The 72089-nt window shown below is 42.6% G+C and overlaps 1 pseudogene; it reads left to right on the top strand.

The window, feature by feature from the left end:
- The first annotated feature begins 28650 nt into the window (after nt 1–28650).
- Nucleotides 28651–60035, top strand: LOC128578968 (52 kDa repressor of the inhibitor of the protein kinase-like; annotated as a pseudogene).
- The last annotated feature ends 12054 nt before the right edge of the window (nt 60036–72089 follow it).

Here is a 72089-nt window from a genome sequence, read left to right as displayed (position 1 = left end):
AAAAGAAATAACCAAAATTAGAGCAGAATTAAATGAAATTGAAAACAAAAGAATAATACAACAGATCAATAAATCAAAAAGCTGGTTTTTTGAAAAGGTCAATAAAATAGATAAACCTCTGGCCAACCTAATCAGGAAAAAAAGAGTAAAATCTCTAATATCATCAATCAGAAACAACAAAGACAAAATAACCACAGACTCATCAGAAATCCAAAAAATCCTTAATGAATATTACAAGAAACTTTATTCTCAGAAATATGAAAATCTGAAGGAAATAGACCAATACTTGGAAGCACGCCACCTTCCAAGACTTAACCAGAATCAAGTGGAAATGTTGAACAGACCCATATCAAGTTCAGAAATAGCATCAACTGTACAAAACCTCCCTAAAAAGAAAAGCCCGGGACCAGATGGTTTCACGTCAGAATTCTACCAAACCTTTAAAGAGGAATTAGTACCTATATTACTCAACCTGTTCCAAAATGTAGAAAAAGAAGGAAGACTACCCAACACGTTCTATGAAGCAAATATCACCCTGATCCCCAAACCAGGAAAAGACCCAACAAGAAAAGAAAATTATAGACCAATATCACTAATGAATATAGATGCAAAAATATTCAACAAGATCCTAACAAACAGAATCCAGCAACACATCAAACAAATTATACATCATGACCAAGTTGGTTTTATCCCAGGGTCTCAAGGCTGGTTCAATATACGTAAATCTATAAATGTAATTCAGCACATAAACAAATTAAAAAACAAAGACCATATGATTCTCTCAATTGATGCAGAAAAAGCTTTTGATAATATCCAGCATCCCTTCATGATCAGAACACTCAAGAAAATTGGTCTAGAAGGGACTTTCCTTAAACTGATAAAGGCTATCTACAGCAAACCCACAGCCAATATCATATTGAATGGAGTTAAATTGGAATCATTTCCACTCAGATCAGGAACCAGACAAGGCTGCCCATTGTCTCCATTGCTTTTCAACATTGTAATGGAAGTTTTAGCCACCGCAATTAGGGAAGAAAAGGCGATCAAGGGTATCCATATAGGGTCAGAAGAGATCAAACTCTCGCTCATCGCAGATGATATGATTGTGTATCTGGAAAACACTAGGGACTCTACTACAAAACTCCTAGAAGTGATCAAGGAATACAGCAGCGTCTCAGGTTACAAAATCAACATTTATAAATCGGTAGCCTTTATATACACCAACAACAGTCAAACTGAAAAAGCAGTTAAGGACTCTATCCCATTCACAGTAGTGCCAAAGAAGATGAAATATTTGGGAATTTACCTAACAAAAGACGTGAAAGATCTCTATAAAGAGAACTATGAAACTCTAAGAAAAGAAATAGCTGAAAATGTTAACAAATGGAAAAACATACCATGCTCATGGCTAGGAAGAATCAACATTATCAAAATGTCCATACTACCCAAAGCAATATATAATTTCAACGCACTCCCTATTAAAGCTCCACTGTCATATTTTAAAGATCTTGAAAAAACAGTACTTCGTTTTATATGGAATCAGACAAAACCTCGAATAGCCAAGACATTACTCAGAAATAAAAACAAAACAGGAGGAATCACACTACCAGACCTCAGACTTTACTACAAATCGATAGTGATCAAAACAGCATGGTATTGGCACAAAAACAGAGAAGTAGATATCTGGAATAGAATAGAGAACCAAGAGATGAATCCAGCTACTTACCGCTATTTGATTTTTGACAAGCCAATTAAAAACATTCAGTGGGGAAAAGATTCCCTATTTAACAAATGGTGCTGGGTGAACTGGCTGGCAACCTGCAGAAGACTGAAATTGGACCCACACCTTTCACCATTAACTAAGATAGACTCTCATTGGATTAAAGATTTAAACTTAAGACATGAAACTATAAAAATACTAGAGGAGAATGCAGGGAAAACCCTTGAAGAAATTGGTCTGGGTGAGTATTTCATGAGGAGAACCCCCCGGGCAATTGAAGCAGCTTCAAAAATACACTACTGGGACTTGATCAAACTAAAAAGCTTCTGCACAGCTAAGAACACAGTAAGCAGAGCAAGCAGACAGCCCTCAGAATGGGAGAAGATATTTGCAGGGTATAACTCTGACAAAGGTTGAATAACCAGAATCCACAGAGAACTCAAACGCATCAGCAAGAAAAAAACAAGGGATCCCATCGCAGGCTGGGCAAGGGATTTGAAGAGAAACTTCTCTGAAGAAGACAGGCGCAAGGCCTTCAGACATATGAAAAAATGCTCATCATCTTTAATCATCAGAGAAATGCAAATCAAAACTACTTTGAGATATCATCTAACTCCAATGAGACTAGCCTATATCACAAAATCTCAAGACCAGAGATGTTGGCGTGGATGCGGAGAAAAGGGAACACTTCTGCACTGCTGGTGGGAATGCAAATTAATACATTCCTTTTGGAAAGGTATATGGAGAACACTCACAGATCTAAAAATAGATCTGCCATTCAATCCTGTAATTCCTCTGCTGGGCATATACCCAGAAGACCAAAAATCACAACATAACAAAGATATTTGTACCAGAATGTTTATTGCAGCCCAATTCATAATTGCTAAGTCATGGAAAAAGCCGAAGTGCCCATCGATCCACGAATGGATTAATAAATTGTGGTATATGTATACCATGGAATACTATGCAGCCTTAAAGAAAGATGGAGACTTTACCTCTTTCATGTTTACATGGATGGAGCTGGAACATATTCTTCTTAGTAAAGTATCCCAAGAATGGAAGAAAAAATACCCAATGTACACAGCCCTACTATGAAACTAATTTGGGACTCTCACATGAAAGCTATAACCCAGCTACAACTTAACAACAGGGGGAAGTGGGATGGGGGGTTGGGTAGAGGGAGGGGAATCAGTGGGATCACACCTGTGGTGCATATTACAGGGGTATTTGCGAAACTTGGTAAATGTAGAATATAAATGTTTTGGCACAGTAACTGAGATAACGCCGGAAAGGCTATGTTAACCACTGGGATAAAAATGTGTCAAATGGTTTATGAAGTGAGTGTATGATGCCCCATAATCATATCATTGTATACACTTATGATTTAATAAAAAAATTAAAAAAAAAAAAAAAAGATTTAGCCAGAATGAAGTGAAAATGATCAACAGGCCTGTATCAAGTTCTGAAATAGCATCAAGTTTACAAAATCTCCCTAAAAAGAAAATCCCAGGACCAGATGGCTTTACTTCAGAATTCTACCAAACCTTTAAAGAAGAACTAGTACCTATACTACTAAACCTCTTCCAAAATATAGAAGAAGAAGGAATATTACCCAACACAGTCTATGAAGCAAACATCACCTTGATCCCCAAACCAGGGAAAGACCCAACAAGAAAAGAAAATTATAGACCAATATCACTGATGAATATTGGTGCAAAAATATACAATAAAATCTTAACAAACAGAATCCAACAAAACATCAAAAAAAATTATACATTATGACCAACTGGTATTTATCCAAGGGTCTGAAGGCTGGTTCAATATACATAAATCTATAAATGTAATTTAGCACATAAACAAACTAAAAAATAAAGACTATATCATTCTCTCAATTGATGTAGAAAAAGCTTTTGATAATAACCAGCATCCCTTCATGATCAGAACACTTAAGAAAATAGCTATAGAAGGGATGCTTCTTAAACTCAGAGGTCATCTACAGCAAACCCACAGGTAATATCATACTGAATGGAGTTAAATTGAAATCATTACCACTTAATTCATGAATCAAGCAAGGTTGTCCATTGTCTCCATTGCTCTTTAACATTGTAATGGAAGTTTTAGCCATTGCAATTAGGAAAGAAAAGGTGATCAAGGGTATCCACATAAGGTCAGAAGAGACCAAACTTTCACTCTTCACAGATGATATGGTCTTAAATCTGTGAAACACTAGGGATTCTACTACATAACTTTTAAAAGTGATCAAGGAATACAGCAATGTCTCAGGCTGAAAAATCAACACCTACACATCTGTAGACTTTATATACACCAACAATAGCCAAGCTGAAAAAACAGTCAAGGACTCTATTTCTTTCACAGTAGTGCTAAAGAAGATGAAATATCTGGGAGTAAACCTAACAAAGGATGTGAAAGATCTGTACAAAGAAAACTATGAAACTTTAAGAAAAGAAATATCTGAATATGTTAATAAATGTAAAAATATACCATTCTCATGGCTTGGAAGAATGAACATTGTTAAAATTTCTATACTACTCAAAGCAATATATAAATTTAATGTAATTCCTATTAAAGCTCCATTATCATATTTTAAAACCTTGAAAAAATAATACTCCATTTTATGTGGAATCAGAAAAAAACCTCGAATAGCCAAGACATTAGTTAGCAATAAAAAGAAAGAAGGAGGAATCACGCTACCAGACCTGAAACTATACTATAAATCAATAGTGATCAAAACAGCATAGTACTGGCACAAAAACAGAGTTAGATGTAAAAAAAAAAAAAAAAAAAAAGAACCAAGAGATGAATCCAGCTACTTACCATTATTTGATCTTTGACAGCCAATTAAAAACATTCAATGGGGGAAAAGATTCCCTATTTAACAAATGGTGGTGGGTGAACTGGCTGGTGTTATGTAAAAGACTGAAACTGGACCCACACCTCTCACCATTAACTAAGGTAGACTCTTACTGGATGAAAGACTTAAACTTAAGACATGAAACTATAAAAATACTTGAAGAAAGTGCAGGGAAAACTCTCGAAGTTATCAGACTGGGTAAATATTTTATAAATACTCCCCAGACAATTGAAGCAGTATCAAAAATACATTACCGGGAGCAGACCAAACTAAAAACTTCTGCACAGCTAAGAATATAGTAAGTATAGCAAGCATACAGTCCTAAAAGTGGGAGAAAATATTTGCAGTTTATACCTCCAATAAAGATTTAATAACCAGAATGCACAGAGAACTCAAACATATTAGAAAAAAAGGACAAGTGATCCAATCTCAGGTTGAGCTAAGGACTTGAAAAGAAATTTCTCTAAAGAAGACTGACACATTATCTACAGACACATGAAAAAATGCTCATCAACCATAATCATCAGAGAAATGAAAATTAAAACTACTGTGAAATATCACCTAACCCCAGTAAGAGTAGCTCACATAACAAAATCCCAAAACCAGAGATGTTGGTTTGGATGTGGAGAAAAGGGCACATTTCTACACTGCTGGTGGGAATGCCTACTACTATCTTCCTTTTGGAAAAATGTTTGAAAAATACTTAGAGATCTAAAAATAGACCTACCATTCGATCCTATAATTCTTTTACTGGGTATATATCCAGAAGACCAAAAATCACAATATAACAAGAACATTTGTACCAGAATGTTTATTGAAGCCCAAATGCCCATCAACCCACAAATAGACTAACAAGTTTGGTACATGCATACCATGGAATATTATACAACCTTAAAGAAAAATGGAGACTTTAAACTTTTCATGTTTACATGGATTGAGCTGGAACATATTCTTCTTAGCAACATACCTCAGGAATGGAGAAAAAGTATCCAGTATACTTAGCCCTACTATGAAGCTAATTTATAGCTTTCACATAAAGGCTATTACCCAACTATAGCACAATAATATGGGGAAAAAGCCAAGGGAGGAGAAGGAAGTGTGAAGGTTGGGGTGGAGGGACGGTAATTGGTGGGGCCACACCTATGGTACATGTTAGAATTGGTACAGGCTCAACTTACTAAATGCAGAATACAAATGTCTACTAAAGACAAAAGGAACTAAGAGGGTGCCATGAAGGCTATGTTGAACAGTTTGATGAGAATATTTCAGATTGTATATGAAACCAGCACATTGTACCCCTTGATTGCACTAATGTACTCAGCTATGATTTAACAATAATTTAAAAAATATTTTTTAAAAATGGCTCTGGGAGGGGAGACAAGATGGCGGACTGAAGCCAGCTTTCAACAAAGGCTCCCGTCCAGAAGGAGAGTTAAGGGACAGGAATTTAGTAAGTATCCTGGTGGACTTGAGCCTCACCAAGAGAGAAGGCTGAAGAACGCACATCAACACCACTGAGGCAAGTTGTGATCAGAAGGACGCAAACAAAAGGTACAAAATCCACCACCAAGCGGACGGGAGTCCCCTTCCCCCATGAGACCGGCTCTGGAGCCCCACAATTGAACAAGCGGGCAGAAATTAAAGCCCCTCCTACTACACTCCACGGGAGAGACCTTCTAAAAACTGGACCTACCTCCCCTACTGGGGTGCCGTGGCGTTCTCCTGCCGGACATAGGGCTGAATAAAACTTTGGGAATCCTTTGCCGGCAACCCTGAATCCCCGGCGCTCCCCTCCCGCCCACTGAGGTCTGGAGGCCTGTCCCCCAGGACTTCGGATCCTTGGGTGATTTCTCAAGGGGAGTGGACAGTCCCCGAGTTGCGACTGGTCAGCATTGACTCTGAGGCGCGCCGAGTGAGGAGAGGGCACCGGGCTGAGGGGGAGTCACGCCTCGCGGCACTTCCCTGCGGTGCAGTGCACCGACCCTCCCCGGGCATACGGGGCCCAAGACTGAATCAGACTCTGGCCTCCCCGCTGAGAGCTGAGAACCCCTACTCTCACTCGGGGTCTGAGGGCCTATCCCCCAGGAGTTCGGCTCCTTGGGTGATTTCTCGAGGGGAGTGCACAGTGCCTGAGCTGCGTCAGGTCAGCGCTGACTCTGGGATACGTGAGTGAGGAGAGGGCACTCTGCTGAGGGGAAATCAAGCCTTGGTGGCACTTCCCTGCGGTGCAGTGCAGCAACCCTCCCCGGGCATACGGGGCCCAAGACTGAATCAGACTCTGGCCTCCCCGCTGAGAGCTGAGAGCCCCTACTCTCACTCGGGGTCTGAGGGCCTATCCCCCAGGAGTTCGGCTCCTTGGGTGATTTCTCGAGGGGAGTGCACAGTGCCTGAGCTGCGTCAGGTCAGCGCTGACTCTGGGACACGTGAGCGAGGAGAGGGCACTCTGCTGAGGGGAAATCAAGCCTTGGTGGCACTTCCCTGCGGTGCAGTGCAAGAGCCCTCCCCGGACCGTAGTATTGCGTGAAACTGAATGAAACTCTAGCTTCCCCCCGCCCCACTCCCAATCCGGGTCTGGGAGCCCATCCCTCAAGAGTTCTGATTCTTGGGGGATCTCTTAAGGGGTGTGGACCCAGCACAAACTGCGGCCGCTCAATGCTGACTCTGGGGCGCGGGACAGAGGAGAAAAGGGTCGCCTGAGTGCCCACACCAGAGCAGCAGTTCCCTGGAGGTAGATCAACAGCCGTTTTTTCTTTAACGGCAGAACGCTCACTTCTGGATATTCTGAGGCCACACGCCCTGTCTCCCTGGGCAACCAGAGGAGGCCACCGGTGACACGGCTCACAAACCCGGAAGCCTCCAGGGCGGGCCGACCCAGAGAGGTGTTCAGACGCAATTCTCCAGCAGCAAAGACGTTTGAACTCAAAACAGCCCGTCTCCTGTAGGCGACGACAGGAACAGAGACAGAACCTCACAAAGTTGTCTGTTCTGTTCTGTTCTGATAGCAGCATCCATCAGGGACGGGGCTAAGCCTGAGTGAACACCTCCTTCCCATCACCTGCATCAAACACTCAAAGATGTCAGGCCCCATCTCCTCCTGCTAGATAGCGGCAGTCTGCGGGGGCCTGGCAGACTTCCTCGCGATTCAGGCAGGTGCAAACCCCTGGAGTGTCTGTTCACTGCAGGCAACTGGGTTAGCCATCTGCAGAGATACCAGTGACTGGGTCCGACGGAGGGGCTAAGTGGGGAAGGAGACGTCAACCTTCCCAGACTGCTCTGTTTGCAGGGTGGCTCCTCCTGACTCCACGCTGCATTGGGGTGAGCTGTCTCAGAGGAGTCACCAGGCCCCTGTGATCCAGTTCCCAGAGACCTCTTGAACCCTTCCACCTGAGACAAGTGCCGATTGAGACAGTTGATTCGGACCTTTTGAACTGGGCTAATAGACTGAGGACTTTTCAGGTGGTGCCCTGGGTGTGCGATTGTAGGAAGGTTTGATTCTCCTTTTCCAACTGGGGCCAGAGGTGGGCAGGCGGGGTGACTTAATTGCTGATTTTTCCACACAGCTGAGACTTCAAGCCAGAGTAGAAGTTGCAATAGGATCGAACAGAAACCAGCTGAAAACAAGACAGAACCACTTTGCTCCACCACACCAGACAGGGCCCCAGTTTCTCAGGCCACAACACTGTACGGGCCCTCGATAAAACCCCAGGGGAAAAACCAAAGGGAGTAAACCATGGGGCGGAATCAGCGGAAAAACTCTGGTAACATGAATAACCAGAATAGATCAACCCCCCCCAAGAAAAGATACGGCAGATGTGATTGAAGATCCCATTCATAAACAACTGGCTGAGATGTCAGAAGTCGAATTCAGAATTTGGTTTGCAGACAACATTAATAAAATGGAATTAGGAATTCGAGGAGAAATTCAAAAACTGTCTCAAGAATTTAACGAATTTAAAAAAAGAATTTAACAAAACCACCAAAGACTTAGACACACTGAAACAAGAACTTACAGCCCTCAAAGATATGAAAAATACAGTAGAATCCCTCAGTAACAGAATGGAGCAAGCAGAAGAAAGGATTTCTGACATTGAAGATAAAGTCTTCGAACGCTCCCAATCTCTCAAAGAGGAAGAGAAATGGAGAGCAAAAACGGATCACTCACTCAGAGAGCTCTCAGATAATTCGAAAAAAAATAACATAAGAGTTATAGGAATTTCGGAGACTGATGACGTGGCAGCCAAGGGCACAGAGGCCCTTCTACACGAAATTATGAAAGAAAACTTTCCAGACATGCCTAGAGAATCTGAAATTCAGATAGCAGACAGCTTCAGAACCCCAGCACGATTCAACCCCAATAAGCCATCTCCCAGACATATCATAATTAGCTTCACTAAAGTTAACATGAAAGAGAAGATTCTCAAAGCAGCCCGGCGAAAGAAAACTATAACGTACAAAGGTAAGAATATTAGAATAACTGCAGATCTCTCTGCTGAAAGTTTTCAAGCAAGAAGAGGCTGGTCATCAACTTTTAATCTCCCAAAGCAAAAAAACTTTCAACCCAGGATCTTGTATCCAGCTAAACTGAGTTTCATCTATGATGGAGAAATTAAATACTTCAATGACATTCATATGTTGAAAAAATTTGCCATAAGTAAACCAGCTCTTCAGGATGTTCTCAGACCTATCCTCCACAATGACCAACCCAATCCTATACCACAAAAGTAAACTCACTCAGAAACTTCGGATCAAACTCCAACTTCCACACTGGCGAAAGGATTAAAAATGTCCAATGGACCTTTGAAAAACTCGATACCCAAAATTCCACCAGACTTATCAATACTCTCCATCAATGTGAATGGCTTAAACTGTCCTCTAAAGAGGCATAGGTTAGCTGACTGGATACAAAAACTTAAGCCAGATATTTGTTGCATACAAGAGTCACATCTCAACTTAAAAGACAAATACAGACTCAGGGTGAAAGGATGGTCATCCATATTTCAGGCAAATGGTAATCAGAAAAAAGCAGGTGTTGCACTTTTATTTGCAGATACAGTAGGCTTTAAACCATCAAAAGTAAGGAAGGACAAGAATGGTCACTTCATATTTGTTAAGGGTAATACTCAATATGACGAGATCTCAATTATTATTATCTATGCACCCAACCAGAATGCACCTCAATTTATAAGAGAAACTCTAACAGACATGAGTAACTTGATTTCCTCCAGCTCCATAATCGTTGGAGATTTCAACACTCCCTTGGCAGTGTTGGATCGATCCTCCAGAAAGAAGCTGAGCAAAGAAATCTTAGATTTAAACCTAACCATCCAATATTTAGATTTAGCAGACATCTACAGAACATTTCATCCCAACAAAACTGAATACACATATTTCTCATCAGCCCACGGAACTTACTCCAAAATTGATCACATTTTAGGTCACAAGTCTAACCTCAGTAAATTTAAAGGAATAGAAATTATTCCATGCATCTTCTCGGACCATCATGGAATAAAACTTGAATTGAGTAACAACAGGAATCTGCATACCCATACAAAAACATGGAAGTTAAATAACCTTATGCTGAATGATAGCTGGGTCAGAGATGAGATTAAGAAAGAAATCACCAATTTTTTGGAACAAAATGACAATGAAGACACAAGCTATCAGAACCTCTGGGACACTGCAAAGGCAGTTCTAAGAGGGAAATTTATAGCACTGCAAGCCTTCCTCAAGAGAACGGAAAGAGAGAAAGATAACAACTTAATGGGACATCTCACGCAACTGGAAAAGGAAGAATATTCCAACCCCAAACCCAGTAGAAGAAAAGAAATAACCAAAATTAGAGCAGAATTAAATGAAATTGAAAACAATAGAATAATACAACAGATCAATAAATCAAAAAGCTGGTTTTTTGAAAAGGTCAATAAAATAGATAAACCTCTGGCCAACCTAATCAGGAAAAAAAGAGTAAAATCTCTAATATCATCAATCAGAAACAACAAAGACAAAATAACCACAGACTCATCAGAAATCCAAAAAATCCTTAATGAATATTACAAGAAACTTTATTCTCAGAAATATGAAAATCTGAAGGAAATAGACCGATACTTGGAAGCACGCCACCTTCCAAGACTTAACCAGAATCAAGTGGAAATGTTGAACAGACCCATATCAAGTTCAGAAATAGCATCAACTATACAAAACCTCCCTAAAAAGAAAAGCCCGGGACCAGATGGTTTCACGTCAGAATTCTACCAAACCTTTAAAGAGGAATTAGTACCTATATTACTCAACCTGTTCCAAAATGTAGAAAAAGAAGGAAGACTACCCAACACGTTCTATGAAGCAAATATCACCCTGATCCCCAAACCAGGAAAAGACCCAACAAGAAAAGAAAATTATAGACCAATATCACTAATGAATATAGATGCAAAAATATTCAACAAGATCCTAACAAACAGAATCCAGCAACACATCAAACAAATTATACATCATGACCAAGTTGGTTTTATCCCAGGGTCTCAAGGCTGGTTCAATATACGTAAATCTATAAATGTAATTCAGCACATAAACAAATTAAAAAACAAAGACCATATGATTCTCTCAATTGATGCAGAAAAAGCTTTTGATAATATCCAGCATCCCTTCATGATCAGAACACTCAAGAAAATTGGTCTAGAAGGGACTTTTCTTAAACTGATAAAGGCTATCTACAGCAAACCCACAGCCAATATCATATTGAATGGAGTTAAATTGGAATCATTTCCACTCAGATCAGGAACCAGACAAGGCTGCCCATTGTCTCCATTGCTTTTCAACATTGTAATGGAAGTTTTAGCCACCGCAATTAGGGAAGAAAAGGCGATCAAGGGTATCCATATAGGGTCAGAAGAGATCAAACTCTCGCTCTTCGCAGATGATATGATTGTGTATCTGGAAAACACTAGGGACTCTACTACAAAACTCCTAGAAGTGATCAAGGAATACAGCAGCGTCTCAGGTTACAAAATCAACATTCATAAATCGGTAGCCTTTATATACACCAACAACAGTCAAACTGAAAAAGCAGTTAAGGACTCTATCCCATTCACAGTAGTGCCAAAGAAGATGAAATATTTGGGAATTTACCTAACAAAAGACGTGAAAGATCTCTATAAAGAGAACTATGAAACTCTAAGAAAAGAAATAGCTGAAAATGTTAACAAATGGAAAAACATACCATGCTCATGGCTAGGAAGAATCAACATTATCAAAATGTCCATACTACCCAAAGCAATATATAATTTCAACGCACTCCCTATTAAAGCTCCACTGTCATATTTTAAAGATCTTGAAAAAACATTACTTCGTTTTATATGGAATCAGAAAAAACCTCGAATAGCCAAGACATTACTCAGAAATAAAAACAAAACAGGAGGAATCACACTACCAGACCTCAGACTTTACTACAAATCGATAGTGATCAAAACAGCATGGTATTGGCACAAAAACAGAGAAGTAGATATCTGGAATAGAATAGAGAACCAAGAGATGAATCCAGCTACTTACCGCTATTTGATTTTTGACAAGCCAATTAAAAACATTCAGTGGGGAAAAGATTCCCTATTTAACAAATGGTGCTGGGTGAACTGGCTGGCAACCTGCAGAAGACTGAAATTGGACCCACACCTTTCACCATTAACTAAGATAGACTCTCATTGGATTAAAGATTTAAACTTAAGACATGAAACTATAAAAATACTAGAGGAGAATGCAGGGAAAACCCTTGAAGAAATTGGTCTGGGTGAGTATTTCATGAGGAGAACCCCCCGGGCAATTGAAGCAGCTTCAAAAATACACTACTGGGACTTGATCAAACTAAAAAGCTTCTGCACAGCTAAGAACACAGTAAGCAGAGCAAGCAGACAGCCCTCAGAATGGGAGAAGATATTTGCAGGGTATAACTCTGACAAAGGTTTAATAACCAGAATCCACAGAGAACTCAAACGCATCAGCAAGAAAAAAACAAGGGATCCCATCGCAGGCTGGGCAAGGGATTTGAAGAGAAACTTCTCTGAAGAAGACAGGCGCACGGCCTTCAGACATATGAAAAAATGCTCATCATCTTTAATCATCAGAGAAATGCAAATCAAAACTACTTTGAGATATCATCTAACTCCAACGAGACTAGCCTATATCACAAAATCTCAAGACCAGAGATGTTGGCGTGGATGCGGAGAAAAGGGAACACTTCTGCACTGCTGGTGGGAATGCAAATTAATACATTCCTTTTGGAAAGATATATGGAGAACACTCACAGATCTAAAAATAGATCTGCCATTCAATCCTGTAATTCCTCTGCTGGGCATATACCCAGAAGACCAAAAATCACAACATAACAAAGATATTTGTACCAGAATGTTTATTGCAGCCCAATTCATAATAGCTAAGTCATGGAAAAAGCCCAAGTGTCCATCGATCCATGAATGGATTAATAAATTGTGGTATATGTATACCATGGAATACTATGCAGCCTTAAAGAAAGATGGAGACTTTACCTCTTTCATGTTTACATGGATGGAGCTGGAACATATTCTTCTTAGTAAAGTATCCCAAGAATGGAAGAAAAAATACCCAATGTACACAGCCCTACTATGAAACTAATTTGGGACTCTCACATGAAAGCTATAACCCAGCTACAACTTAAAAATAGGGGGAAGTGGGAAAGAGGGGGGGTGGGTAGAGGGAGGGGAATCGGTGGGATCACACCTGTGGTGCATATTATAGGGGTATTTGCGAAACTGGGTAAATGTAGAGTGTAAATGTTTTGGCACAGTGACTGAGATAACGCCGGAAAGGCTATGTTAACCACTGTGATAAAAATGTGTCAAATGGTTTATGAAGTGAGTGTATGATGCCCCATAATCATATGATTGTATACAGTTATGATTTAATAAAAAAATTAAAAAAAAATAAATAAAATAAAATAAAATAAAATAAGACACTGTCTTATTTTTGGGGAAATAGGGTATTTTTTCCAATTTTAATATCGGGTGTATCCAGATGAAGTAGAATGATTTTGAAGTATTTCTTCTTTTTCTATTGTTTATGAGATTCGGCATGATCTGTCTTTTGAAAGATCTTTTACTCTTACTTATAAGTATTACTTGTCTATTTTTTGAGAGTTTGGGGGGGAAATGGCAAATGCAGTTAAAGGATGACTCTGTACTGAATCTCAGAGTCAAAGCATTGTATAATAGACAATATGAATGTCACTTTTTTGCATATTATTATGATTGCTCAATATGTCATTGCAGGAAATGTATGATTTCTTTTCTGAAGGTATTGATCTTCATTTCTTCTTTATGAGGTTTTTGTTTCTAGTACTAATCTTAAAACATTGTTATTGTTATTACATTTTAAGCCTTTTTAATTTTATGAAGGCAAAAAGTGGAAACAAAATAAATACATGTATATCTAAAAAAATCATTATCTTCATATTCTCAGATTAATAACAATTCATTCCACTTAATTCACTTAATTCCACTTAATTCACTTAATATTGTTTTCACTTTATAATATTTTTTAAATAATTGTTTACTGTGTGATAGGCACCATATAAGCTACTTGGAACATCAGAAATTAAAAGATTACCCATCCTCAAGAGACTTACACACTGTGGAAGAATACAAATGTATACCAATAATTATCACATATAGCATGGTAAGTGATATAATAAAAAATACACAAAAAGGAAGACCTAACCCCAAAGAGAAGTGGATAAAGAACAAGCAAGATACTGAGAAAAGAGTTCAGATCAACATTTCATTGAGTGCCTGCCATTAAGAAACTTAGTTATTACTGGTTAGAAAATTAAGTACTAGAAGAAAGCCAAAAAAAAAATCAAGAAATAAAAAAAGAACGTGGCTCTTTCAGGAATTTCCCAGGCTTCCTACCTCAGGAACATCAGTGCTTATTATTCTACCTGGAGGCCTTAGGGTTTCTCTATGCTGCACGGAACCTGCAATATCTGCATCCTCCCAGGGTTTCCACAACAGCAATTCCCTTCTTCTGACTGTAAGAGGGAGGGCTTTATAGGCCATCTCCCAAAGCTTAGAAGACCTACTCGCAAGAGCATATCCATGACAAATTAACAATTGCAATAGTTTGTTTAACTGATATCGAAACATTTCTCTGTGTTTGTAGGAGGATGTCACAACACCTTTATGTTAACAGGGACAGTGACAAGAGCCATAGTAGCCAGATAGAATAACTGCACTGACTCATACATGGGCACACAGATGTGAACGAATGGCACACAGACGTGAATGTTACCATCCAGGGCAAGGAAGTCTTCAGACATGTGGATGTATTTTGTCAGGCTAGGCAATAGATGGAAATTTGCTGACACAGTGGGAGATAAAGTGAGTGAGAAGGAATGAGTGACTCTCACACAGAGAGGTATGTTGAGGGTTATTAAACACAGTAACAGAGATATCAGAAGGGAGATAACAGAGAGAGGGCTGTCATTGAAAGAGAAATGAATAGAAAACGTAGGCCTGGACAAGAAGCCTCAGTGTGGTCCACTGCCACCTCTGGTGGGGCTCCTGTCTGTGGCCACTGACAGGTGTGAGGATCTGCCAAGCCTACCATGTCACAGTAGAGTAGCACCTAAGATAGGAACAAGGACCAACAAGTGTGGTTGAGAATCAACACAGGTGAAGGAGGCATAAAGTGGCATGATGTTTGCCCCAGGAGGTATTTGTCTTGCACTGAGACTGGGACAAATACCTTCAGCCAATTTTTGAAGTGCCCACCTAAAACTCTGGCAGTCCTAAAACTTTAATATTGCAATGCTCACCAGGGTTTGGGGAAGTGGTTCTATGCGGGTGTGGCAACCACTCAAAGGCGACCGCCCACCAAGAGTAAACCTGTGGCCACTTTGCTTTCTCTCTCAGACACTCCCCTGATCTTTCTCAACATACACAGTAAGCATGAAGACCCTTTCCTACACTGGCCCTTTTAGCCTTACACTGTCTGGATGTTCATTGCCCCTGGAGTGAGTCCTGACCAGCATTTTCACATGGGAGTCAGTTATCCCATGATGTGCCAAAATTCTGGCATCTTTTTCAGCACAGGAGGCAGACTAGAAGGCCTATAGCTGGCTCCATGTCAACTGGGAAAAATGGCATGCTCTCCAAACATGGGATCCTCATCCTCGTAGGACCCTCTAACTAGGGTCCTCTCTCGCCACTTCTGCTTGTGGGCATGTGCATGTGCAGACACAAGGCCAGACATGTACAAGAAGAAACTGCCTTTTCCCTGCAGCTCTCCTTGGCACTATCCACAGACACAGAAAGCCAGGGGCCCTTTCCTCACTCATCCTGTCACTCTCCTATCCTGCAACAAGCTACATCACCCTTCTAGACAAAAGCTGTGGGGAATCTTGGCCTTGACCCTTGGTGTGAGGGCCAGGGACAAAGGATGAATGGACAACCCCCAAGGAAACAAGGTCCCACACTGTACCAAGGTTCACATTTGTCTTTCCTTGTGTCCTGTAAGGCCTGTGAGGGATTACACACTCTATTACTTCCCTTGCTATTAGGGATTGCCAGTGACACATGATGCCTGTCCACAGGCCCTTGACACCCAGTAGCCCATGTGCCAAGTCTGCAGGTGGTCAGTCTATGGGCTTTATCTTTGCCTCATATAACCAAGCTAACCATGTCAGACACCATGACAGTCTCTCTGCACACTAAGCTTCTATTGGGCTCAAGGTCTCCACTTTTAGGGCTGCTCTTGGTTTACACATGGATAACCAACAAAAAATTCAAGAGTTGCAAGTGCTTTCACTAATTAATTGGTTCATCCTCCTATGCACACAGGGACACAGAAATACTTGGCAGATGTTATTGCCACTCCACATGAAGACATATCCTCTGTGCATTTTTACACTAATGACCATTCCACCATTCTGTCTCCTGTTTGTGAGAGACACAGAAATTTCATTGCCGGCAGACACTGAGGCCTCTCAATCCTCTGTTGCCAGTATCTAGAAAGCTGTGGTTCAAGCACAGGCAAGACAGACAGACACACACACACACGCACAAACACACACACAGGATATCACAAGAGTACAAGCACACAACAGACCAAGACAGAGAAAAACATGTATGAAGTGAGGGCATACTGTGAGTCTCTAAAGTACATAAGAACCCTGGGGATTAGATGCCCGCATTCTTTCCCTGGTCAGGCACAATGTCCCTTAACATTTCCCCATCCTTTGCAATCACAGCTCCTGTGCTCCACAACACCCTCATTTCGATCATCATACTGAACAGAATTGGAGCTTTGAGCGATGAAAAAAAAACAGCCATAAGAGGCTGGGATGGAAACCTGAGAGTTTGACAAGTTGGCACAGTGATTCTCTAGTCAATATAGACATGTGCTGGTAGGCTCCAACAGTAGGGTGGGTAGGGCCCCACCGAACAGATGGGAAAGGGTGGATTGAAACCCAGGGCATCAGCATTCAGGGAAATACACTGATTCAGCTCTGCTTCCTCCTCAGTGGTCCTGAACCTCTGTTTGCCTTGAACTTCTAGCATTACAGTTTGGTCTCTAAGCTTGCCTTTCTCTCTAACACCAGGATAAACTTTGGTGGCCACCGCACCCACTCAGGAGACTCACCTACTCCACTGTAACCCAGATAATGGACAATCAGGCTTCCAGGCCCAATCCTGGGCTGCTCACCTGACTTCCTCTATCGCCTCTGTCATGTGTCTCCATCCCACAGATAGTAGTCAAGGGGATTGAGCCACAGGTCCTCGATGATGATCTAGAAGCAAAAGAATGACACCCTCTGCCAGAAATAAGCCCAGATCCCAGAATCTTACAAATGCACACTGGGAACTCGTAGTGACAACCAAAGACTCCCCACCTCAGCAATCTGGTTAAAACCTGGGCAGTTATGGTTCAACAACCAGCCAATGAAGATCCAGACATTGGTGTCCTTCTCAAAGCAGGGTTCATTGTTATCATCAACACAGGACCACTGGATCGGAGACAAACCAAATGCCTTGTCTGCAGGAGAGAAAATTAGGGTAGCATTAAGACTGTCCTAGGCACCAACTCTGCCCTGTGCAATCATCCAAGTAGACACATGCCACTGGCTCTAAAATGGAGATAATCCTTAGCAATCACTCCATTCTTAAAGTAGGGGTTCAGATGGGAAAAAATCTTCAACCTGCAGCCTTCCCTGGGTTGTCTGAATTCCTCCACCTGCCATGGAACAATGGGTGATGGTACCAAGAGAAAAGGAGAGCATCCCTGGGTGAGCTGAGGTAGGCAGGTTTCTGGTGGTTGGGTTACTTCTCTTCATCTTCTTCTGTGATTATAGTCAATATCTGTGGGTGGTTCACTATATGCCTCTGGTTAAGGACCTTTTCCAGGGAAAAAGGAACTAGGCACCAAATCATGTGCAGGTCTGGAGAACACTGACAGTATGGGAGTGCGGGACAGGTGGATGCACTAGGCTTCAAATCCACAGGGCTCCCACAAATTCCTCAGACCCTGTCTTTTGTAAGACATCCTCAGGACACTCCTTACTTTAGCGATGTGTCCCCCAACAACTGACTGCACTGATTTTTGGAGGATTGCCTTGCAAACCAAGCCTCCAGAATCCCAGATGGCCCTGGGGTGCTGCTGCTGGACGCACACTGCTGATATCAGCATGGGCCCTATTCTCCCCACATCCTGGCGACTATGTACCCTACTTCCTCCCCACAGGGACTGCCACTGCTGAAACTAAAACTGAGCCCTAGCCACCACCTGGCTGTGCAGGGTAACCTAGAGGCTCTTTGGCAGCAAGGAAGGGCATATATCACAGCCTCTAGGCTGTATTGGGGGGGAGGGACAGCAAAAACAGCTGCTCAGAACCAAAGCAGATTCTGTGGAAAGCGAATGTCTTCCAGAGGATAGCACCTTGCACGACCTAGGCCCAGGGTTGCACTACCTGGAGTGCAGGTGGCTCGCTCCTACAACCAGGCACAGCCTGTATATCACTGGCTTGGCGGTCCTCCCACTCATGAAAAGCCTTCCCCAGGAATGTTTCCTTCAAAGTTGAGCTCCCTGAAAAGGGCTCTTTTTGCATCTGTCCTACTTTAGACAGATAACCTTTCTTCCCCATCCCCACCACAGGTTCACCCACTACCAGCGTGTCACTAAGATCCGTCCATACTGTGGGCAAGTGGCTATAAGAACAGGATCCTAGTTGGGCCCACGTGACTCCTGCTGTCTCTCTGTCCCCTCACGTGTACAGCCCATTCCACTGTCGCCGGCCTGGCCCAGTGCCAGCTCTCATGAAGGAACAGCAAGAAGGATACAGCTTTGGCCCAGAAGCCAGGGATGCTCTGGATGATGGTGCTCCTGCGCTCAAGATGTCCCTTCATCCTCTACTGGATGTCTCGCTTCAGGAGAGTGTAGTCCATGCTGCCTCGGGCACTCACTCTGCTCAGCGGCTACATGTAGAGAGCTTGTAGAGCTCTGAGAGCATACAGGTGCCTGGGGGACAAATGCCCTTCCACAGCCTGCTGTTTCCCTCCTCCTTCTGGCCATCGTGTTCCCCTTCATGCTCAGCTGGGGCATCGCTTGCTCCCCTCTGCCTAATCTCGACCACCTTGGCCACCCCCAGCTCTGACGCCATCACCAGGAACTTCGCGCCCTTTGGCTCCGCCTCAGTGAAGCTCTCTTGCACAGGCAGCTCCATGGACACGCAGGCTGCCTCAGCGTGCACACGAAGCACCACACGAATCTCCCAGCCCACAACTCTGTTACCACTATCCTCCTGGGCCCCTTCGCCTGCCAGCCCCTGAGACTTGCCCCACAGGCGTTTGCCTGACCTAAGACCTCTGAGGCTTCCTGGGGAGGCCCAGCACCACATGGCCTTGCCTGGATCGCCACGTGTCCCTACCGTCAAGTGGCGCCTACTGTGGCGGTAGCAGAAGGCAGCTCCAAGAGCCCGGATTGCACACTTGGACAAACGCACCCACAGCCTGAGGCTGCACACGCTCCCTGATGTCCACCCGCCCCAGTGACTGGTCTTGTGCCAGGGTTGAAAGAGGGGGAGGGCAGATTCTTTACGCATGCGCACACGCTGCCTTTGGAACCCGGCTTCCCCATTGGTTGGAGGGCGTTAGGGCGGTGCCTGGAGTTGCCCTTTCTGACACTTCAGCCAATAGATGAGGGGTTCAGGGTACTAACCCTGAGTGTTCGTCCTCTAGAGGCATAGCAGGAAGCAGCGTGTCCCAGTCCCGCACCTGTGGAGGTCCTACAAGTCTGCAGTTGGTGCTGCCACATGCTTTTGGCCTTGGTGAGCATTTCAAGTGCACATCTGCTCCTGTCCTCTCTTGTTGGGTCCCTGACAATGATGTCTCGTAGAGCAAGAGGGAACACGTAAAACCTTTCACCAGGGTAACTAGCAAGGGCCGCCAGCACTGTCTCACTCGCAGCAGGATCGCATGAGACTGAAGATTGCCTCTTTACCCCCTGGCTTTCCTGAGGGCTTTGCTGGACTAAAACGACTAAGCTCCACGGCCAGCAATGCTACAAGGTCTGGCTCAGGGGCAGGAAAAGGGCAACACCTGGGTCAAAGGGGCCAGTCAAAAATGCTCACGGCAGGCCATCCACCAGGATCCCTCATTGCTCGTGTGCACAGCTCTGTGCAACCAAGGCCCTAGAGGAGTTATGAGCCAGGTGGAGAAGGATTTCTAGAGATCATGGGTTGTGGTCCTTGCGAGGTAATGGTGTCTCCCTCGCCTGGGTGTGCCTTTCAGAAAAAATGGTCCTGATCAATAAGGGAAACACATACTACAGCTTCAGTTATGTGTGCGCTCTGAAAAAGAGCCGCATGCCTCTATCGATGGAAATTGTAAAGAGTCCTGGTCAGTGGTATTTCAGGATTCATCCTGGACAGCCAGGAGATCCCGGGAATTTTCATAAATCCAACAACTGGCAGTAAAGACAGCCCTTGGTACAGAAAACAGCCGAGGCACATGCTGGAGGTAGCAGAAGATCTGTCCCCATTCCCAGCATGAGGCAGGCATCAGTGGATGACCGAGTGTGACTGAGGCAGAGGCAAAGGTCAGCAAGGAGAAGACAAACAGAGAATGAGAAGGGCAGCAGAGAGTGGAAGGAAGAGGGAAAGGATACAGAGAGTAGCAGACGAGACAACTTCTCCCAGCAGGCTACAATATGGACACACTTACTGTAGTTGCCTTTGACACCTGGTGGCCATGAGAAAAGGTGGTGATCAAACAGTGGTCTTCACAGGGGCTCAGTGTCCGAAACACATGCTGGGAAAATTTCCTATACCCAGCAGGCCCTTGGGTATGGCAGTGGGTCATTCTGCCCGCTTCCCTCTCATCCCAAGCAAGACCTGCTTCCCTGTCTCCTGCAATGCTGGGAGGCTTTGGGAAGAGGGGCTGGGGTAACCTGGTGCTGAATCATCTGGACTACTGCTTCAGAAGTTCAGAGCATCTGAATGCAGTTGTGGTGGGACAGGTGTGGGGGGTGGGGCGGGGTATTTCCGCACCAAGTCTGTGGCAAAGCACAAACACACACATACTACTTACGGGCAATATACACTTTCTCCTCCAAACCCTTCCAAAAAGGTACCTTGTACTACTAGGATCATCACACTAGATCTTGATGGTGATTTCACGTCTGTTGGGATTTTAAGGTTCTTTTGGCAGTGTAATCATCAGTTCCACACATGAGGAACTGTCCTTCATGCCCAGATCTCCTGGCACCTGTATCGACCCTCTGTCCTCACAGAGGCATAGGGGCTGCTGAGCAGAGTTACACTCAGACATTTTTGGTAGCTGACCAACCTTGCTGGAGCTCTGCCTTGCCAGATGTGCCCTCCTGTTGGAGAAAGTGGCCTGGCCGGTCTCTCCCTAGTTTTGGATCTTATACAACTACACCTCTTCAGGCACAAGTACAGAATCTGTGCTTCACGTTGACAGGAAGAGAAGGTGAGAGAGACCCTGACAGTCTTGGTGGCAAAAATCTCTTCCTTGCCTTCTTACCCAATAGGTCTAGCTTGTTGTTTTGTGCCTGTTCACAGGGACAGGGTTACACCACAAAGTACCCACACATGTCACTATCCTCTTCCTCCCAGAAAAGCACCCTGGGCAGGGCCTGCAGTTTTTCATCTAAGCTTTTTCCTTGTGAAGGCCTTTATATTAATGGGACTGATCCCCTACCAGGCGTCCTCAAACTATGGCCTGCGGGCCACATGAGGCGGTGTGATTGTATTTGTTCCTGTCTTTTTTTTTTTACTTCAAAATAAGATATGTGCAGTGTGCATAGGAATGTGTTCATAGTTTTTTGTTTGTTTTTTTAAACTATAGTCCTGCCTTCCAACGGTCTGAGAGATAGTGAACTGGACCCCTGTTTAAATAGTTTGAGGACCCCTGCAACACATTGTCATGTCCTGGATGTCTGTCAGAAATCACTCCTAACCTGAGCCCTTTCCTCCCGTCATAGTGGTGACCATCACTGAGAACCAGCTCTCTGGACACCTCACACTGAATCCAGGAAACACAAACTGCCAGTTGCCTGGGTCAATATCTGACAGGGAATATTAGGGAAAGTGTGGCCTTGCAGTCCATGGAAGCTATAGATCATTTGCCATGGTGAGAACCTCCAAGAAAATGTCCATCTCCAAGAAAATGTTTCACCCTATCCTAAGAATGCATAAAGAAAATCAGAGACAGTAGAATGTGGCCATTCTAGGGAGCTCTACAGTTTCCTAACCCAGTACCATCAGTGCTGATTCTTCTAACTGTAGTCATTAGGTTTCTCTATGTACCATCATATCTGCAATATCTGTATTCTCCCAGGGTTTCAGCATCAGGAACTCCCTTTTCCTGACTGCGAGAGGGATGGCATTGTAGGCCACCTCCCAAAGCTTAGAAGCCCTACTAGTATGAGCATACCCATGACAAACTAGCAACTGCAATAGTTTGTTTAACTGAGATCAAAATGTTTCTGTGTTTGTAGGAGAATGTCACAACATCTTTATGTCAACAGGGACTGGGACAAGAGCCATAGTAGCCCAAACAGGATAACTGCACTGATGCAGACATGGGCACACAGATGTGAATGCTAGCATGCAGGACAAGGAAGTCTTCAGACAGGTGGATGTACTTTGTCAGGCCAGGCAATAGACAGAAACTTGTGGACACAGTGGGAGGCAAAGTGAGAGTGAAGGAATGAGTGACTCTTACACAGAGTGGTATGTTGAGGGTGAAACACACAGTGACAGGGGTGTTAGAGGGAGAAAAAAGAAGGAGGGCTCAGTTGTAAAGAGAGGGCAAAATAGAGAGAGTGCTGAGAGGAGAGAGAGAGAAATACACAAAGTTGCCTTGCAGGAGGAGACACACAGAGACAAGCTGTGGTGGGATATATGGACACCAAAAATACAGAGAACTCAAGGGGCCAAGGCAGAAACAGAGAGTTGTCTGCTGCAGAGTAGAGTTAGAGAACATAGTGGGCCAAAATAGAACCAGGGAGAGAGAGGGGGCCATGAAGTCAGGAAGAGACACAGAGGGAGGTGTTGTGCTAACACAGACCAACAGAGATTACTATCAGGTAGAGAGATTCCCAGAGGGTGTCTTATGGGTACAGGACTCACACACAGGCTGGCAAGGAGAGACACATACCCAAACAGCCCTGTGAGGGGATAGAGGCACCAATAGAGACACACTACACAATGGGATGTTGGTATGAGCACACCCACTGCACCCCACCTCAGACCTGCCTATATCTTCCGAATCAAGTCCCTGGGCCCTTGGTCTGGGCTGGGTCACAGGCCCAAGCAGTGGCCCTGATTTCTACAGGGTAGATTCAGAGGTTGCGGTGTGTGGCTTGTCATCCTTTCAGGAGTCTTAGCCTACAGGCCAAGCCTTTCTCCGCTGGGCACCCACTGCCCTGATTACGCTAGAGGGTCCATGGAGACTCAAGTAGGCCAGTACATACTATCTGTGGACACTCGGAAAAGTAATGCCATTCCCAGTACTGTGATCAAAAGGGGAATAGCATACATGGGCCTGGCCAAAGAGCCCCAGGGTGGTCCATTGCCTGTTCTGGTGGGGTTCCTGTCTGTGCCCAGTCATAGGTGGCAGGATCTGCCAACCCTGGATCACAACAGAAAAGCTTGGGCAGAGTCCTCTCCCTACCCACCATGTCACAGCAGAGTAGTACCAAGGATAGGAATAGGGGCCAACAGGTGTGGTTGAGAATCAAACACAGTGAAGGATGGAGAAAGTGGCATGTTTGTTGTCTGAGGAGATATTTGTCTTGCACTGAGACTGGGACAAATTTCTTCAGAACATTTTTGAAGTGCCCACCTAGAGCTCTGGCAGTCCTGAGCCTTTAACTTCCCAATGCTCACCAGGGTTTTTAGGAACTGGCTCCTTGCGGAGAGGCAATCCCTCAAAGGCCACAGCCCACCAGGAGTAAACCTTGTGGGCCCTTTGCTCTCTCTTCAGGACTCTCCCCAGCTCTTTCCCAAGATACACAGTAAGCATGAAGACCCTTTCCTATACTGGCCCCCTTCACCCTCACACTATGTCTGGATGTCCATTCCTCCCTGAGTGACTCCTGACCAGCATGTTCACATGGGAGACAGTCATCCCATTATGTACCACCATTTGGGAGTCCTTTTTCAGCACAGGAGGTAGGACAGAAGGCCTACGACTGGCTCCATATCACCTGGGCAGAATGGCATTATCTATGAGTATGGGATCTTTGTCTTTGGAGGACAGTTTCATAGGGCCCACCGCTGGCATGTGCTCTAAACCCAGTCCCTCTCTTGCCACCTGTGCTTGTGGGCAAGTGCATTTCTAGACAAGGCCACACATATACAAGAGGCCTGGGGACCCTTGCTTCAGAGAAGGAACTGCCCCTTCTCTACACCTGTCCTTGGCACTATCCCCAGACACATAAAGCCAGGGGGGCATTTCCTTCCTCACCCTGTCAGTCTCCTATCCTGCAAGCAGCTACATCACACTCTCGCTTCTGGACAAAAGCTGCGGGAATCCTGACCTCGACGCTTTTTATGCAGGCCAGGGACAAAGGGTGAATGGAGAGCCCATCAAAGGAACAAGCTCCCATGCTGTACCAAGGTTCACATTTCTCTTTCCTTGTGTCCTGTCAGGCCTTGAGTGATACCACACTCTACTACTTCCCTGGTAATTAGGGGTTGCCAGTGACACATGATATCTGTGTAAAGGCCCTTGATGCCCAGTTCCCCACATGCAAAGTCTGCAGGAGGTCAGTCCTCTGGACTTTATCTTTGCCTCATGTACTCAAGCTAACCATGTTAGGCACAATGCCAGTCTCTCTGCCCACTAAGCTCCCATTCGGCCCAAGGCCTCAACTTTTAGTGTTGCCCTCTGTTCACAAATGGATACCCACATAAATATTCAAAACTTCCATGTGTTTTCATTCATTCACTGGGTCATTCCTGGCCCTCTGTGCACACAGGGGCACAGCAATACTTGGTAGACTTTATTGCCACCTCCACATGAAGACATATCCTCTGTGCATTTTCCATTAACAACCATTCCTCCATTCTGTCTTCTGTTTGTGAAAGACACAGAAACTTCATTGCCTGGGCCACTGAGGCCTCTCAATGCTCTGTTTCTGGCATCTAGAAAGCGTGGTTGAAGCACAGGCAATGAACACACACACACACACACACACACACACACACATAGAGGTTATCACCAGAGTATGAGCACATACAGACCAAGACAGAGAACATGTATGAACTGAGCAGATATCATGAGTCTCTAAATGACATGCCAACCCTGGGGATTAGATGCCCACATTCTTCCCCTGGGCAGGTACATTATCCCTTGACATTTCCCCATCTTTGGAATCACCACTATTGTGCTCCACAACACACTCATTTCAGTCACCACACTAGCACAATTCTAGTTTGAGGAATGAAAAAAAACAGACAGAACTGGCTCGGATAGAAATCTGGAAGTTGGCACAGCGATTCTCTAGTTCATCTACACATGTCCTGAGGTTCTGATAGGGGATGGTTCTGATAGGGGATGGTATGAACCCCACTGAATAGCTGGGAATGGCTGGGAGGGAACTCAGGGCATCTCGAAACCCAGGGCATCACCATTCAGACAAAAACACTGATTTAGCCCTGCTTCCTCCTCAGTAGTCCTGAACCTCCATTGGTCTTGAACTTGCAGCCATGACATGTGGGTTTCTCAACTTGCCCCTCTCTCTAACTCCAGGATAAACTTTGGTGGGCACTGCACCCACTCTAGTAACTCGCCTTCTCCACTATTCCCCTGACACTGGACAATCAGGCCTCCAGACCCAATCCTGGGCTGCTCACCTGACTTCCTCTCTCTTCTCTGTCATGATGTCTCCCTCCCTCAGGTCATAGTCCAGGGGATTGAGCCATAGGTCCTTGCTGATGATCTAGAAGCAAAAGAATGACATGCTGTGCCCTGAAATTAGCCCACATTCCAGAATCCTTCAAATGCACCCTAGGGACTCCTGGTGTCAACAAAACAATTCATACCTCAGCAATCTGGTTACAACCTGGACAGTTGTGGTTCAACAACCAGCAGATGAAGATCCAGACCCTGGTGTCCTTCTTGAAGCAGGGTGCTTCGTCGTCATCAGCCCAGGACCACTGGCTCTCAGAGGAACCAAATGCCTTGTACCCTGGAGGAGAGGAAATTAGGAGAAGATTGAGACCATCCTAAGCACCAACTCTGCCGTCTGCAATCATCCCACCAGCTCTACTAAGGAGACAATCCTTGGCGATCCCTTCCTTCCTGAAGTAGGCATTCAAGTGGAAGAAAAACTTAACCTGCAGCATTCCCTGGGATGTCTGAATTCCTCCACCTACCAGGGAACAATGGGGGATGGTAGCAAGAGAAACAAGACCATTCCTGGGTCACCTGAGGTAGGCATGTTTCTGGTGGTTTGATCACTTCTCTTTAATAGCTCTGTCACTCCAATGCCACCATAACCACCAATGCCAGGCCAGATGCAGCCTCACTGGCCTACTGCTGCTGCTCACCACATATAGCCTAGAGGCAGGGATATATGCTCTGCCTTGCAGCCAAAGTGCCTCTAGGGTATCAGGCACAGTGAGGTGGCCTTTAGGGCTCAGTGTTAGTTTCAACAGTGGATGTCCAAGAGGGAAGGAAGCAGGAAGCAGGGTAGCCACACTTGGTCATGAACACAAGCACATCTTCATCCTCCTCTGTGATTATAGTTGACATCTGTGGGTGGTTCACTATTTGCCTTCAGTTAGGACCTTCTTCTAGTCAGGGGAAGAGGAACTGTACACCAAGTCATGCAGCAGGTCTGCAAAACATTGACAGTATGGGAGTGTCAGACAGGACAGGCTTTAAATCCACATGGCTCCCACATCTTCCTCAGACTCTGCTTTTTGTAAGACATTCTTAGGATACTCATTGTTTTGGTGGTGTGTCTGCCAACAACTGACTGCACCGATTTCTGGAGGGTTGACTTACAAACCAGGCCTCCAGAAACCCATGTGGCCCTGGGGTGCTACTGCTGGACGCACAATGCTGATATCAGGATAATCCCTATTTGCCCAAATTCTGGCTACCGTGCCCCCTGCTTCCTTCCCACTTGGAAATCCATTGGTGAAACTAACACTGAGCCCTAGTGGCCACCTGGCTGTGCCTGGTAACCTAGAGGCACTTTGGCTGCAAGGAAGGGCATATATTCCTGCACCTAGGCTGTATGTTAGGGGCAGCAACAGCAGCTGCTTAGAACTAAGGAGACTCTGGGGAAAGTAAGTGTCTTCCAGAAGACAGCACCTTGCACAATCTAGGCCCAGGGTTGGACCACCCAGAGTGTAGGTGGCCAGCTCCTACAACCAGGCACAGCCTGTATATCACTGGCTTGGCATTCCTCCTACTCATCAAAAGCCTTCAAAGTTGTGCTGCCTGAAAAGGTCCCTTTTTGGGTCTGTCCTACTTTAGAGAGATAAACGTTCTTCTCAGTCCCCACTGTAGGCTCACTCACTACCTGTAAGCTGCTCAGATCCGTCCATACCGTCAGCAGGTGGCTGTAAGTAGAGGGCCCTAGCCAGGACTGACCAGACTCCTGCTGTGTCTTCTGTCGCGGGCAGAGTCCTTTCCCCTCCCATGTGCAGCCCATTCCCACTATCACCGGCCTCAGGAAGGAACAGTGTCAGCCCTCAGGAAGGAACAGCAAGAAGGATACAGCTTTGGCCCAGAGCCAGGGATGCTCTGGATGACGATGCTCCTGTGCTCAAGATGTGCTCTCATCCTCTGCCAAATGTCTCGCTTCAGAAGAGCATAGTCCATGCTGCCTCAGGCAGTCACTCTGCTCAGCTGCTGCTGGATGTCTTGCAGAGCTCTGAGAGCAGATCGGTGCCTGGGGGCCAAGCACCCCTCCACTTCCTGCCCAATCCCCTCCTCCTCCTGGCCGTCTCCTCTCCCTTCATGCTCATTGTCCCGGGTCAGCTGGGGCATTGCTCGCCACCCCCCCCCCACCACCATCTACGACCTCCTCCATCGGCCTAATCTCGACCTCAGCCACCCCCAGCTCTGACTCCATCACCAGGAACTCCGCGCCCTCTGGCTCCGCCTCAGTGAAGCTCTCTTGCACAGGCAGCTCTATGGACACGCTGGCTGCCTGAGTGTGCCCACGAAACCAGAACCACTATCCTTCCGGGCCCCTTCGCCTGCAAGCCCCTGAGACTCGCCCCACAGAAGGGCGTTTGCCTGACCTAAGACCTTTGAGGCTTCCTGGGGAGGCCCAGGGCCACACGGCCTTGCCTGGCACGCCATGCGGCCCTACAGTCACGTGGCACCTCCTGTGGCGGTAGCAGAAAGCAGCTCCAAGAGCCGGGATTGCACACTCACAACAACACACACAGAGTTTGAGGTTGCACACTCTCCCTGGCCTCCACAGGCCGCAGTTGTGTCTTTACCATTCCTATACCAGGGTTGAAACGCGGGGGAGGGCAGACCCTTAACGCATGCGCACACACTGCCCTTTGGTACCCGGCTTCACCATTGGTTGGAGGGCGTTAGGGTGGTGCCTCGAGTTGCCCTTTCTGACACTTCAGCCAATAGATGAGGAGTTCAGAGTACTAACCCTGTGTGTGTTCGGCCTTTAGAGGCACAGCGGGAAGCAGCGCGTCCCAGTCCAGCACCTACCGAGGTCTTGCAGGCCTGCAGCTGCTGCTGCCACATGCTTTTGGCCTTGGTGAGCATTTCCAGTGCACATCTGCTCCTGTCCTCTCTTGTTGGGTCCCTGACAATGATATCTCGTAGAGCAAGAGGGAACACGTAAAACCTTTCACCAGGGTAACTAGCAAGGGCCGCCAGCACTGTCTCACTCGCAGCAGGATCGCTTGAGACTGAAGATTGCCTCTTTACCCCCTGGCTTTCCTGAGGGCTTTGCTGGACTAAGAGGACTAAACTACACGGCCAACAGCGCTATAAATTCTGGCTCAGGGCCAGGAAGGGCAGCACGTAGGTCAAAGTTCCCAGTCAAAAATGCTCACAGCGGACCATCCAGCAGGATCCCTCATCGCTCTTGTACACAGGTCTGTGGAACTAAGTCCCTAAAGGAGGTTTGAGCCAGGTAGAGGAGGATCTCTGGAGAACATAGGTTGTGGTCCTTGTGAGGCAACCGTGTGTCCTTTACCTGGGTGTGCCATTCAGAAAAACTGGTCCTGATCAATAACGGAAACACATACTACAGCCTCAGTTTGCTGTGTCCTCTGAAAAAGAGCTGCATATTGGAAGAAGGCCAGGTCAGGGGTATTTCAGGGTTCATCCTGGACATTCCAGACACCCAGGAGATCCCAGGCATTTTTATAAATCCAACACCTGGTACAAAATAGAGCCCATGCTGAAGAAAATAGCCTAGGCACATGCTGGATTTAGCAGAAGATCTGTCCCCATGAGTGTTCATCAGGTCCACACATGAGATGTGTCCTTCATGCCCTAATATCCTGGCACCTATATCGACCCGCTGTCCTAACACGGGCATAGGGGCTGCTAAGCAGAGTTACATTCAGACATTTTTGGTAGTTGACCAGCCTGACTGCAGCTCTGCCATTGCTGATGTGCCCTCCTGTTAGAGGCAGTGAGCTGGTCTATCTCTCCCTAAGTGTGGATATTATACAACTACACTTTTACAGGCACAAGTTGCCGCACCCCCGGCATCAAGCCGTGGCGGGATGGCTCTGTCCGCGTTGTAAAAACTGTGGTAAGGCGGTGAGTGCTCCCCGGAGCGTTGCCCCCGGTCCCCCTGGCCTGCAACAGCAGCGCATAAGTTGCCTAGCATGCCTTTTAGTGAACGTAAGAATTCATGAGGTGCGGCATAAAGGCCTGAATAACCTTTACCCTGAAACCTGTTTGAAACTTGTTTGTTGAGTTGAATGGTTAATTGTTGCTTGAATGTCCTCAGAAACTAAGAATAAACATAATGACTTACTAATCCATGACTTCATCTATACAATGGAGACTAAATGTCTCCAAGGGAACACGTTCCCACCATAAAGGTCAGTTAATTGAAACAATGTATCAAGAGAATGCAGGGATGATAAGTTAAGATGTTCCTACCAGATACCCGCTCCCTCCGGTCTCTTATCTCTACCTTATGTCCCTTTGAAACTGTTTCTTTGAAATAAGTTTTCTATGAAATTGCTTTCTCTATAATTTTGTCACTATACACTTAAAACATATACATAATTCACTATCAATTCACTAACAACATAAAAATCATAATCAAATATAAAAATATAAAAATACAAAATGTGAACAAAGCAGTTTTACAAAGAAAGAAGGTTTAAACATAGATAAAGAGAAGTAAAAGAGTAACTGCTGATAAGCAGCAGTCCTTTGTTCCCCCTTACGGGCAGAAACATTGTCTAAGAAAAGACAGTTGACTACTCCCATCTACAAAACTCGATAAGAACTTTGTAAGCATCAGCAAGTCATAAAAATATCTTTTGTAGTTTGTAAGACATTGTCAAAAATGTATAAATACCATGCCTAAAAATCAGTAAAGTACAACTGCTTTCTTCATCATCCTTGGTGTGTGGCAGTTTGTCATTTTCCTGCGTCGCCCTTTCAATCAACCTGAGCCGTTCTCGCCCTGAAAGCCCTCGGACTGAGACTCATTCGACTGGCGGTCCGCGGCAGCTGGCGCCTCGAACAGGGACCTGAAGGACAGGTGATCTTTCTTTTTCTTTCTTTCCTCTCTTTTTCAGATTGAAGGCGACTCTCACCAGGGAGCTGCAGTCCCGCCGGTAAAGGCTGACCGGTTAAGTGTGAGTAATCCGCAGGACAACATGGGGCATACATTGGGTAAGGAAGAACACATGCTCAGTGTCATGATACAGCGTTTGTTAGAAAAAAATGGTTTTCATGTGTCTCTCAAACGGTTGGAGGAGCTTATGCATTTCATAAAGTTGGTTAGTCCTTGGTTTCTGGAGGAAGGCTCTCTCTCTCTCTCCGACTGGAAGAGAGTGGGACGCGAAATGCGGAAATACATGCAAGAACATGGAGAGAAGGTCTTGCCCCCTCAGGCTTTTCCTTTATGGTTACAAGTTAGAGAACTTTTAGCTGACAATACCTTTTTAGAAGCATTTATAAGAGAAACTGATTCGGAGGTTGGTGATCCTGAATCTAAAGGGGCACCGATTCCTGATGAGGTTCCCCCCGAGGTTCTTAAAGATCCTGAACCGGTACCAAACACTGAGAGCGTTGTCCCTTCGGCTCCAACGCTCAAAGACATTCTACCACCACTCCCACCGGTCGATAATTCCTCAGACAGTGACGAGTGGGATGTGGTCGATGAATTTACTAAACCAGATGAGAGGGACAGAATGAATGATTTTATTCACCCCCGCCGAGCTTACCCGGCTGTTCGTGTCCCAAAAGTCACATCTAAGACAACCTCACAAGCTCCGCTTCCCCGCGTACCTCCTTGTCTCCCTCCGCCGCCCGCGGGCTTTCAAGCGGCGGTGCGAGAAGCCCGTCAGCAGGGAGATTTTACATTTGCTTTCCCGGTACGCTTTCCCACTGAGGATAGGGCACCACCCACCTGGGAACCTCTGTCGTTAAAGACGCTTAAAGAACTGCAACAGGCTGTCCGTACATCGGGAGCTTCTGCCCCTTATACCTTACAAATTGTGGAATCAATTAGCAGTCAATGGCTTACCCCGTATGATTGGCAGCAAACGGCCAAAGCCACGCTTTCCCCAGGTGATTATATTTTATGGAGAACAGAGTATGAAGATAGATGTAGAGAAAGTATTAATCAACATGTAGGAAGAAAAGCACAGCCCACGCTGTCCATGCTTCTAGGGACAGATGAATTTGCTTCTTTTGAAAATCAAATTAAACTACCCCGACAATTTTTAGAGATAGTCAGCCATAATGCAGTCTCCGCTTGGCGAAAAATACCTCCTCCGGGAACCAAGGGCACAACTTTAGCAGGCATAAAACAGGGTATGGAAGAGTCCTATCCTGACTTTATTTCTCGCCTGGAAGAAGCTATTAATAGAATGCTTCCACCATCAGAAGGCACAGAATTATTACTCAAGCAATTAGCTTGGGAAAATGCAAATACGCTGTGTCAGGACTTAATACGTCCACTCAGGAAAACAGGTACCTTACAAGATTATATTAAAGCATGCATGGATGCCTCACCAGCAATTGTCCAGGGAATGGCGTTTGCTGCAGCTATGCGGGGTCAAAAATTTAGTTCATATGTTAAAGGTGCTTTTGATAGAGACCCCAGTAATACATGTTTTGGGTGTAATCCCCCACATGACTTGCCCACTTGTTATAACTGTGGGAAGCCAGGTCATATACAGAAGGATTGTAAGAAATCCACCGGTGCTAATAATAATAATAATAAGTCCCGTGGATTACCCCCGGGACCATGCCCTCGTTGTAAGAAGGGAAGGCACTGGAAAAATGAATGTAAATCTAAATTTCATAAAGATGGAACCCCCTTGTCAGACAAGGGTGCTAACTTTATTGATACCAACCAGACAAAAAACTAGATAAGGGGCGTTCTCCTAGCCCCGACTCCAAGGGAGAGTCTCCTGCTCCTACCGCAGTACGACCTAAGTTAGAGCCCACATCTACTATTAATTGTATACCACCTGAATGGACAATTCATGATCTCCCACGTGGGACTCCTGGCAGTGCAGGCTTAGACCTTGCCAGTTCTAAAGATATAATCATATCCAAACATGATGGTGTTGTGTTAGTTCCCACAGGAATAAAAGGAAAGTTATTACCAGGTACTGTTGGTGTTATATTGGGACGAAGTTCCAATTACACCAAACATTTTGAAGTTGTTCCAGGAGTAATCGATTCTGATACTGAAAATACAATTAAAGTCATGGTAAAGTCTCTAGTAGAAACTACACAAATTCATAAGGGACAAAGAATTGCTCAATTACTATTGTTGCCATATATACCACTCCCCACTTATCACTTACATGATGCCAGGGGAGAGGGACAGTTTGGATTTACTGATAAAGATTGTGTGGCTCTTATACATGATTTATATGATAGACCGATGTTAAAAATGAAAATAGAAGGCAGGCCCATTAAGGGCCTGATGGACACAGGCGCTGATGTAACCTGCATTGCTGCCTCCGACTGGCCGAGATCCTGGCCGGTTCATCGAACTGGGTCTTCTTTAGTTGGTCTCGGTTCTGTTTCTGGTGTCATGCGTAGTACATCTCATTTGTTATGTGAATATAAGGACAAGAAAATTTACTTTCAACCTTATGTGTTACCCTCTCTACCCTATACTTTATGGGGACGAGATCTTTTACATGTCCTAGACATGAAACTAGTCACAGGGGATCAACTGAACGATCAGTGTTTTTCATAGGGGCCACTGCAGAAAACTATGCCTGTAAGATAAAATGGTTAACAGATGTTCCTGTGTGGGTTAGTCAGTGGCCCCTAACAACAGAAAAGTTACAGGCATTACAAATTTTAGTACAAGAACAATTAGATAAAGGTCATTTAGAGGAATCCACTAGTCCATGGAACACTCCTGTGTTTGTCATTAAGAAAAAATCTGGCAAATGGAGACTTTTACAAGATTTAAGAGCAGTAAATGCCATTATGGAAGACATGGGCTCCCTTCAACCTGGGCTTCCGTCTCCTGTAGCAGTACCAGAACAATGGTCACTTATAATTATAGATCTGCAAGACTGCTTTTTTACTATTAATTTACATCCTGAGGACTGTCCTCGTTTTGCTTTCAGTGTTCCTTCTCTAAACTTACAGGAACCGTTTAAAAGATATCAGTGGAAAACTTTACCACAGGGCATGAAAAACAGCCCTACCTTATGCCAAAAATTTGTGGCGGCTGCATTAGCAGCACTGAGAAAACAATTTCCTAGTGCATACATAATTCATTATATGGATGATATCTTGCTAGCTCATCCTGAGCTGCCAAAAGTACAGCTAATGCTAGAAAAGGCTATAGAACAATTAACTAAATTTGGCTTAGTCATTGCCCCAGAGAAAATTCAGAGAGATAAACCATTAAGTTATCTGGGACAATGGATTCACTCTGACTATATTGCACCTCAAAAGGTGCAAATAAGGAGAGATAAATTACAAACTCTTAATGATTATCAAAAATTACTGGGAGAAATAAATTGGATTCGACCTTTTCTGAAGATTACTACGGGAACCCTTAGTCCTTTGTTTACTATCTTACAGGGAGACTCTAATCCCCGTTCCCCTAGACATTTAACTCCAGAAGCCTTGCAGGCTTTACAAGTTGTTGAACAGGCTTTAACTCAAGCTAGGGTTAAACAAATTAATTATCAAAACCCATGGTCTTTACTCATTTTTTCTACTGAGTATACTCCTACAGCTTGCCTATGGCAGGAAGGTATTTTAGAATGGATTCATTTACCACATGTTCAGACAAAGATTGTTGCTGATTATCCATACCTGGTGTCTTTATTAATTGATAAAGGAAGAAAAAGATCACGGGAATTATTTGGTAAAGATCCTCATGTAATTGTAACTGCTTATAATAAAACTCAAGTGGAACAACTATTTCAAAATAATGATGATTGGGTATTGGCCTTACAAGGCTATGCAGGTCAAATCTTATACCATTATCCTAAACATCCTTTAATTGAATTTACAAAAACAGTTTCACTTATATTTCCTCTTATGTGTTCCAAACAGCCTCTGTCTGACGCAATAACCTTGTTCACAGATGGCTCCTCTACAGGTCGAGCTGTAGTTTTTAGCCCAGGCCTGTCTCCTCTTATTAAAGAGGTCACACAAGCCTCTGCCCAACAAACAGAATTATGGGCTCTAATCTCGGCCTTTAATAATTTCAAACAAAGGTTTAACTTGTACACAGATTCAAAATATATTGCTTCTCTTTTTCCAGCTCTTGAAACTGCTCTTTTAACAGGAACCTCAACTATTCTACCTTTATTAAAGAAACTACAAACTTTAATTCAGCAAAGGAATAATCAATTTTATATTGGTCACATAAGAGGACATACTAACTTACCTGGCCCTTTGGCCCAAGGAAATGCCACTGCAGATTTATTAACACGTACTATAGTGGCATCAGTGGCCGACGCTGAAGAAAGCCACGCCTTACATCACCAAAATGCTAACGCATTAAGAAAAATGTTTCAAATTACTAGAGAACAGGCAAGACAAATAGTCTTAAAGTGTAAATCCTGTCCTGTTACTCATCATCCTTTAAAATTTGGTGTTAATCCTCGGGGTTTACGCCCCAATGTATTATGGCAAATGGATGTAACACATGTGTCTAGTTTTGGAAAATTACAATATGTACATGTTACTGTTGATACTTTTTCTCATTTTATCTGTGCCTCTGCAAGACCTGGCGAGGCCTACAAAGATGTTGTACAACACCTATTTTACTGCTTTCAGCAGCTAGGTGTTCCTCATCAATTAAAAACAGACAATGCTCCAGCTTATACCTCTCGAGCATTTGAACAATTTTGTATACAGTGGAAAATTGCTCATTCTACGGGGATCCCTTATAATCCTCAGGGTCAAGCGATTGTTGAAAGAACTAATCAAATATTAAAATTACAAATTGAACGCCTACAAAAAGCTCATAAATATTTCTCTCCTCATCATATTTTAACCCATGCTTTATTCGTCCTAAATCACCTTAATGTAAACTCCAACAATTTAACCCCTGCTCTCTCCCATTGGCAGCCACAATCGGCTGCCACCCTTCCTAAAGTTCTTTGGAAAGATTTATTATCGGGCCAATGGAAAGGCCCTGATGTATTGTTAACCTCCGGACGAGGCTATGCTTGCATATTTCCACAGGATGCCGACTCTCCCGTCTGGATTCCAGACCGGCTCATCAAACCGGCTCCTCCGGAGACCCCGGCGCAGAAGACAACGCCTGCGGCGGATGAAGATCCTATCTGTACAAATGAGGACGACTGTGGAAATTTCACCGAAACCCTCCAAGACCACGTGGACACAGATCCGTGCCCTGGTGAAACAAGCTAAACAACTTCTCATATCTCAAGGAAACCCTCTAACTCCTACAATGTACTTTCTTGCGTTTCTATCACTAATCTCTACTCCTAAGGTAGAAACTGCAGCTTATTGGTCTTATGTGCCTAATCCTCCTCTGCTACACCCTGTGGGCTGGCTAGATCCAGACCCCATAAAAATTCTTTCTAATGATTCTATCCGCTTAGGAGGTTTAACTGACTCAGAATCCAGACATCATGCTGCGGCTTTAATTAATTTCACTGGCAAAGCCGACTCCTTGCCTATTTGCTTTACTTTAAGAGGCAACACACCTCCTTTTTGTTTACCTACTAGCTACAGGGTATTTTTAACTGATGCTCCAGATCCTCATGATGCAAATAGACGTTATGTTTGGGAATATGAGTTACAAACTATTGGAAGTCCTAATTATAATGAAACCTGTTTATCTGTTAACTCATTACCTCTCCCTAACTGTAAAGAAAAATATAGAAATAAAAATCAATTCTGGGAATCATCATTAACTAAAACACCTACTTGGCTTTCCTGTGGATTCCCAAATGCTGCCAACAAGCATTCTCCTATAAATTCAAACACAGTCATCTGGGATTATTCTCCTACTTCTTGTTTTGATCATAATAAATATTTCTCGAACCAATTAGATAAATTTCATCAGTATCAGTGGTCTGGTACTCCCCAACCAATACGACGATGGTTCACACCTGGTCTAGTTGAGCCCATATGGGTAGCTCAAGACAAAAATAAAACTCAAATACACTATGATTTATTTAGACTTGTTGCTGCATCCAACTTAATTTTAGAAAAGAAACCTAATATGCCAAAACCAAATGCAATGTCAGTAAGAACTTGTGTTGGATATCCATATGCTCTACTTTTAGCTCCAAATAAGTATTTAACTATTACACAATCTAAAAACTCTTATCATATTTCTTGTACCGCTTGTAAAGTTACAAATTGTCTTACTTCTACTGATTTATTCAATGAACGCTTGTTTAATTCTGTTTTAATTGTTAAAAGACCCTCTTATGTACTATTACCTGTTGATTTACAAGATGATCCTTGGTATGATAATTCTGCTTTACAAGTTTTACATACTGTTAATCAGTTAATTCGACCTAAGAGGTTTGTAGCTGCTTTAATTCTCGGTATTTTAGCTTTAATTTCTATAGTCACAACATTTGCGGTAGCCACTACTGCTTTGGTTCAAGAAGTTCACACAGCTCACTTTGTTAATTCTCTCAGCAGCAACATAACTCTAGCTTTAATGACTCAAGCCAGCATAGATAATAAACTTGAAGCAAAACTTAACATCCTAGAAGAAGTAGTTTTAGCCTTAGGACAAGATATAAAGTTTATACAACATAAACTTCAAACCAGATGTCATTCTGCCTTTCCTGCTATTTGTGTAACTCCTTTACCTTATAATATGTCCACTTCCTGGGACAAAACTAAAGCACATCTACAGGGTGTCTGGAAGGACAATGATATTACACATGATTTACATACTCTTCAAAAAGATATCACTGCCATCAGTGAAGCTCATTTACCTAGCACTTCTCTTGATTCACTGGCTCAATCCCTCTCTGACAATCTTAAATCTTTAAATCCTGTGTCCTGGATTCAGTACATTGTGTTTATTGTCATTATTGGATGCTTGATATTCTGTGTTGTTTTACTGTTACCTTGTCTCCTTCGTTGTGTCTTTTCCTCCTTAAAGGCTGTTCGCCAAGACCTCTTTGAGCTACGTTTCATTAACAAAAAAGGGGGAAATGCCGCACCCCTGGCATCAAGCCGTGGCGGGATGGCTCTGTCCGCGTTGTAAAAACTGTGGTAAGGCGGTGAGTGCTCCCCGGAGCGTTGCCCCCGGTCCCCCTGGCCTGCAACAGCAGCGCATAAGTTGCCTAGCATGCCTTTTAGTGAACGTAAGAATTCATGAGGTGCGGCATAAAGGCCTGAATAACCTTTACCCTGAAACCTGTTTGAAACTTGTTTGTTGAGTTGAATGGTTAATTGTTGCTTGAATGTCCTCAGAAACTAAGAATAAACATAATGACTTACTAATCCATGACTTCATCTATACAATGGAGACTAAATGTCTCCAAGGGAACACGTTCCCACCATAAAGGTCAGTTAATTGAAACAATGTATCAAGAGAATGCAGGGATGATAAGTTAAGATGTTCCTACCAGATACCCGCTCCCTCCGGTCTCTTATCTCTACCTTATGTCCCTTTGAAACTGTTTCTTTGAAATAAGTTTTCTATGAAATTGCTTTCTCTATAATTTTGTCACTATACACTTAAAACATATACATAATTCACTATCAATTCACTAACAACATAAAAATCATAATCAAATATAAAAATATAAAAATACAAAATGTGAACAAAGCAGTTTTACAAAGAAAGAAGGTTTAAACATAGATAAAGAGAAGTAAAAGAGTAACTGCTGATAAGCAGCAGTCCTTTGTTCCCCCTTACGGGCAGAAACATTGTCTAAGAAAAGACAGTTGACTACTCCCATCTACAAAACTCGATAAGAACTTTGTAAGCATCAGCAAGTCATAAAAATATCTTTTGTAGTTTGTAAGACATTGTCAAAAATGTATAAATACCATGCCTAAAAATCAGTAAAGTACAACTGCTTTCTTCATCATCCTTGGTGTGTGGCAGTTTGTCATTTTCCTGCGTCGCCCTTTCAATCAACCTGAGCCGTTCTCGCCCTGAAAGCCCTCGGACTGAGACTCATTCGACTGGCGGTCCGCGGCAACAAGTAAAGAATCCATTCTTCCCTTTAACAGGAAGAGAAGGTGCAAGAGACTGTGACAGTCTTGGTGGCAAAATCTCTCCCTTGCCTTCTTACCAAATAGCTCTACCTTGCTGCTTTGTGCCTGTTCATCAGGACAGGGTTACACCACAAAGTACACACAGATGACACTATTGTTGTCTTGCAGGTCCTTTTCCTCCCAGAAAAATACCCTGGCAGGGCCTACAGTTTCTCATTCCAGCTTTTTTCTTGTTAAGACCTTTATATTCACTGGACCGATCCCCTAGACACGTTGTCGTGTCCTGCGTGTCTATCAGCATCACTTCTAAACTGAACCCTTTCCTCCCAGCGTGGTGGTGATAACCACTGAGAACCAGCTCTCTGGACACCTTGCACTGGATCCGGGGAATGCACACTGCCAGCTGGCTGGTTCAATATCTGACAGGGAATGTTGGGGAAAGTGTGGCCTTGCAGTCCATGGCAGCTATAGGTCATTTGACCTGTTGAGAACGTCCAAGGAAATGTCCACCTCTGTCCTGAGAATGCATAAAGAAAATCAGAGACAGAAGAATGTGGTCCATCCAGGAATTCCAGAGCTCCCTCCCCCAGAACCATCAGTGCTGATTCTTGTAACTGGAGCTTGTAAGTTTCTCTATGCTCTATGAAATCACAATGTCTGCATCCTCCCAGGTTTCCACAACAGCAATTCCCTTTTCCTGACTGTGAGAGAGAGAGCATTGTAAGCCATCTCACACAGCTTTAGAAGCACTACTAGTCTGAGCATAACCATGACAACTAGCAACTGCAACAGCTTGTTTAACTGAGATCAAAATGTGTTTGTAGGAAGATGTCACAACACCTTTATGTTAACAGGGACAATGCCAAGAGCCATAGTAGCCCAGACAGGATAATTGCACTGATTCAGACATGGGCACACAGATGTGAATGCTGGAGTGCAGGGCAAGGAAGTCTTCATACAGGTGAATGTATATTGTAAGTCCCAACATTAGATGGAAACTTGAGGACACTGTGGAGCGGAAAGTGAGAGTGTAGGAATGAGTGTCTTTCACACAGAGGTATGATGAGTGTAGGAATGAGTGACTTTCACACAGAGGTATTAACACGGGTGATAAGAAAGGGAGGGCTCCGTTGTAAAGAGAGGGCAAAATAGAGAGATGACTGACAGGACAGAGAGATAAACACACAACATTGCCTTGCAGAAGAAAGAGACACACAGAGAAACGCTGTGGTAGAATAGACAGACACCAACGTACAGAGAGCTCTAGGGGCCAAGGGAGAAAGGAGAAACAGAGAGTTGTCCCTTGCATAAGATAACAGATAAGGCCGTGGGACAAAAGAGTCCTGGGGAGAGAGAGAAGGCCTTTAAGGCATAAAGAGGCACAGAGGGAGGTGTTGTGCTGAAAGAGATAAACAGAGATCCTTATCAGGTAGAGAGAGTCCCAAAGGGCGCCTTGTAGCTACAGAACCCATCCACAAGGGTGATGAGAGGACAGACATACACAAACAGGTCTGTAAGGGGATAGAGGCATCGATAGGGACATACTACACAATAGGATTTTTTTAATGGCCACACACACTGCACCCCACCTCAGACCTGCCTGTGGCTTTGGAATCAAGTCTCTGGGACCTTGTTCTGGGCTGTATCACAGGGCCAAGCAGTGGTCCTGAGTTCCACAGTGTAAATTCAGACTTTACTGTGTGGGGTTTGTCATCCCTTCAGGAGTCTTGGCCTGACAGGCCAGGCCTTTGTCCACTGGGCACCCAGGTAAATCAGGTCTATAGACCCCACTGTTTACCTCAGAGAGTCCATGGAGACTCAAGTAAGCCAGTGCATAGTATTTCTGGATACTTGGGGGAAAAATGTAATTCCCAGGACTTATAACGAGAAATAGCAAACTTAGGCCTGGTCAAGAAGCCCCAGTGTAGTCCATTGCCTGCTCTGGTGGGGCTCCTGTCTGTGACCACTGATAGGTGTCAGGATCTGCCAACCTGGCTCACAACAGGGAGAACTTAGCAGAGTCCCCCCACCCTCTGCCCACCATGTCACAGCAGAATAGCACTGAGGATAGGAGCAGGGGCCAAGAAGTGTGGTTTGGAATCAAACACCAGTGATGGAGGGAGAAAGTGACATGATGTTTGCACACAGAGATCTTTGTCTTGCACTGAGCCTGGCACAAATTCCTTTTGCCCATGATTGAATTGCACACCTCTAGCAGTCTTCTGCATTTAACATCGCAATGCTCACCAGCGTTTTTTGGAAGTGGCTCCCTAAGGGAGGTGCAACTCCTCCAAGGCCACAGCCCACCAGGAGTAAATATTTTGGACCCTTTACTCTCTCTCCTGAATTCTTTCTTGCCCTTTCCCAAAATACACAGTAAGCATGAAGACCCTTTCCTGCACTGGCCTCTTCCAGCATCATACTATGTCTGGATGTGCATTGCCCCTGGAGTGACTCCTGACCAGCATGTTCCTATGGGAGTCAGGCATCCCATTATGTGCCACAATTCAGGCATCTTTTTCAGAAGAGGAAGCAGGGTGGAAGCCTACGCTTGGCTCCATGTTACCTGGGCAAAATGGCATGCTCTCCAAGCATGGGATCCTTGTGCTCAGAGGACACTCTCACAAGGCCCTCCACTGGAAAGTCTGTAAATATGGCCCCTCTCTGGCCACCTTTTCTTGTGGGCATGTACATGTCCAGAAACAAGGCCACACATGTACAAGGAGACATGGGGACCCATGCCTCAGGGAAGGAACCACCTCTTCCCTACAGTTCTCCTTCACTTTATCTCCAGATGGTGAAAGCCAAGGGCCCTTTTCCTCACTCACCCTGTCACTCTCCAATTCTGCAAAGCAGCTGCACAACACTTGTACTTTGAGACAAAAGCTACGGGGAATGCTGGCCTCAATGCTTGGTATTCAGGCCAGGGACAAAGGGTGAATGGACAGCTTGCAAAGGAACAACATCCCAGGTTGGACCAAGGTTCACAGTTGTCTTTCCTTGTGTCCCATCAGTCCCATGAGCCATCTCACCCTCTATTCCTTCATTGCCAGTTCCCCACCTGCAAAGTCTTTGGGCTTTATCTTTGCCTCACCTACCCAAGCTACCCATGTTAGGCACAATGCCAGTCTCTCTGCACACTGTGCTCCTCCACTTTTAGGGCCGCCCTCAGTTTACACACAGATTCCCAACAAAAAATTTTAAAGTTCCAAGTGCTTATATTCATTCACTGGGTTGTCCTTGGCCCTCTTATGAACACAAGGACACACCAAAGTTTGGCAGACATTATTGCCACGCCACATGAAGACATAACCTCTGTGCACATTACAATAACAACCATTCCTCCATTCTGTCTCCTATTTGTGAGAGACAGAAACTTCATTGCCTGCAGACACTAAGGTCTCTCAATCCTCTGTTGCCAGCATCTAGAAATCTGTGGAGCAAGCACAGGCAACAGACACGAACACGCACACACATACACACATACTGAGGATATCGCAAGAGAACAAGCACACAGAGACCAAGACAGAGAAGAACTCCTTATGAATTGAGAGGATATCATCAATCTCTGAAGGACATTTCAACCCAGGGATTTGGATGCCCCCATTCTTTTCCTGGGCAGGCATATTGTCCCTTGATAATTCCCCATCGTTTGCAATCACCGCTTCTGTCCTCCACAATACCCTTATTTTGTATCACCACACTGACGAGAATTGTAACTTTAAGCAATGGAAAAAACAGCCAGATGAGGCTTGAATTGAAACCTGGGAGTTTGTCAAGTTGGCACAGCGATTCTCTAATCAATCTACACATGTCCTGGGAGGCTCCAATGGGGGGATGCCGGAACCCCTACTGAATGGATGGGAATGGCTGTGAGGGACCTCAGGGAGGCTTGATACGCAAGAGATCACCATTGAGGGAAACACACTGATTCAGACCTGCTTCCTCTTTAGAGATCTTGAATCTCTACTGGGCTTGAGCTTCTAGCATGACATGTGCGTCTCTCAAATTGCCTTTCTCCTTCTGACCCCAGGATAATATTTGGTTGCCATGGCACCCACTCTAGAGACTCACTTACACGACTGTACCCCAGACACCAGATATGCAGGCCTCAAGACCCAATCCTGGGCTATTTACCTGACTTCCTCTCTCTCCTTGGCCATGGCATCTTCCTGGCTCAGGTAGTGGTCCAGGGTTTTGAGCCACAGGTCCTCGGTGATGATCTAGAAGGAAAAGAATGACACACTGTGCCTACAAATGTATGCAACACAGCAATCTGGCTAGAACCTGGGCAGCTGTGGTTTGAAAAACAGAAGATGAAGGTCTGAACACTGGTGTCCTTCTCCAAGTAGGGTGTTTCGTTGTCATCAGTCCAGTACCACTGGATCGGAGAGGAACCAAATGCCTTGTACGCTACAGGAGAGAAAGTTAGGGGAGGATTGAGACTGGCCTAGGCACCATTTACTGCCCTCTGCAATCATAGAGGCAGCCACATTCCACCAGCTCTAGGGATATCCAGGCAGCCACATCCCACCAACTCTGGAGACATATGGAATCAAACAGAAAACCAGGAAATGAAACCAACAACTTAAAACTACCTAATCTTCCATAAACCAAACAGGAACCTCCACTGCTGGACAGACTCCCTATTCAATCAACAGTGCTGGGAGAGTTGGAGATCCACATGTAAAAGACTGAAACTGGACCTGCACCTTTCTCCACTCACAAAAATTCATTCAAGATGGATAAAGGACTTAAATTTAAGGTGTGAAACAAGAAACATTCTCCAAGAAGGAATAGGAAAAACACTGGAAAATATCGGCCTGGGGACCAAATTTATGAAGAAGACTTCCAAGACAATAGCAACAACAGCGATAATAAACAAATATGATTTAATTAAACGGAAAAGCTTCTGTACAGTTAAGGAGACAACAACCAAAGCAAATAGACAACCTCCCCAGTAGGAAAGGATATTTGCATATCTTGAATCAGATAAAAGCTTAATAACTAGGATTTATACAGAGCTTAAATTCATCCACAAGAAAAAAGCCAACAATCCCATACATCAATGGAGAAGAGAGGTGAACAGATCCTTCTCTAAAGAAGACAGATGAATGGCTAGCAAACACATGATAAAATTAGGGATGATGAGCATCCCTAATTATTAGAGAAATGCAAATTAAAACTACCCTACATTATCATCTAAACCCAGTGAGAATGGCCCATACCAACAAAATCTCAAAACTGCAGATACCGGCATGGATGTGGAGAGAAAAGAACATTTTACACTGCTGGTAGGACTGCAAACTAATACAATCTTTTTGGAAGGAAGTATGGAGAAACCTCAAAGAACTCAAACTAGACCTCTCATTTGATCCTGCAGTCCCATTACTGCGCATCTATCCACAGGAAAAAAAAATCCTTTACATGTGAGTTTCAAAAAAAGCTCAATATTTTCTTTTTTTTTTTTTTTATTGTTGGGGATTCATTGAGGGTACAATAAGCCAGGTTACACTGATTGCAATTGTTAGGTAAAGTCCCTCTTGCAATTATGTCTTGCCCCCATAAAGGCTGACACACACCAAGGCCCCACACGCCTCCCCCGGTCCCTCTTTCTGCTTCCCCCCCCCATAACCTTAATTGTCATTAATTGTCCTCATATCAAAATTGAGTACATAGGATTCATGTTTCTCCATTCTTGTGATGCTTTACTAAGAATAATGTCTTCCACTTCCATCCAGGTTAATATGAAGGACGTAAAGTCTCCATTTTTTTTTAATAGCTGAATAGTATTCCATGCTATACATATACCACAGCTTGTTAATACATTCCTGGGTTGGTGGGCATTTAGGCTGTTTCCACATTTTGGCGATTGTAAATTGAGCTGCAATAGACAGTCTAGTACAAGTCTCCTTGTGATAAAAGGATTTTTTTCCTTCTGGGTAGATGGAAATAATAGGATTATTATCCTGCCCAGTAATAGGATTGCAGGATCAAATGAGAGGTCTAGCTTGAGTGCTTTGAGGTTTCTCCATAATTCCTTCCAGAAAGGTTGTACTAGTTCGCAGTCCCACCAGCAGTGTAAAAGTGTTCCCTTCTCACCACATCCACGCCAGCATGTGCAGTTTTGAGATTTTGTGATGTGAGCCATTCTCACTGGGGTTAGATGATATCTCAGGGTTGTTTTGATTTGCATTTCTCTTATATAGAGAGATGATGAACATTTTTTCATGTGTTTGTTGGCCATTCGTCTGTCGTCTTTAGAGAAAGTTCTATTCATGTCTCTTGCCCATTGATATATGGCATTGTTGGCTTTTTTCATGAGGATTAATTTGAGTTCTCCATAGATCTTAGTTATCAAGCTTTTGTCTGATTGAAAATATGCAAATATCCTTTCCCATTGTGTAGGTTGTCTCTTTGCTTTGGTTATTGTCTCCTTAGCTGTACAGAAGCTTTTCAGTTTAATGAAGTCCCATTTGTTTATTTTTGTTGTTGTTGCAATTGCCATGGCAGTCTTCCTCATGAAGTCTTTCCCCAGGCCAATATCTTCCAGTGTTTTTCCTATGCTTTCTTGGAGGATTTTTATTGTTTCATGCCTTAAATTTAAGTCCTTTATCCATCTTGAATCCATTTTTGTGAGTGAGGAAAGGTGTGGGTCCAGTTTCAGTCTTTTACATGTAGACATCCAGTTCTCCCAACACCATTTATTGAATAGGGAGTCTTTCCCCCAAGGTATGTTCTTGTTTGGTTTATCGAAGATTAGGTGGTTGTAAGATGTTAGTTTCATTTCTTGGTTTTCAATTCGATTCCAAGTGTCTATGTCTCTGTTTTTGTGCTGTCTTGAGCACAATGGCTTTGTAGTACAGACTAAAATCTGTTATGCTGCTGCCCCCAGCTTTATTTTTGTTACAGAGAACTGCCTTAGCTATACGGGTTTTTTTCTGGTTCCATACAAAACGCAGAATCATTTTTTCCAAATATTGAAAGTAGGATGTTGATATTTTGATAGGAATGGCATTGAATAGGTAGATTGCTTTGGGAAGTATAGACATTTTAACAATGTTGATTCTTCCCATCCATGAGCATTGTATGTTCTTCCATTTGTTAATATCCTCTGCTATTTCCTTTCTGAGGAGTTCATAGTTTTCTGTATAGAGGTCCTTCACCTCCTTCGTTAGGTATATTCCTCGGTATTTCATTTTCTTTGAAACTATGGTGAAGGGAGTTGTGTCCTTAATTAGCTTCTCATCTTGACTGTTATTGGTGTATACAAAGGCTACTGACTTGTGGACATTGATTTTATATCCTGAAACATAACTGTATTTTTTGATGACTTCTAGGAGTCTTGTGGTTGAGTCTTTGGGGTTCTCTAAGTATAAGATCATGTCGTCAGCAAAGAGGGAGAGTTTGACCTCCTCTGCTCCCATTTGGATTCCCTTTATTTCCTTGTCTTGCCTAATTGTATTGGCTAGAACTTCCAGCACTACGTTGAATAGTAAAGGTGACAGAGGACAACCTTGTCTGGTTTCAGTTCTAAGAGGAAAAGCTTTCAGTTTTACTCCATTCAGTAAAATATTGGCTGTGGGTTTGTCATAGATAGCTTCAATCAGTTTTAGAAATGTGCCACCTATGCCTATACTCTTCAGTGTTCTAATTAGAAACGGATGCTGGATTTTATCAAATGCTTTTTCTGCATCTATTGAGAGGATCATGTGATCTTTATTTTGCCTCTGTTAATATGGTGGATAATGTTTATGGACTTGCGTATGTTAAAGAAGCCTTGCATCCCTGGGATGAAGTCTACTTGATCATGATGAATGACTTTTTTGATGATAAGCTGTAATCTATTGGCTAGGATTTTTTTGAGAATTTTTGCATCTATATTCATGAGTGAGGTTGGTCTGAAATTCTCCTTTTTGCTTGGGTCTTTTCCTGGTTTTGGTATCAGGGTGATGTTTGCTTCATAGAATGTGTTGGGGAAGATTCCTTCCTCCTCAATTTTTAGGAATAATTTCTGCAGTACAGGAATAAGCTCTTCCTTGAAGGTTTGATAGAATTCTGGAGTGAAGCCATCTGGACCAGGGCATTTTTTGTTTGGAAGATTTTTTATTGTGTCTTTGATCTCAGTGCTTGAAATTGGTCTGTTCAGGAGCTGTCTTCCTGCCTGAGTCTAGGGAGAGCGTGTGATTCCAAATATTGATCCATTTCCTTCACAGTGTCAAATTTCTGGGCATAGAGTTTCTGGTAGTATTCAGAGATGATGTCTTGTATCTCTGTGGGATCAGTTGTTATTTGCCATTTATCATTTCTGATTGATGTTACTGGAGATTTTACTCTTCTATTCCTCGTTAGTCTGGCCAATGGTTTATCTATTTTATTTATTTTTTCAAAAAACCAACTCCTTGTTTCATTAATTTTCTGAATGATTCTTTTGTTTTCAATTTCATTGATCTCTGATTTGATTTTGGAGATTTCTTTTCTTCTACTGAGTTTAGGCTTAGATTGTTCTTCTTTTTCCAATTCCATAAGATCTCTTGTGAGATTGTTGATGTGCTCTCTTTCTGTTTTGCGAATGTAGGCATCTAAAGCGATGAATTTTCCTCTCAAAACTGCTTTTGCAGTATCCCACAGGTTTTGGTAGCTTGTGTCTTCATTGTTGTTATGCTCAAGGAAGTTAATGATTTCCTGTTTTATTTCTTCCTGCACCCATCTGTTATTCAACAGAAGATTGTTTAATTTCCATGCCTTTGGGTGGGGTCGAGCATTTTTGTTAGAGTTGAGTTCCACCTTTAGTGCCTTATGGTCTGAAAAGATACAAGGTAAAATTTCAATTCTTTTGATTCTGTTGATATTTGTTTTGTGTCCCAGGATATGATCAATTTTGGAGAATGTTCCATGGGGTGATGAGAAGAATGTATATTCTTTGTCTTTGGGGTGGAGTGTTCTATATGCGTCTATCAAGCATAGTTGTTCTAGGGTCTCATTTAAATCTCTTATATCTTTGTTTAATTTCTGTTTAGAGGATCTGTCCAGCTCTGTAAGAGGTGTGTTAAAGTCCCCTGTTATGATGGTATGATCAGATATCATATTGCTCAGACTGAGTAAGGTCTGCTTCAAGAATCTGGGAGCATTTAAATTGGGGGCATAAATATTTAGAATTGAAATATCTTCTTGTTGTATTTTTCCCTTGACCAATATAAAGTGACCATCTTTGTCTTTTTTGACTTTAGTTGCTTTAAATCCACATTATCTGAAAATAAGATTGCAACTCCTGGGGCGGCACCTGTGGCTCAGTGAGTAGGGCGCCGGCCCTATATCCCGATGGTGGCGGGTTCAAACCCAGCCCCGGCCAAACTGCAACAAAAAAATAGACGGGCATTGTGGTGGGCACTTGTGGTCCCAGCTGCTAGGGAGGCTGAGGCAGGAGAATCGCTTAAGCCCAAGAGTTAGAGGTTGCTGTGAGCTGTGTGACACCATGGCACTCTACCTGATGGTGGTACAGTGAGACTCTGTCTCTACAAAAAAAAAAAAAAAAAATTGCAACTCCTCTTTTATTCTGAATGCCATTTGCCTGAAAATTGTCTTCCAACCCTTGACTTGGAGCTTTAATTTGTCTTTTGAAGCCAGGTGTGTTTCTTGCAGACAGCAAATGGATGCCTTGTGTTTTTTAATCCAGTCAGCCAATCTATGTCTCTTCAGTGGGGAATTCAAGCCATTAACATTTATTGAGATAATTGATAAGTGTGCTAGTATTCTATTCGTCTTATTTGGTGAGAGTCCATTACTTAGTTTTATCTTTTGCTTCAGTGTGGAGGTTAGGTTCTGTCCTTTAATTTCTGAGTTCTTACTTTGCTGCTGATCCATTGTGGTGGTCAGTGTGCAGAACAGGTTGAAGTATTTCCTGTAGAGCTGGTCTTGTTGTGGCGAATTTCCTCAATGTTTGTATATCCGTAAATGATTTGATTTTTCCGTCAATTTTGAAGCTTAGCTTAGCAGGGTACAGAATTCTGGGCTGGAAATTGTTCTGTTTAAGTAGATTAAAGGTAGATGACCATTGTCTTCTTGCTTGGAAAATTTCATTAGAGAAGTCTGCGGTCACTCTGATGGATTTGCCCCTGTAGGTCAACTGATGCTTACTCCTGGCAGCTTGCAGAATCTTTTCTTTTGTCTTGACTTTGGACAGGTTCATCACAATGTGTCTTGGAGAAGCTCGGTTAGAGTTGAGGCAACCTGGGGTCCGATATTCCTCTGAAAGCAGTGTGTCAGAATCTTTGGTGATATTTGGGAAATTTTTGTTTATAATATTCTCTAGTATGGCTAACATTCCTCTGGCATTCCTCTTCCCCTTCTGCAATTCCTATAACTTGTATGTTGGAATGCTTCATAAAGTCCCATAATTCTGACAGTGAATGTTCTGCTTTCTCTCTGTTCTTTTCTGCCTCTTTTACTATCTGAGTTATCTCAAGAACTTTATCTTCTACCTTTGAAATTCTTTCTTCTGCATGGTCTAACCTGTTGCTGATACTTTCCATTGCATCTTTAAGTTCCCTAATTGACTGTTTCAGTTCCTTCACTCTGCTATATCCTTTTTATATTCTTCATATTGTTCATCTATTTGATTCTGTTTTTGGATTTCCTTTTGGTCATTTTCCACTTTATTAGCAGTTTTCTTCATTGTTTCCACCATTTCTTTCATTGTTTTCAACATGTGTATTCTAAATTCCCTTTCTGTCATTCCTAATATTTCTTTATAGGTGGAATCATCTGCAGTAGCTACCTCATGGTCCCTTGGCAGGGTTGTTCTGGACTGGTTCTTCATGTTGCCTGGAGTTTTCTGCTGATTCTTCCTCATGAGCGATTTCTTTTATGTTTCCTAGCCCTAATTTTCCTTTCACTTCATCTTGCTCTTTAAGTTCTCATGCCTGTGGACTAAGGTTTATAGGACCAGAAGGGTGAGACGGATGAAGAGCAAAAAAGGATGAAAGAAAGGAGAACCGAGTGATAAGAAAAAAAAGCAAAATAGAGAAAGGAGAGGGGGTGGGTAAAAGGAATATTGACAAAAAGAACAGAGGCACAGAAAGAGGGAGACAGAGCAATATAGGTGTACAGTAGGGTACTTTGACACAACCTTAAAAAACCCCACCTTCTTGGGGTGCCCAGTTGGGTGGTTCCCTTGAGGTCAGCAGCTCTTTGCCAACCTGATCGGACACAGTACCCCACCTCCACCAACTAGAGAAGAAAGACAAAAATGCTATAAATCAAACCAAAACAAGCAAACAGAAAACTTTATGGGATAAAATTGGGTGAAAAACCAAATAATAGCAGTAGAAACACTAGCAAAAATGAAGTTCTAATTATTGAAAAAGTCAGCAATGGGAAATTATAATTAAACTAGAAAAATTGAGAAAGAAAAAGGATCTGTATGGAAAAGGTTGAAATTAAAAACAAAACATCGACAACATCAAAATAAACAACAACAACAAAAAACAACCAAACCAAAAAAAAAAAAAAAAACACAACCAAAAACCAAGCAGTATGTATATGTTATTGAATATTGTGTGGGCAACACGTGGTCTTCTGGGTTATGAGATGTTAATCACAGTTCTGATACGACTGGAGGCTGCTGATTTCTCAAACCCCAGCAGGTAGACACCCTAAATCTCTCTTCAGCCCACTTAAAAGGCACTTTGAACTTGTAAACTTGCTGAGCAGAAGCTTTCCCAGGAAAGTGCTTGTTGCTGGAATCACTGACGAAGTGGCTATCCACTTACCCAGTGTGCCAAAACCAGTCTCACTCTGCCCCTGATGATTAGGGCTGCAAGGCGGCTCAGACCCCACCTTGAGACTACTTGGTGGCTGGGTTACCAGCTCCCACCCGATTCTAGCTCTGTGACCCTGAGGGCGGAGCTTGCCAGGGCAGATTGCTCACAATGGCTCCCTGTGACCCACAGCCAAACACTATTAGCTCCGTCTGGCTCAGCGGCTCAGACTGGGGCCCTAGACAATGGCCAAAGTTCTCCACACTCCTGCTCAGGCTCTCCCCAAGGCAGTTCAACTGAGTGCCAAGTCCAAAGACACCAAAACAGTTCACAGGTAAGGGCTTTCTGGTTTGCAGTCTTGCTGCTACTGAACTTACAGTTGCAGGCAGATTTAGACAGAAAACACATGCGACCACTTGCTGTTTTTCCACTGTTTTAGTCCTCCTCTTGGGGTCCAGAAGTCTCTCGCTGACTCCTTGTATCCTCACAGGGGTGATGATAGGCAGATCCTACCAGCCAGAGATGCCTGGAGTCCTATCTCCCCAGACTTACGGTGCCCAGATGGAAGGAAACTGTTACTCGGCCACCATCTTGATCCGCCTCCCAAAGCTCAATATTTTCTTAGGGAAAATATTTCCATAGGCAGTTTCTAATGAGCTGTTTGTGGTTCTGCAAATTTTAAAATGGATTTATTTTGGCTCACAGTGACCAAGACTACTGAATCTGGCCTCCAGAGTCCTGCTGAAATCATGTGAGCTCACTGGTCCACTGAGGTCCCTATTGGCTTCAGACTGCAATCTTGTTTATATTCTTAACTACTGTACCCACTCCAGTGTGATTCCCGGGGCCCCTGTTATCCACCTGCGGAGAGCATGTGACGTCTAATATAAGCAGTTCCCATTAACATGTGACCTATGTACAACTTGCACTTATGAACAGAGGTTATTACAGTAAGTCTCTGAGTTACAAACAACTGACTGATATATGATTCCATGAATGGATGAATGGAAACTATTACAGGTAATAAGTAACTGTAGTTGTTCCAACTTACATGGAAACTCATGTAAAGAACAAACCTATAGAACCTATCTTGTTCATAACCTGGGCTTCAGGTATGTTAAGTGTTCCAGCAGGGCAGAGCCATGGAGTCACTGTCAGCTATAAATCTGGTACTGACTACCAGCACCCTGCCTCTCATTCAAGACAACACTGTACCACACAAGTTTTTGTCACCTTTGCACATATCCTTCCCAGTGCTTAGAATGCCTGTAGAAATGAAATAGCCAATTTATTTTGTTTATCTGGTTTGCAGCCCATATGTTAGTTCCTCAGACAATCCTTCTTAGATCACCCCATCTAATGTGAGCCCATCATGGCTGCACCTTATCCTGGTTTGTTTTCGTCAATCATCCCTGAAGGTTCACTAAGATCTATAATTGCAGGTTCCCTGCTCGTCTTGTTCACTAATGGGCCGTACTCATAAATATTTACTGAAAAAGTGAATGAAAGGGACTATAAAGTCCCATTAGTCCAGGCCTCTCCCTTTAGAGATGAGAAGTGGCCTGTCAAACATCACACAGCTAATTACCTGAAGCCAAGCCATGGGCAGTAAGCTCTACAGTTCAGAGCAGAAGCAACTGCTTATGACAAAACAAAAGGTAAACCTTGAGATTCAGAGGAATATATTCCCCCACAATATAAATTGTGTGGAAATTTAGTGTGGCTCACTAGACCAACATCATGAAAAGGAAGGAACAAAATGTTGCCTCTGGGGCCGCGGCCAGGGGTGCCTCCTGCTGCGGTTTGTAGCACACCTCTCCCGCGAGGGTTGTAGCACAGCGGCGCCAGGAGATAGATGTTCTAATTCAATACTGCTACGTAAATAACTTAATCACAGTCAACACTGTTGTGTGACATCACTAGTTATAATTTTTATTGATTTACCATTTTAACATTCTCATCTCACCCCATCTTGTCTGCATCTTAAGTTTCTGAAATTATGATTTTTTTTGGTTAGGTAGTATAGCCACAGGAGTATTTTTTTTTTTTAGAGACATCGTCATTGTAGTGCCTTAATTATTAGTCATATTTTTCTATTTATGTTATAAATTTAACTGGAGGGGTGGAGACAAGATGGCCAACTGAAGCCAGCTTTCCACAGAGGCTTCCATCCAGAAGGAGAGTTAAAGGACAAAAATTTAGCAAGTAACCTGGTGGATCTGAGCTGCACCAAGGGAAAAGGTTGAAGATTGCACATCAACCCCACTGAGGTGAGCTGTGACCACAAGGATACAAACAAAAGGACAAAATCCATCACCAAGTGGATGGTAGTCCCCTCCCCCATGAGAACGGCTTGGAGTGACCCACAAACAAACATGAAGAGTTCAAAGGTCCTCCCACTACACTCCACAGGAGAGACCCTCTAAAAACTGGATCTACCTTCCCTACTATGCCTCTTGCCAGGCATAAAACTGTATATATTCTCTACCTGCAACTCTGAGCTCCTGGCACTCCCCTGCACTCTCACTCTGAGGTCTGGAAGACTGTCCCCCAGGAGTTCAGATTCTTGGGTGATTCCTTGAGGGGTGTGGACAGTGCCTAAATTGCAGCTGGTCAGTGCTGACTCTGGAGCATGGGAGTGAGGAGAGGAAATCGGCTGAGAGGGAACCACACCAGAGCAGTAGTTCCCTGAGGCTTGGAGCAGCAGCCGTCTTTTAGCAGCAATACGGCTCACTCCCAGATATTCTGAAGCCACACGCCCTGTCTCCCTGGGCAACCAGAGGTGGCTAGCAACCACCTGTGAGTAAAGGATTTGCCTGAGGTGGTACCAACTCACAGACCAGGGAAGTTCCCAGGGCTGTCCCACAGGACCACTTTACTGACCCTAAGATGCACCTGGCCCTCAGGGGATTGTCAGCCTATAGACAAAGGAAGGCAGCAAGATAGAACTGGCAGGTAACCTAATACAAATCTGCAGGAAAAAAGACAGGGCTTTGGAACTCAAAAAAGCTTCTCTTCTGCAGGGGAATTTAGCAGGAACAAAACCAAAATCCTGCAAACTTGTTCTGTTCTGTTCTGTCAGTAACATCAATCAGGGGTGGGGCTGGACCTGAGTGAACACCACACAACCTCCATCAAGTGCCTGAGGCTGTCTGGCCTCACCTCCTCCTGCTAGAGAGAGGCAGAGCGCAGAGGCCTGGCAGGTTTCCTTGTGATTTAGGCAGGTGCAAACCCCTGGAGTATCTGTTCACTACAGGCAACTGCATCAGCCAACTGCGGGGCTATCAGTGACTGGGTGTGACAGAGGTGCAAGGTGGGGAAGGAGGTAGAAAAAGAAAGAAGACTACCCAACACGTTCTATGAAGCAAACATCACCCTCATCCCCAAACCAGGGAAAGACCCAACAAAAAAAGAAAATTATAGACCCATATCACTAATGAATATAGATGCAAAAATATTCAGCAAGATCCTAACAAACAGAATCCAGAAACACATCAAACAAATTGTACATCATGACCAAGTCAGTTTCATCCCAGGGTCTCAAGGCTGGTTCAAAGTATGTAAATCTATAAGTATAATACAGCACTTAAACAAATTAAAAAACAAAGACCATATAATTCTCTTGATCGATGCAGAAAAAGCTTTTGATACTATCCAGCATCCCTTCATGATCAGAACACTTAAGAAAATTGGTATAGAAGGAACTTTTCTTAAACTGATAGAGGCCATCTACAGCAAACCCACAGCCAATATCATATTGAAGGGACTTAAATTGAAATCATTTCCACTCAGATCAGGAACCTGACAAGGGTGCCCATTGTCTCCACTACTCTTTAAAATTCTTTTTTTCTTTTTTTCTTTTTTTTTTTTTGTGGTTTTTGGCCGGGGCTGGGTTTGAACCCACCACCTCCGGCATGTGGGACCAGAGCCCTACCCCTTTGAGCCACAGGCGCTGCCCTACTCTTTAAAATTCTAATGGAAGTTTTAGCCACCACAATTAGGGAAGAAAAGGCAATCAAGGGTGTTCAAATAGGGTCAAAAGAGATCAAACTTTTGCTCTTCGCAGATGATATGATTGTATATCTGGAAAACACGAGGGATTCTACAACAAAACTCTTAGAAGTGATCAAGGAGTACAGCAGTGTCTCAGGTTACAAAATCAACATTCATAAATCAGTAGTCTTTATATATACCAACAATAGTCAAGTTCAAAAAACAGTTAAGGACTCTATCCCATTCACAGTAGTGCCAAAGAAGATGAAATATTTGGGAGTTTATCTAACAAAGGACATGAAAGATCTCTATAAAGAGAACTATGAAACTCTAAGAAAAGAAATAGCTGAAAATGTTAAATGGAAAAACATACCAGGCTCATGGCTGGGAAGAATCAACATTGATAAAATGTCCATACTACCCAAAGCGATATACAATTTTAATGCAATCCCTATTAAAGCTCCACTGTCATGCTTTAAAGATCTTGAAAAAACCATACTTCATTTTATATGGAATTAGAAAAATCCTCAAATAGCCAAAACATTACTCAGAAATAAAAACAAAGCAGGAGGAATCACACTACCAGACCTCAGACAACTCTACAAATCGATAGTTATCAAAACAGCATGGTACTGGCACAAAAACGGAGAAGTAGATGTCTGGAACAGAATAGAGAACCAAGGTATGAATCCAGCTACTTACCATTATTTGATCTTTGACAAGCCAATTAAAAACATTCAGTGGGAAAAAGATTCCCTATTTAACAAATGGTGCTGGGTGAATTGGCTGGCAACCTGCAGAAGACTGAAACTGGACCCACACCTTTCACCATTAACTAAGATAGACTCTCACTTGATTAAAGATTTAAACTTAAGACATGAAACTATAAAAATACTAGAAGAGAGTGTAGGGAAAACCCTTGAAGAAATTGGCCTGGGCGAGTATTTTATTAGGAGGACCCCCCGGGCAATTGAAGCAGCTTCAAAAATACACTACTGGGACCTGATCAAACTAAAAAGCTTCTGCACAGGCAAGAAAACAGTAAGTAAAGCAAACAAACAGCCCCTCAGAATGGGAGAAGATATTTGCAGGTTATGTCTCTGACAAAGGTTTAATAACCAGAATCCACAGAGAACTCAAATGTATAAGCAAGAAAAGACCAAGTGATCCCATCGCCAGCTGGGCAAGGGATTTGAAGAGAAACTTCTCTGAAGGAGACAGGCATGCAGCCTATAGACATATGAAAAAATGCTCATCATCTTTAATCATCAGAGAAATGCAAATCAAAACTACTTTCAGATATCATCTAACTAACTCCAGTAAGACTAGCCTATATCACAAAATCCCAAGACCAGAGATGTTGGCGTGGATGTGGACAAAAGGGAACACTTCTACACTGCTGGTGGGAATACAAATTAATATATTCCTTTTGGGAAGATGTATGGAGAACACTTAGAGATCTAAAAATAGATCTGCCATTCAATCCTATAATTCCTCTACTAGGCATCTACCCAGAAGACCAAAAATCACATCACAACAAAGATATTTGTACCAGAATGTTTATTGGAGCCCTATTCATAATTACTAAGTCATGGAAAAAGCCTAAGTGCCCATCAATCCACGAATGGATTAATAAATTGTGGTATATGTAAACCATGGAATATTATGCAGCCTTAAAGAAAGACGGAGACTTTACCTCTTTCATGTTTACATGGATGGAGCTGGAACATATTCTTCTTAGTAAAGTATCTCAAGAATGGAAGAAAAAGTATCCAATCTACTCAGCCTACTATGAAACTAATTTATGGCTTTCACATGAAAGCTATAACCCAGTTACAACCTAAGAATAGGGGAAGGAGGAAAGGGGAGGGAGAGATGGGATAGGTGGGCAGAGGGAGGGGGATTGGTGGGATTACACCAGTGGTGCATCTTACAAGGGTATATGTGAAACTTAGTAAATGTGGAATGTAAATGTCTTAGCACAATAACTAAGAAAATGCCAGAAAGGCTATGTTAACCAGTGTGATGAAAATGTGTCAAATGGTCTATGAAACTAGTGTATGGTGCTCCATGATCACATTAATGTACATAGCTATGATTTAATTAAAAAAAAAATGTTGCCTCCATGACCTGATAGTTCTTAAAGAATTTGGATCTGGAGATTACTGATGCACTCCTAGCATTTATTAACATAAAATTTGACTAGGAAAGATATCTACTTTAGTGCCTATTCTAATAACTGGTTTTCTTTTAAAATGTTAAAGAGCCTCAAACATCTATACATTTTACAAATGCTTCAGAAAGTATGAATTTCTCTAAAAATAAATACTGACCTTGAGAGAGGAACAATATCTGTCGTTCCTCACCTGCCATTGGAAACAGAACAAACAACGCTTTTCAGGCAATGGACAACAGGTAGTGCAGGACTGTGTTCCAAAAGTGAAAGGAACCTTTACTAGGAAGTGAGCTGAGTAAGCCACCCACAGCCAGCAAAAATGCTGAGTTATAAGACTTTAGATTTTCTGAAATGAAAGCATGTTCTTTTGGGCTTTCATATCTGATATACAAGATTACCTGGAATCCTGGCAGAGAATTCTTCTTCACTCTCCTCCAGAGTTGGGATTGTTCCCTGTCTCACTGTGTTGGAATATTCTGCCTTCTGTTATCTTCTGAGTGGAAAATATTCTATGACTAACTGGCCTGAGAGTCTATTTTTGTTATCTACCTCAAGGGAGTTATTTCCTGATCCCTTGGTCTGTAAGCATCTTCTTCTTCTTTTTTTTTTGACACAGAGTCTCAAGCTATCTCCCTGGGTACAGTGCTGTGCCATCACAGCTCATAGCAACCTAAACTCTTGGGCTTAAGTGATTCTCTTGCCTTCCAAGTAGCTGGGACTATAGACATCCACCACAACACCCAGCTATTTTGTTGTTGTAGTTGTCGCCTGTTGGGTCTAATCCAACAGGCCCAAACTGGATTTGAACACTCCAGCTCCAGTGTATATGGCTGGTGCCCCAGCCACCCAGTACAGGCAATGACCCTGTAAGCATCATCTTGCCTCTCTTCTATTACCTTGACTTCTGGGCTCAATATCTCTTTCACAAGGCTCTCTTTCCTTAGTTGAGATGATTTCTATCACCTATGTTAGATGCCTCTTTTTCCTGGTTATATTTTAATAAAAATTTTCTTATTAAAATTTGTTTATTTTTTATTCATGAACATTATGTTTTAAAGAAAACTAAAATAAACTAGAAAACTAATATCTTTAGAACGGCAATAGTAATAGCATAGGAAGATTTTTTGGCTTCTTTAAACAATCCAGACATGTCAAGAAGCTAAGAAAAAAAACATTGCCTGTTAAACCTTAAGATAAAATTTCAGCATCAGACCTTAACATCAGAGTTAGAAACAAAATTTGATCTTACCAGTCATTAGAACAATTCACAGAGTAAAAACAGAAAACATATACAAGAATTGAGCAAAACAGAAACAGAAAAAAAACAATCAATGAAACTTCTGAACAGGAACAAAAACTTAAAGACCAAAAAATCACATTATAAAAAAGATATTTGTACCAGAATGTTTATTGCAGCCCTATTCATAATTGCTAAGTCATCGAAGAAGCCCAAGTGCCCGTTGACCCATGAATGGATTAATAAACTGTGGTATATGTACACCATGTAATATTATGCAGCCTTAAAGAAAGATGGAGACTTTACCTCTTTCATGTTTTCATGGATGGAGCTAGAACATATTCTTCTTAGCAAAGCATCTCAAGAATGGAAGAAAAAGTATCCAATGTACTCAGCCCTACTATGAAACTAATTTATAGCTTTCATATGAAAGCTGTAGCACTAGAATATGGGGAAAGGAGCAATGGGGGCAAGGGGTGGGGGATGATGGGCAGAGGGAGGGCAATTGGTGGGACCACACCTATGGTGCATCTTTGAAGGGTACAGGTGAAACTTACTAAATGCAGAATATAATGTCTGAACACAATAACTAAGAAAATGCCATTAAGACTATGTTAACCAGTTCGATGAAAATATTTCAAACTGTATATAAAACCTGCACATTGTACTTCATGATTGCATTATTGCACACAGCTATGATTTAATAACAAAAACCCCCCGCACATTGTACCCCATGATTGCATTAATGTACATAGCTATGATTTAATAAAAAAAGAAAAAGAAAACACCTAATGAAACCAACAACAGCGATGCTAGTACAGAAGAGGAGGTTGAAGAACAGAATGAAGACATTTTACCTCTCACCCTTGAAAAGAAGGAAAACAAAGAAATCTGAAATCTTTATTTGGCATCTTTATGCTTATGGGAAAACAAAATATACATCTATAGATGGACATGAGACTGATGAAATTTCAGATGATCTCCTTACTCCTGGTAACTTTCAAGCACTTTCAAGTCACCGCTGGTGACACTGATAAATTCTGGTGAAGAGGCTTTGAGACAACATCAGTTAACACATCAGTTTTGTTCAAGAATACAGTAGAAACAGATGTTAGAAATCTGTAAGAGCTGAATTTGGGAAGAAACGCTTAGGAAGTGACAGACTCACTCTTTTTTTAAATCTTTTTTTTTTTTTTTGGCCGGGGCTGGGTTTGAACCTGCCACTTCCGGCATATGGGACCGGCGCCCTACTTCTTGAGCCACAGGCACCGCCCAAGAGACTCACTCTTTTTATCACAGAAGATGTAGTAGATATAGCAGGGGGAAAGCACCTACCTGTGCTGGCACTGGTGAGGTTTGTGGATGAATCTCATAACCTGAGAGAGGAATTTGTAGACTTCCTGCCTTATGAAGCTGATGAAGAAATTTTGGCTGTGAAAATTCACTGCCATAACTGAGAAGTGGTAGCTAAATATGGAGTATTGTCATGGCCAGGCTTACATTGTGTCCAGTGGATTTTTTTCCAAAATGAAAGTTATTTCTAGACTTCTAGAGAAATCTACCCAAGCTAAACACTTTGGCCTAAATGTGTGCTTGGAATAATCATGGAGTTATCTGTTGGATTGGGGACAATTGAGGAAGTTTGTTCTTTTTTCCATTGATCACCATAACTGCTTTTAGAACCTGACAACATAATTTCTGTTCTTTTTCAGAACAGTGAAGAAAGGGTTAAAGAACTGAAGGAAATTTGCCATTATCAGTTGACAGGAACACATGATGCTTTTGAAATTTTAGTGGACATCTTGCAATCATTTGTTTTAAGTTTAGATGGTATAAATAGTGGCACAACTATTAGATGGAATTAACTATATAGCTGGCTGAGCCTGTGCCCTCTGTAGTTCAGTAATAAATTTTTATTTCATTGTTACCATTGTTGCTCTTAAAAATGGCCTCTCTTTTAGAAAGGCCTTCAGGAAAATCTGAGAGGATCAAATCCTCTGAGGTTTGTATTTTTTTTATTTATTTATTTATTTATTTATTTTTTTGTAGTCAGTAGCTTGACTCAAGTACTGTCTTCACTCAATGAAATGATGGAAAAATATTGTAGTTTATCATGAGTTTTGGTTTGAGGAAGCCACAAATTTGGCAAGCAAGTATGATATTCAGGTAAAGCTCTTTAGGAAATTCTGCAGAGTTCAGCAATTAACTTGGAAATTCAACTAACTTCTGAGTTACTGTAAAGAAACCTTAAGTGTTCCAACAGAGGAACACATTATTCTAAAAGCAAGACCTCAAAGCTCTTTAATGCTTACTTTAGATACCCTAATTCAACAGTCAACTCAACTTCAATACATCAGAGGAACACCATGCTGTGATGTACAGAAGTATTTACCCAATCTTGACACACTCTCAGCTGAACTTAATTGCTACAAAATCAAATAGATACACAGAGTAAAATATATTGAACTTTAATCCACCATTCATAAAGCCCTCTACCTGCCCCACATGAAGTTTTTTCCTAACATGTATGCATTGCTAAAGGTCCTATGTATATTTCTTGTGATGAAAGTTGAGAATGAATGGTAAGAAAATAGATGAAAACATCTCAAAGCATACTTGAGGAACAATTTGACAGAACGAAGGTAAAATAACTTGGCTTTGCTTATCCAGATTTGATGGTGGACACATACATCAAACTCTATACAACTAAGTTAGAGCTTCCTGTGGATAATTCAGAAACCACTGAAAATATCTAAGAACTTTAAATATTTTTAATCACTTTATTTTACATTTGATATTTAAAAGAGGCCACTAAATTGCTGAATATCTTTGCCTATAGGGCTCCATTGAATAGTCTAGCCCTAGATAATCTATGAATGGCCCCAGTTTAAAGATATCTTTGAAGATGTATGTGTTCTTCTACAAAATAGCATGTTTCACTTTGTTGTGATCTCTGCTGTGGCACTCTTGAATTGTTTTAGGTAAGTCATTTTAGATCTAACACTTACTAGCACGGTGGACCCACAGCAGGTATTGAGTTATCAATTCTTTGAAAAAATAAACTTTGAAGAGGTATGAGAGGAAAGAATACATTTGATAAAATGAAATTGATGATTGACCTTTGATAAATATGTTGATAAAAATTTATGATGGTCAGTTAAATTATCAGAGAGAAAAGCTTGTGAAGTCACCAAATGAGGATTTCATTATAAATTTTTTCTTTATTAATAACTAAACTTAAAGAAACAATTAAAATGTTAACACTAAACATTTTTAACAGTTAAAACAGTTAATACTAAACTTAAGTGAGTTAAAATTGAATGGAAGAGCCTGCCATTCTTATTCCACATCTCCTATTCTCTGTTTAAATGCATTTGTTGAGCCTATTCTTTGTAAGTTTTTAAGCAGATATAGGCTAGTCTCATTGGAGTTAGATGATATCTCAAAGTAGTTTTGATTTGCATTTCTCTGATGATTAAAGATGATGAGCATTTTTTCATATGTCTGAAGGCCGTGCGCCTGTCTTCTTCAGAGAAGTTTCTCTTCAAATCCCTTGCCCAGCCTGCGATGGGATCCCTTGTTTTTTTCTTGCTGATGCGTTTGAGTTCTCTGTGGATTCTGGTTATTAAACCTTTGTCAGAGTTATACCCTGCAAATATCTTCTCCCATTCTGAGGGCTGTCTGCTTGCTCTGCTTACTGTGTTCTTAGCTGTGCAGAAGCTTTTTAGTTTGATCAAGTCCCAGTAGTGTATTTTTGAAGCTGCTTCAATTGCCCGGGGGGTTCTCCTCATGAAATACTCACCCAGACCAATTTCTTCAAGGGTTTTCCCTGCATTCTCCTCTAGTATTTTTATAGTTTCATGTCTTAAGTTTAAATCTTTAATCCAATGAGAGTCTATCTTAGTTAATGGTGAAAGGTGTGGGTCCAATTTCCGTCTTCTGCAGGTTGCCAGCCAGTTCACCCAGCACCATTTGTTAAATAGGGAATCTTTTCCCCACTGAATGTTTTTAATTGGCTTGTCAAAAATCAAATAGCGGTAAGTAGCTGGATTCATCTCTTGGTTCTCTATTCTATTCCACATATCTACTTCTCTGTTTTTGTGCCAATACCATGCTGTTTTGATCACTATCGATTTGTAGTAAAGTCTGAGGTCTGGTAGTGTGATTCCTCCTGTTTTGTTTTTATTTCTGAGTAATGTCTTGGCTATTCGAGGTTTTTTCTGATTCCATATAAAACGAAGTAATGTTTTTTCAAGATCTTTAAAATATGACAGTGGAGCTTTAATAGGGAGTGCGTTGAAAGTATATATTGCTTTGGGTAGTATGGACATTTTGATAATGTTGATTCTTCCTAGCCATGAGCATGGTATGTTTTTCCATTTGTTAACATTTTCAGCTATTTCTTTTCTTAGAGTTTCATAGTTCTCTTTATAGAGATCTTTCACGTCTTTTGTTAGGTAAATTCCCAAATATTTCATCTTCTTTGGCACTACTGTGAATGGGATAGAGTCCTTAACTGCTTTTTCAATTTGACTGTTGTTGGTGTATATAAAGGCTACCGATTTATGAATGTTGATTTTGTAACCTGAGACGCTGCTGTATTCCTTGATCACTTCTAGGAGTTTTGTAGTAGAGTCCCTAGTGTTTTCCAGATACACAATCATATCATCTGCGAAGAGCGAGAGTTTGATCTCTTCTGACCCTATATGGATACCCTTGATCGCCTTTTCTTCCCTAATTGCGGTGGCTAAAACTTCCATTACAATGTTGAAAAGCAATGGAGACAATGGGCAGCCTTGTCTGGTTCCTGATCTGAGTGGAAATGATTCCAATTTAACTCCATTCAATATGATATTGGCTGTGGGTTTGCTGTAGATAGCCTCTATCAGTTTAAGAAAAGTCCCTTCTAGACCAATTTTCTTGAGTGTTCTGATCATGAAGGGATGCTGGATATTATCAAAAGCTTTTTCTGCATCAATTGAGAGAATCATATGGTCTTTGTTTTTTAATTTGTTTATGTGCTGAATTACATTTATAGATTTACGTATATTGAACCAGCCTTGACACCCTGGGATAAAACCAACTTGGTCATGATGTATAATTTGTTTGATGTGTTGCTGGATTCTGTTTGTTAGGATCTTGTTGAATATTTTTGCATCTATATTCATTAGTGATATTGGTCTATAATTTTCTTTTCTTGTTGGGTCTTTTCCTGGTTTGGGGATCAGGGTGATATTTGCTTCATAGAACGTGTTGGGTAGTCTTCCTTCTTTTTCTACATTTTGGAACAGGTTGAGTAATATAGGTACTAATTCCTCTTTAAAGGTTTGGTAGAATTCTGACGTGAAACCATCTGGTCCCGGGCTTTTCTTTTTAGGGAGGTTTTGTATAGTTGATGCTATTTCTGAACTTGTTATGGGTCTGTTCAACATTTCCACTTGATTCTGGTTAAGTCTTGGAAGGTGGCGTGCTTCCAAGTATCGGTCGATTTCCTTCAGATTTTCATATTTCTGAGAATAAAGTTTCTTGTAATATTCATTAAGGATTTTTTGGATTTCTGATGAGTCTGTGGTTATTTTGTCTTTGTTGTTTCTGATTGATGATATTAGAGATTTTACTCTTTTTTTCCTGATTAGGTTGGCCAGAGGTTTATCTATTTTATTGACCTTTTCAAAAAACCAGCTTTTTGATTTATTGATCTGTTGTATTATTCTTTTGTTTTCAATTTCATTTAATTCTGCTCTAATTTTGGTTATTTCTTTTCTTCCACTGGGTTTGGGGTTGGAATGTTCTTCCTTTTCCAGGTGCGTGAGATGTCCCATTAAGTTGTTAACTTCCTCTCTTTCCGTTCTCTTGAGGAAGGCTTGCAGTGCTATAAATTTCCCTCTTAGAACTGCCTTTGCAGTGTCCCAGAGGTTCTGATAGCTTGTGTCTTCATTGTCATTTTGTTCCAAAAAATTGGTGATTTCTTTCTTAATCTCATCTCTGACCCAGCTATCATTCAGCATAAGGTTATTTAACTTCCATGTTTTTGTATGGGTATGCAGATTCCTGTTGTTACTCAATTCAAGTTTTATTCCATGATGGTCCGAGAAGATGCATGGAATAATTTCTATTCCTTTAAATTGACTGAGGTTAGACTTGTGACCTAAAATGTGATCAATTTTGGAGTAAGTTCCGTGGGCTGATGAGAAGTATGTGTATTCAGTTTTGTTGGGATGAAATGTTCTGTAGATGTCTGCTAAATCTAAATACTGGATGGTTAGGTTTAAATCTAAGATTTCTTTGCTCAGCTTCTTTCTGGAGGATCGATCCAACACTGCCAAGGGAGTGTTGAAATCTCCAACGATTATGGAGCTGGAGGAAATCAAGTTACTCATGTCTGTTAGAGTTTCTCTTATAAATTGAGGTGCATTCTGGTTGGGTGCATAGATATTAATAATTGAGATCTCGTCATATTGAGTATTACCCTTAACAAATATGAAGTGACCATTCTTGTCCTTCCTTACTTTTGATGGTTTAAAGCCTACTGTATCTGCAAATAAAAGTGCAACACCTGCTTTTTTCTGATTACCATTTGCCTGAAATATGGATGACCATCCTTTCACCCTGAGTCTGTATTTGTCTTTTAAGTTGAGATGTGACTCTTGTATGCAACAAATATCTGGCTTAAGTTTTTGTATCCAGTCAGCTAACCTATGCCTCTTTAGAGGACAGTTTAAGCCATTCACATTGATGGAGAGTAAGGATAAGTCTGGTGGAATTTTGGGTATCGAGTTTTTCAAAGGTCCAGTGGACATTTTTAATCCTTTCGCCAGTGTGGAAGTTGGAGTTTGATCCGAAGTTTCTGAGTGAGTTTACTTTTGTGGTATAGGATTGGGTTGGTCATTGTGGAGGATAGGTCTGAGAATATCCTGAAGAGCTGGTTTACTTATGGCAAATTTTTTCAACATATGAATGTCATTGAAGTATTTAATTTCTCCATCATAGATGAAACTCAGTTTAGCTGGATACAAGATGCTGGGTTGAAAGTTTTTTTGCTTTAGGAGATTAAAAGTTGATGACCAGCCTCTTCTTGCTTGAAAAGTTTTAGCAGAGAGATCTGCAGTTATTCTAATATTCTTACCTTTGTACGTTATAGTTTTCTTTCGCTGGGCTGCTTTGAGAATCTTCTCTTTCATGTTAACTTTAGTGAAGCTAATTATGATATGTCTGGGAGATGGCTTATTGGGGTTGAATCGTGCTGGGGTTCTGAAGCTGTCTGCTATCTGAATTTCAGATTCTCTAGGCATGTCTGGAAAAATTTTCTTTCATAATTTCATGTAGAAGGGCCTCTGTGCCCTTGGCTGCCACCTCATCAGTCTCCGAAATTCCTATAACCCTTATGTTATTTTTTTTCGAATTATCTGAGAGCTCTCTGAGTGAGTGATCCGTTTTTGCTCTCCATTTCTCTTCCTCTTTGAGAGATTGGGCGCGTTCGAAGACTTAATCTTCAATGTCAGAAATCCTTTCTTCTGCTTGCTCCATTCTGTTACTGAGGGATTCTACTGTATTTTTCATATCTTTGAGGGCTGTAAGTTCTTGTTTCAGTGTGTCTAAGTCTTTGGTGGTTTTGTCTTTAAATTCGTTAAATTCTTGAGACAGTTTTTGAATTTCTCCTCGAATTCCTAATTCCATTTTATTAATCTTGTCTGCAAACCAAATTCTGAATTCGACTTCTGACATCTCAGCCAGTTGTTTATGAATGGGATCTTCAATCACATCTGCCGTATCTTTTCTTGGGGGGGGTTGATCTATTCTGGTTATTCATGTTACCAGAGTTTTTCCGCTGATTCCGCCCCATGGTTTACTCCCTTTGGTTTTTCCCCTGGGGTTTTATCGAGGGCCCGTACAGTGTTGTGGCCTGAGAAACTGGGGCCCTGTCTGGTGTGGTGGAGCAAAGTGGTTCTGTCTTGTTTTCAGCTGGTTTCTGTTCGATCCTATTGCAACTTCTACTCTGGCTTGAAGTCTCAACTGTGTGGAAAAATCAGCAATGAAGTCACCTTGCCTGCCCACCTCTGGCCCCAGTTAGAAAAGGAAAATCAAACCTTCCTACAATCGCACACCCAGGGCACCACCTGAAAAGTCCTCAGTCTATTAGCCCAGTTCAAAAGGTCCGAATCAACTGTCTCAATCGGCACTTGTCTCAGGTGGAAGGGTTCAAGAGGTCTCTGGGAACTGGATCACAGGGGCCTGGTGACTCCTCTGAGACACCTCACCCCAGTGCAGCGTGGAGTCAGGAGGAGCCACCCCGCAAACAGAGCAGTCTGGGAAGGTTGACGTCTCCTTCCCCACTTTGCCCCTCCGTCGGACCCAGTCACTGGTATCTCTGCAGATGGCCAACCCAGTTGCCTGCAGTGAACAGACACTCCAGGGGTTTGCACCTGCCTGAATCGCGAGGAAGTCTGCCAGGCCCCCGCAGACTGCCGCTATCTAGCAGGAGGAGATGGGGCCTGACATCTGTGAGTGTTTGATGCAGGTGATGGGAAGGAGGTGTTCACTCAGGCTTAGCCCCGTCCCTGATGGATGCCGCTAACAGAACAGAACAGAACAGACAACTTTGTGAGGTTCTGTCTCTGTTCCTGTCGTCGCCTACAGGAGACGGGCTGTTTTGAGTTCAAACGTCTTTGCTGCTGGAGAATTGCGTCTGAACACCTCTCTGGGTCGGCCCCGCCCTGGAGGCTTCCGGGTTTGTGAGCCGTGTCACCGGTGGCCTCCTCTGGTTGCCCAGGGAGACAGGGGGTGTGGCCTCAGAATATCCAGAAGTGAGCGTTCTGCCGTTAAAGAAAAAACGGCTGTTGATCTACCTCCAGGGAACTGCTGCTCTGGTGTGGGCACTCAGGCGACCCTTTTCTCCTCTGTCCCGCGCCCCAGAGTCAGCACTGAGCGGCCGCAGTTTGTGCTGGGTCCACACCCCTTAAGAGATCCCCCAAGAATCAGAACTCTTGGGGGATGGGCCCCCAGACCCGGATTGGGAGTGGGGCGTGGGGAAGTTAGAGTTTCATTCAGTTTCACGCAATACTACGGTCCGGGGAGGGCTCCTGCACTGCACCGCAGGGAAGTGCTGCCAAGGCTTGATTTCCCCTCAGCGGAGTGCCCTCTCCTCGCTCACGTGTCCCAGAGTCAGCGCTGTCCTGACGCAGCTCAGGCACTGTGCACTCCCCTTGAGAAATCACCCAAGGAGCCGAACTCCTGGGGGATAGGCCCTCAGACCCCAAGTGAGAGTAGGGGTTCTCAGCTCTCAGCGAGGAGGCCAGAGTCTGATTCAGTCTTGGGCCCCCTATGCCCGGGGAGGGTTGGTGCACTGCACCGCAGGGACGTCCCGCGAGGCGTGACTCCCCCACAGCCCGGTGCCCTCTCCTCACTCGGCGCGCCTCAGAGTCAATGCTGACCAGTCGCAACTCGGGGACTGTCCACTCCCCTTGAGAAATCACCCAAGGATCCGAAGTCCTGGGGGACAGGCCTCCAGACCTCAGTGGGCAGGAGGGGAGCGCCGGGGATTCAGGGATGCCGGCAAAGGATTTTTAAAGTTTTATTCAGTTTTATGCCCGGCAGGAGAATGCCACAGCACCCCAGTAGGGGAGGTAGGTCCAGTTTTTAGAAGGTCTCTCCCGTGGAGTGTAGTGGGAAGGCCTTTAATTTCTGCCCACTTGTTTAATTGTGGGGCTCTTGAGCCGGTCCCATGGGGGAGGAAGACTCCCGTCCGCTTGGTGGTGGATTTTGTACCTTTTGTTTGCGTCCTTGTGATCACAGCTTGCCTCAGCGGTGTTGATGTGCGTTCTTCAACCTTCTCTCTTGGTGAGGCTCAAGTCCACCAGGATACTTACTAAATTCCTGTCTCTTAACTCTCCTTCTAGATGGGAGCCTCTGCTGAAAGCTGGATTCAGTCCACCATCTTGTCTCTAAATCTTGATTTAAAACGTGCTTGATCCGCCTTCTTAATTTTTGTCCAGAATTACCTTGAGCCATGCAGGAAGATCAGAGAGGTGCTGTACCTCCCAACTGGTGACACAAACCAGTGCTACTGCAGAACCGAATGAAACACAGCCAGCATTGATGACACCATGAGCACAGTCATATTTCATTTTTCATATGCAATTGTGAGTTATTATAAATTGGTTTCACAGTGGTACTGAGTACATTGGATATTATTATTTTTTCATTCCTTAGTTACTTTTATAAGAAGAATATTTCGAGCTCCATCCATGTAATCATAAAAGAGGTTAATTCTCCATATTTTTTTTACTGCGGTGTAGTATTTCATGTTATACATATACCACAATTTATTAATCCATTCATGGGTCAATGAGCACTTGGGCTTCTTCCATGAGTTGTCAGTTATGAATTGAGCTGCAATGAACAATCTGGTGCCAATATTTTTATTGCCAAATGATTTTGGGTCCTTTGGATATACACCTAGGAGAGAAATTATAGGATCAAACAGCAGGTCTACATTTAGCTCCTGAGTGTTCTCCAAACTTACTTCCAAAAGGAACATACTAACTTGCCTTCCCACCAGCAGTGCACAAGTGTCCTTTATTCTCCACATCTACCCCAGCACCTGTCGTTTTGGGATTTTGTGATGTGGGCTGCTCTTATTGGAGTTAGATGGTATCTCAGAGTAGTTTTGGTTTGCATTTCTCTGATGCTTAAAGATGATGAACAATTTTTTATGTGTCTGTAAGCCATGTGCTTGTCTTCTTCAGAGAAGTTTCTATTCATGTCTTTTGCCCACAATGAAATGGAATCACTGTTTTTTGCTTAGTAATATGTTTGAGTTCTGTGTGGATTCTGGTTATTAGAACTTTGTCGGTAGCATAACTTGCAAAAATTCTCTCCCATTCTGAGGGCTGTATATTTGCTTTACTTAGTGTGTTCTTGGCAGTGCAGAACCTTTTTAGTTTGATCAAATCCCAGTAATTCCTTTTTTGATGTTGCTTCAATTCCCTGGGGTGTCTTCCTCATGAAGTATTCTCCCTGGCCAATTTTTTCAAGCATTTCCCCTGTACATTCCCCAACAATATTTATAGCTTCATGTCTTAAGTTTAAGTCCTTTAACCAGTAAGTCAATTTTTGTTAGAGGAGAAAGGTGTGGATCCAGTTTCAGTCTTCTACAAGGTACCAGCCAATTCATCCAGCACTATTTATTGAATAAGTAATCTTTCACCCAATTTATATTTTTAACAGGCTTATCAAAAATCAAATGACAATAAGTGTCTAGGTTCACCTCTTTGTCTTCAGTTCTGTTCCATACATCTACCTCTTCATTTTTGTGCCAGTACCATGGGTTTTGATCACAATAGGTTTATAGTATAGTATGATGTCTAGAAGAGTGATTCCTCCTGATTTATTTTTATTTCTGAGTAATGCCCTGGCTATTTGAGGTTTTTTCTATTTCCATATAAAACGAAGTACTAAATTTTCCAGGTCTTTAAAACATAAGAGAGGTGCTTTATTAGGGATCACATTAAATTTGAAGATTGCTTTAGGTAGTATAAACATTTTAACAATGTTGATTCTTCCCAGCCATGAGCATGGTATAATTTTTTATTTGTTAACAACTTCAGCTATTTCTTTTCTCAGAGGTTTTACATCTTTTTATAGAGATTTTTCACATCCTTAGTTATATACACTCCCAGATATTTCATTCTTTGGCACTATTGTAAAGGGAATAAAGTCCTTTATTGTTTTTTCCCCTTGACTATTGTTGGTGTATATAAAGGCTACAGATTTATGAGTGGTAATTTTGTATCCTGAGACACTACTATATTTCTTGATCATTGCTAGGAGTTTTATAGTTGATTTCCTTGGGTTTTCCAGATATATAATCATATTGTCTGCAAAGAATGAAAGTTTGATCTTCTCTCACCCTATTTTGATCCCTTGATTGTCTTCTCTTGTTGAATGTAGTGGCTAAGAATTCCCTTACTATGTCAAAAAGCAGTGGAGACAGTGGGCATCTTTGCATCATTCCTGATCTGGGTGGAAATGATTTCAATTTTACTCCATTCACTATAATTTTGTCTGTGGGTTTGCTGTAGATGGCCCTAATCAGTTTAAGAAATTTTTGTTCTATACTTATTTTCTTAAGTGTTCTGATCAAGAAAGTATGCTGGATATTGTGTTCCCTTTTCTCCACATCCACGCCAACATCTCTGGTCTTGGAATTTTGTGATATAGGCTAGTCTCACTGGAGTTAGATGATATCTCAAAGTAGTTTTGATTTGCATTTCTCTGATGATTAAAGATGATGAGCAGTTTTTCATATGTCTGAAGGCCATGCGCCTGTCTTTGTCAGAGAAGGTTCTCTTCAAGTCCTTTGCCCAGCCTGCAATGGGATCCCTTGTTCTTTTCTTGCTAATGCGTTTGAGTTCTCTGTGGATTTAAACCTTTGTCGGAGACATAACCTGCAAATATCTTCTCCCATTCTGAGGGCTGTTTCCTTCCTTTACTTACTGTGTTCTAGGCTGTGCAGAAGCTTTTTAGTTTGATCAAGTCCCAATAGTGTATTTTTGAAGCAGCTTCAATTGCCCAGGGGGTCCTTCTCATAAAAAATTCGCCCAACCCAATTTCTTCAAGGGTTTTCCCTACACTATCTTCTAGTATTTTTATAGTTTCATGTCTTAGGTTTAAATCTTTAATCCAGTGAGAGTCTATCTTGGTTAGAGTGAGAGGTGTGGGTCCAGTTTAAGTCTTCTACAGGTTACCAGCCAGTTCACCCAGCACCATTTGTTAAATAGGGAATCTTTTCCCCACTGAATGTTTTTAATTGGCTTGTCAAAGATTAAATAACGGTAAGTAGCTGGATTCATCTCTTGGTTCTCTATTCTGTTCCAGACATCTATTTCTCTGTTTTTGTGCCAGTACCATGCTGTTTTGATCACTATCGATTTGTAGTATAGTCTGATATCTGGTAGTGTGATTCCTCCTTCTTTGTTTTTATTTTTGAGTAATGGCTTGGCTAGTCGAGGTTTTCTCTGATTCCATATAAAATGAAGAATTATTTTTTCAAGATCTTTAAAGTGTGACAGTGGAGCTTTAATGGGGATTGGGTTCAACTTATATATTGCTTTGGGTAGTATGGACATTTTAACAATGTTGATTCTTCCCAACCATGAGCATGGTATATTTTTCCATTTGTTAACATTCTCAGCTGTCTCTTTTCTTAGAGTTTCATAGTTCTCTTTATATAGATCTTTCACGTCCTTTGTTAGATAACTCCCAAGTATTTCATCTTCATTGGAACTACTGTGAATGGGATAGAGTCCTTAATTGTTTTTTCAACTTGACTATTGTTGGTATATATAAAGGCTACCAATTTATGAATGTTGATTTTGTAACCTGAGACACTGCTGTATTCCTTAATCACTTCTAAGAGTTTGGTAGTAGAGTCCCTAGTATTTTCCAGATATACAATCGTATCATCTGCGAAGAGCAAAAGTTTGATCTCTTCTGACCCTATATGGATACCCTTGATCGCCTTTTCTTCCCTAATTGCAGTGGCTAAAACTTCCATTACAATGTTAAAGAGCAATGGAGAAAATAGGCAGCCTTGTCTGATTCCAGATCTAAGTGGAAATGATTCCAATTTAACTCCATTCAATATGATATTTGCTGTGGGTTTGCTGTAGATGGCCTCTATCAGTTTAAGAAATGTCCCTTCTATACCTATTTTCTTCAGTGTTCTGATCATGAATGGATGTTGGATGTTATCAAAAGCTTTTTCTGCATCGATTGAGAGAATCATATGGTCTTTGTTTTTTAATTTGTTTATGTGCTGGATTACATTTATAGATTTACGTATATTGAACCAGCCTTGAGACCCTGGGATAAAACCGACTTGGTCATGATGTATAATTTGTTTGATATGTTGCTGGATTCTATTTGTTAGAATCT

The sequence above is a fragment of the Nycticebus coucang genome, chromosome Y, assembly GCF_027406575.1.
Source record: "Nycticebus coucang isolate mNycCou1 chromosome Y, mNycCou1.pri, whole genome shotgun sequence".
Classification (NCBI taxonomy): Eukaryota; Metazoa; Chordata; class Mammalia; order Primates; family Lorisidae; genus Nycticebus; species Nycticebus coucang.
The sequence above is the reverse complement of the archived record's forward strand: the minus strand, read 5'-3'. Positions and strand labels throughout refer to the sequence as shown.